General features: G+C 46.9%; 1 protein-coding gene across 1 annotated transcript; it reads left to right on the top strand.

The window, feature by feature from the left end:
• The first annotated feature begins 28,654 nt into the window (after positions 1 to 28,654).
• On the top strand, positions 28,655 to 57,783 carry LOC105479707 (LBH regulator of WNT signaling pathway). Its single transcript, XM_011737861.3, has 3 exons — positions 28,655 to 28,891; positions 31,799 to 31,901; positions 55,166 to 57,783. Exons 1-3 carry the CDS (start codon positions 28,866 to 28,868, stop codon positions 55,352 to 55,354), a joined length of 318 nt encoding a protein of 105 aa, XP_011736163.1. The 5' UTR covers positions 28,655 to 28,865; the 3' UTR covers positions 55,355 to 57,783.
• The last annotated feature ends 13,517 nt before the right edge of the window (positions 57,784 to 71,300 follow it).

A 71,300-nucleotide genomic window follows, 5' to 3' on the forward strand; every position in this document is an offset into this window, starting at 1 on the left:
GAGGACTCGTGAACACCAGTTGTAACATCCACCCGTTTCGCTTCTGTTGCCTTTTCTGGGAGCCCTGATGGGAAAACCCAGTGAGGTTTAGGACACAGGGGTTTGTGGGAGACCTCTGTCTCCAGAACGAATCTCCCACTCCTCCACCATGCCCACCACACTGGCTGCTTGATTTCCCTGCCACACTGTAGCTTTTCTCTCTGAAAAACAACTTGCCAGTAACACAGCAAGAAGGCTCAGGGCTCTGAACTATTGTGAGCATCCCAGATGGACTCAGTCCCCAGATGGAAGAAGGACAAGTCTCCATCTCAGAGACAGGGAGTGGGGAGGTAACTAGAACGTTACCCGTGCAAAGTGCCCTACATCCAGGTGATATTTCATCCTGCTCTGCTCCTTCTTAAAGGTCTCCAGTGAGCAGAAGGGTTCCCTGAGCCTTACTCCTCTGTTCCCAGGCCTTGCCAGGCACATGTTGCTTTTCCCTGGGAGTTGGGCTGGGCACTCCTGCCTCCCCATGCCCATCAGCCATGGGGTTCCCTTTAAAGGCTCTGGACTGAGCACAGCCACCTCCAATGGGACCATGGAGGACCAGCCCAGCAACCTAGAGCTGCTTCTCAGCCTGCCTGGGAATCATTTCATTTTCTATTTGCAGAATCACAGATGTTGACTTTTGATCTCTTCCTCTCTCCCTTGGGGGCCTCAAATCAGTGATGACAGCTATTTCAGTCCTTTTTAATTATTTTTTCTTTTCCCTATAAAGAGAAAAGGTCAGAAAGGACTCAGAAAGGTTTTGAAAATATTGGAAGAGCTACATACTGGCTACTGGAATGCAAAAGAAAAGTTCTAGCCCCCTCCATGGAAAGCTCATGGCAATGACCAGGCAGAGGCTGGGGTGGGCACTCTTTAAGGCAGGAATTTTAACCTTTTGTGTGTCTGTAAATCATTCAGGAGTCTTGTTATTAATACAATGCAAATTCAGATTCGGTAGGTCTAAGGCACTCCCAGGCAAGGTCCATGCTGCTGGCTCAGAACCATGCTTAGAGGAACAGGTGCTGAGTTTCTTCCTTGCCTCCACCTTGCCCCAGTCCGAATCCTGCAATCCGTCAATGTCCCTGCTATCTTCGTGCAGTTGAGTCTTAACAGGCAAGAAGCCAGCCAAGCGAGCATCCCTCAGCAGACACTTCAATCAAATTAAAACCCACGTTTAGATTTTTATCACTTTTGATCATTTAAACAGAAGAACTTTCAGAGAGAGATATATAGAATTCCAAAGAAGGGATCACAAGAGGACACTCGGGTGAGGGGTGGGGAGTCAATGGCAGTGCGGGGGGCTTTCTTCTCTCACCCCATTCTATCCCCTTTGGCTTGTTTCTTTTAAATAGCATTTGCCTCAACAATTATGATATTATGCTGCACCTTTTGCCATCCCATGAATGGGCAAGACTCTGCATAGCCAGTGAAAATTACCTTTTTCTTTCCATAGCTCCCAATTACCTTTTTTTTTTTTTTTTTTTTTGAGTCAGAGTCTCATTCTGTCGCCCAGGCTATAGTGTAGTCATGTTACCTCGGCTCACTGCAACCTCCCAGGTTCAAGTGATTCTCCTGCCTCAACCTCCTAAGGAGCTGGGACTACAGGCACATGCCACCACCTTGGGCTAATTTTTGTACTTTTTAGTAGAGATGGGGTTTGCCACATTGGCCAAGTTGGTCTCGAACTCCTGACCTGAGGTGATCCACCCACCTCAGCCTCCCAAAGTGCTGGGATTACAGGTGTGAGCCATCACGCCCGGCCTCCCACCTCCCAGTTACTTTTATGAAAATTTTTCTAAAGATTTTGTGCATGTGGACGCAACTTAAAGAAAATGCATTCTATGATAACTCAAACATAATATGATGGATAAATATTGTGTATTAGAAAACAATGTCCATTTTCTAAAATGATTTACTGCATCATGCCATAAGCGATGAGCCCTTTCTGGGCCTTTAACCATCAAAAAGTGACTATCAGGGATTCAGACCTAATTGGCCTGAGGAGGGACTCAGGCCAATTAATCATTTTTTAAAAGTTCTGAAAATGATTCTAACATACACTCAGGTTTCAATACCATTAGACTAAATGATGTCAAGTTGCTAACTTGAAACCATTCTGATGCCTTGCTATACATTTAAATTCCCCACACAATTTTGAGTGCTTGTCACATGCCAGGCACTATGTGGGCTCCTGAGATATGAGCAGATCAGTCGCAGCTTCTGCCTTCAGGGTATGCACCGTCTAGCAAGGGAGACTTTAAAAAGCAGAATTAATTTATCTAGAGGCCCCAAAACAGTGAGACAGGGAAATGTTGTCTCTATAAATACAAATAAAAGGAGAGGAGGGAGTAGGGGAACCTGCCCATATCTCCCCCATCATTGCTCTTCCTCTCCCTTCCTCCAGAGGGTACAGAACATGAATTAAACAGGAACACAATGAGTGCAGGGCAGACACTCAGCTCTCAGATTTGAGCTCCGGAGAGAATGGGCAGGGCTGTGAGCAGCTGAGAGATGGAGCCTTCCGGACTGGGCGATTTCTTAATGCAGGAATGCAAAACCTGGCCCTCAAGTGGCAAAGGCTCAATTGTGAAATGATTTTCAGCAGCTCCTCCACCAAAATTGTCAGCAGGTAGCTAAAGTCAGCTTCTTCCTCCCTGTCTGCACGCTCTCCAGCTGCCTGCTTTTTGTGCTCCTCCTGCCAGGTGCCCTTAGCTGGTCCCTTCACTTCTTTATTTATTTATTTGAGACAAGGTTTCGCTCTGTCACCCAGGCTGGAGTGCAGTGGCACGATCTCGGCTCACTGCAACCTCTGGCTCCCAGGTTCAAGCAATTCTCCTGCCTCAGCCTCCCAAGAAGCTGGGATTACAGGCACCTGCTACCACGCCCGGCTAATTTTTGTATTTTTAGTAGAGATGCGGTTTCACCATGTTGGCCAGGCTGGTCTCAAACTCCTGACCTCAAGCAACCTGTCTGCCTTGGCCTCCCAAAGTGCTGGGATTACAGGTGTAAGCCACCACGCCGGTCCCTTCACTAAGTCTTTATGCCAGCCTGGCTTACCTGCCCCCTAATTACCTTGCAGGTGTCAATCAGCTGGGCAGGACTTCATACTCAGCCTCAGTGGCCAAGAGGGCTGTTCAAGAAGACCTGCATGGGGAGATAGGAGCCTGTTTCTCCCAAAGACACTCCAGTGTTGGGGAATTCATGAATGAGATATTTTAATAAATGCAAAATCATGCAGTCCCCGGTCCAAATGAATCCATGGATGAGTAAAGCCAATGAATTTTGGCAGAAAATAGCATATGCCCCAAACCTGCCCCTTCACCTCAATTCTGGGTCTCAGCAGGTGTTGTCAAGTGGAGTTCTCTCCTACAAGGGAGAGGGAGCTTGCTCCCAGGCACAGCTGGCCAACGAGGGAATGGGCTGCTTTTTGAGATGCTGAATTTCCCACCAGATGCCTTTTGTAAGGTTTTGGGGTGGGAGTATTTAAGCAATGGAAAGGGTGTTGGCTACTTTCAATGTGCCTTATGAGGAACCTCTTAAAACCACTTTGTGCCTGCCTTTAAGTACCTTTCAATTCCACAGTTCTTTGAAATATGTGAACTGAATTCGGGTCTCCTATAAGCGGAGGAATAATGACAGTGACAACACCGCAAAGCCATGAATATCAACGAATATGAACTGGGAATTCCCTCAGTCTCAGCTCTGCGACACTCTCAAATACATCCTATCCCTCAAAAATTTGTAAAATTATTATACGTATTTTACAAATAAGGAAAGATGCATAAAGAACCTGAAAGATTTGCCCAATATCCTACAAGATACACGTGGTTCAAGTCCAGGTTTCTTGATTTTTAGTCTGATGTTTAGAGTATAATATCATAATTTTTATGTTGTTCAGATACAGTAAGAGCTGAAAAAATCCTCAGAATAGGTATCTTCAAGAAAGAAAATGATCTCAAAGAAGAAACGGATTTGGTGGAATTTGATGGCTGGATTACCTGTCAGGGTAAGGCTCACGAGCGGCCAGCAGGGAGCAGAAGCCTGCCGTTCTAGCCGTTTACATCGTTTCCAAGAGGTCTGGAAGTTAGTGCAGTAAAACCACTGAGAGCAAAGCCTAAGAAAGCAGAAGGGAGCCAGTGAGGACGGCTGCAAAGGCTCGTTTTGGGCAGGATGTATCTGACGGCAGGGTGCATCTGAAGAAGAGGCTTCCCCCAGGAGGATGCCTTCAGGACCTAGAGGCAGCAAGAAAACTCTGTAACATGCACAAGATTTGAATATCAGCAATCCAAGACTCCAGCAGTCAGTCTGCTATTTTCTAGCCCATGACCCTTTCTCTGCATCTGTTTCCCTTCTCAATTTACAATACATTGTCATTGTCAAGCTGTGCAAAGGCCTTCTCTTGTTTTATTTCATTTTCCTATCATTTCCAGTTTGTGTTCCCATTCCCCCACATATTGTTCTCTTTTTCCTGTTGGTTTGCAAGAGATCTCTGTATAATCTAAGTGTACATCCCTTGTTGTTTGCAAATATGTTCTCCCAAACTGTCGCTCAGCTATCTGTAAATTTCACTAAAAAGAAATATGGCCTGTGCTTTCCCACCCTGAGGTCAAAAAGATATTCCACTTTTCCCTCTGGAGTTTAGAATATGATATAAAGACGACTTGGATATAAGGTTGAGATATAGCTTTATTTTTCTCCATAGAGTGAGTGAGTTAGATCCCATCACCCAGCCCCCAAATTCATGTTTTTCTTACTGTTTTGGGGTGCTACCTCTATCACAAGTCAAGTTTTCATATTAAAAAATGGTTTTTATCTTTTTGAGCTCTTTAGTTTGTTCTGTATGATTTGCTTGTTTCTGTAGCAATACCACACTCCTTTTACTACCGTGGCTTTGTAGTAAGGTCAACTCTCTCTTTCTTATTCTCTTTTCTCCTCTCCTCTCCTCTCTGCTCCTCTCCTCTCCTCTCTGCTCCTCTCCTCTCCTCTCTTCTCTTCTTCTTCTTCCTCTCTCTCTCTCTCACACACACAATGGACTTAGCTATTTCTGGATCTTATTTATTTTTGAGACAAAGTCTCACTCTGTCAGCCTAGAGTGCAGTGGTACAGTCACAGCTCACTGCGGCCTCAATCTCCCACGCTCAAGCAATCCTCCCACTTCAGCCTCCTGAGTAGCTGGAACTACAGGCATGTGCCACTATGCCCGGCTAATTTTTAAAATTTTTTTTGTAGAGACAGGGTCTCACTATGTTTCCCAGGCTGGTCTCAAACTCCTGGGCTCAAATGAGCCTCCTGCCTTGGCCTCCAAAGTGCTGGAATTACAGGCGTGAGCCACTGTACCTCGCCTACTCTGATTCTTAGCATAACCTGAAATATCCGTCTACCTTTATGGTCCTTATTTATTTTTCTAGTTTGATTGCTTTAGCTAAACCTCTAGGACTATGCTGATAGCAGGTACCTTTGATAGCAGGGATGAATTGTCCACGTGCTGTATTTGCCTTGAATAATTAGTAAATGGCCTTCACTGAGTTGAGAAAATACATATTTTTTCCAGTTTTGTGAGTGATTTCTTTAAAATCCAAAGTGTTTAGATTTATCAAATGCTTTATTAACATTTCCTGAAATAAATCATAATATTTTTTCTCCTTTAGTCCATTAATGGTGAAAATTACATTCATTTTTTTTCTCACATTAAACTTTTCTGTATTTTGGAATAAGCTTTACTTGGTTATAGCTTTTTAAATACACCATTGCAGAACTGTATCCACAGTCGCTGCTGTCGCGCCGTGGCGGCTCTCTAATGCCAGCACCACCTCCAGCTCACCAGCTCCAGCCCATGGAGGAGGGGAAGTGAGGAAGCCTGGTGCCATGCATGGCTCCTACAGAGCTGACTGCCCACAAAGCACCAGCAAAGCACCCGGGAAGCAACTGCTACAAAAGGCCCCGGCAGGAGGGCACCCTCTCCTGGAGGGGTGGAGAACCTCATGCTTACAGGTCGGCCACTGTGGCAATGCACGAACTTGGACGTTTTCAGAAGTTCACTGAGCTTCAGATTCGCAAACTCTCCTTCCAGAATCTGGTGCGAGAAATTGCTCAGAACTTCAAAACAGATCGTGCTTCAGAGCACAGCTATTGGTGTTTTGCAGGAAGTAAGTGAGGCCTATCTGCTTGACCTTCTTGAAGACACCAACCTGTGTGCTAGTGGTGCCAAATGTGTAACAATTATGCCAAAAGATATCCAGCCCGCACTCCAGATATATGGAGGACGTGCTTAAGAATCTGTTATGATGGGAAACATTTCATTCTCAAAAAAAAAAAAAAAATCTTCTTTCTGTTATCGGTAGTTCTGACCGTTAGATTTTCCCCCCCATCAAGGGACCAAAGGTACCTAAATATATGATTGCATGTGGAAAAATAGGAGAGAAACATCAGGTATTGGCAATTGTCTTAGTCCATTTTGGGCTGCTATTTATAAAGAAAAAAAGGTTTAATTGGCTCACTATTCTGATGGTTGGAAAGTTCAAGACTGGGCATCTGGTGAGGGTGTCCGGCCGCTTCCACGTATGGTGGAAGGCAAGGGGAGCCAGCATGTGCAGAGATGACAAGGTGAGAGGAAACAAGAGCTTGTGGGGACTTGGCTCTAACAACCAGCTCTGCAGAAACTAATAAGGTGAGAACTCACTCATTCCTACCCCACCCCCATGCCCAGGGAGGGGATTAATCTATACATGAGGCATCTGCCCCCATGATCCAAATACCTCCCACTAAGCGCCGCCTCCTCACATGGCCACATTGGAAATTAAATTTCAACATGGCTGGGCGCGGTGGCTCAAGCCTGTAATCCCAGCACTTTGGGAGGCCGAGGCGGGCGGATCACAAGGTCAGGAGATCGAGACCAGCCTGGCTAACACAGTGAAACCCCATCTCTACTAAAAATACAAAAGATTAGCCAGGCGTGGTGGCGGGCGCCTGTAGTCCCAGCTACTCCGGAGGCTGAGGCAGGAGAATGGCGTGAACCCGGGAGGCGGAGGTTGCAGTAAGCCGAGATCACGCCACTGCACTCCAGCCTGGGTGACAGAGCAAAACTCCATCTCAAAAAAAAAAAAAAAAATAGTCAACATAACATTGGATACAAACAAGCCATATCCAAACCATAGCAGCAGCTTTTCCATTTTCATGTGAATTTTTAATACAGATTGGGGCACATAAAGCATTCATGCAAGTCAGAATGTTTCCGTGCATAAGTTTTAGCAGTTCACCTTTATAACAATTATAAATAAACCTGTTAAATTTTTCTAGAAAATGTCAGCACTTGAATACTTTTTAGAACAAATAAATGTCTTATTGACTAAATGGTATTTGCAGCATTTTTATCATACAGTAGATTCCACCCATTCACTATACTTTTCTGAGCCCTACATGCAAGTACTTTTTTTTTTTTTTTTTTTTTTTTTGAGACAGAGTTTTGCTCTTGTTGCCCAGGCTGCAGTGCAGTGGCGCGATCTGCAACTTCCGCTTCCCGGGTTCAAGCAATTCTCCTGTCTCATCCTCCCAAGTAGCTGGGATTACAGGTGTGAGCCACCGTGACCGGCCACAGATACATATTTTTAATGTTGTCTGTCTTCTGTGCAGTTCCTGTATGTTTGTTATTAAAATACATTAGGCTATAAATAAATACACTACTAGATACCATCAACTTATATTTTATTCTGAATTTAAATATGAAATAGCTTTATAGTTTTGTGAGTGTGTGTTTCTGCCATCCTTATCTGACTTTGTAATAAAGGTTAGAGCAGTCTTATAGCAAAGGAGGAACTCATTTCTATTTTCTGGGGTAATTTATGTATGTCAAGAGATTATCTTTTTTTTTTTTTTTTTTTTTTTGAGGCAGAGTCTCACTCTGTCACCCAGGCTGGAGTGCAATGGCACAATCTCAGCTCATTGCAACCTCCACCTCCCGGGTTCAAGTGATTCTCCTGCCTCAGCCTCCCAAGTAGCTGGGATTACAGGCGCGTGCCACTACACCCAGCTAATTTTTGTATTTTTAGTAGAGACAGGGTTTCACTATGTTGGCCAGGCTGGTCTTGAACTCCTGACCTTGTGATCCACCCACCTTGGCCTCCCAAAGTGCTGGGATTACAGGCGTGAGCTACCGTGCCCGGCTCCATCTCATCCTTAAAACTGGGTGGAGCTTATCTAAAAAACTATCTGAGCCTAGGGCTTTTCAGAAAGGTTTTTTATTATATTGTAATTCTTAATTGAATATTTGACAAAACAGTTTGCCATTTATTCTTGTTCCAGTCTTGGAATTTTATATTTTTTTCAGAATTGTATCAATTTTAGTAGGCCTCCAAGTTATAATTCTTCATAATAGCATTAGTCTCAAACTTTTCATGGCCGGTGGCTTTCGGTATTTAATGCATGGTTTTATCTTCTCTTTTTTTCTCCACCGGTCTCATCAGACATTTATATATTTTGTTAACCTTTTCAAAAAACCAACTTGGTCAATATCCTTTTGTTGATATACACTATTTCTCACATTTCTGACCTCATGAATATATTTTCCTTTTTTCCAGATTTCTCTACTGAAAAATTAGCTTCAAGAATGTTTCAAAAGTGATTCAGGAATAAGCCATCTGAAGCCTTATATACCTGATACTATTTTTATTTTACTTTTATTTAAATGATAGTTAGTTGAAGTTCTTTCCCATCAACACTTTAAAATATTACTTTGCTGTCTTCTTCTTCTTTTTTTTTGTTTTTGTTTTTGTTTTTAGTAGAGATGAGGTCATGCTATGTTCCTCAGGCTGGTCTCAAAGTCCTGGGCTCAAGCAGTCCTCCCACCTTGGCCTCCCAAAGTGCTGGAATTACAGGCATGAGCCATCATGCCTGGCCAATGTCATTGTCTTCTTGTATCCAGTTTTGTTATTGAGGTTTTTTGTCATTCTAATTCTTTTTCTCTTTTAGTTGATCTAGTTTTTTTTATACATGTTTTCAGAATGTTCTGTTTGTCATTAATGTTCTTAGATTTCACTACAGTGTATCTAGGTGAGAGTTCCTTTTTGTATTTGTCTTGTTTAACACTTGGCTTATTTTTCAATCTGAAACTCTATATTTTCTTTATTTCCGAAAAATTCTCAGTCATTTTACCTCCAAATATAGCCTCCCTTCACTATCTGCTTTCCCCTTCTGGCTCCAAATTTGGCCCTCCTAACCACTACACTACCCACCTGCTCTGAGAAGGGTCAGCTTTGCTGCCCTTCTCTGTTTGGCTATGGCCTCCCTCTACCACACCTTGAAAGGCAGGGATAGAGTGCTGTTTTGTCTCGGTACTCCTGGGGCATCAGTACCCACTGCGTGCTAAACGAATGAATGAACTAAGAGAATGGAGAAGTGGAAGTGGCCACAGGGCTGGAGTAGGAGGTACTGTGGAGCCAGGGCGGGAGCCCAGCTTCATGACTGTGCTGTGTCACACCCAGGCCCATGACCTCTACTGGGGCTGCAACCCCTTAAGGAGATCCCGCCCTGTAGGAGTCTCACTGCTTATAAGTTATATGTATTTCCTTTCAATAGGGGCATCTGAAGTCTTTCGGTTTTTTTTTTTTTTTTTTTTTTTGAGACGGAGTTTCGCTCTTGTTACCCAGGCTGGAGTGCAATGGCATGATCTCTGCTCACCACAACCTCCATCTCCCAGGTTCAAGCTATTCTCCTGCTTCAGCCTCCCCAGTAGCTGGGATTACAGGCATGTGCCACCACGCCAGGCTAATTTTGTATTTTTAGTAGAGACGGGGCTTCTCCATGTTGGTCAGGCTGGTCTTGAACTCCTGACCTCAGGTGATCCTCCCACCTCGGCTTCCCAAAGTGCTGAGGTTACAGGCATGAGCCACCGTACCGTGCCCGGCAACTGAAGTCTTAACCCAAAGCGGGCACCGTTCCCTGGCAACCTGGTGGCAGGGAGGTGGGAGAGATATGTTCCAAGCCCCTCAAATGGCCCACTTAGGCAGTCATATAGAATCTCAAGAAATACTCCCTAGCTCCCCAGGCACAGACTTTTTCCTGGATAAGTCTCTCTCTCCTGGAGGTAGGCTATCAGCTCTCCAGAAACACCCCCTCACTTCCAGTCTCTCTTAATGGTTACTCCCAGCAACCTTTGAACCGTTATCAATTCATGCTATTTTCTACCATCTCTTCAATTTCATTTTTCAATAGGTCTGATGTTCTTTCACTATTCCTGCCTTTCTGATCTTCTCTCATAAAAATCTGCCTTTTCTGTAGAAGGTTTATTGGAAGAGGTTTTACACATGAGTTAGGAAATTGGATTAGATTATCTTGGCCACCATCCAACCCTGAATTCATTAATTCTGTGAAATTTACAACACAGTTGAGCTAAACTAGCACCACTGGGGATCACTAATGATTAAATCATCCACCATACCATGGTGCCCTTCTGCTTAATGAGAAGATACAACACTAACCAGCAAGTTCTATTTGTGGCGTTGAGATTAGTGAGCTACTCTGACATTATCTAAGTTGAACATTCAAACTAACCATATTTCCAGTGCACCTTGGGTATCTCAGTAATGATAATCATAGTTAATACATATGAGACACCTACAATGTGTCAGGCACTGTCCCAAGTACTTTACATACTTTTTTTTTTTGAGACAGAGTCTCACACTGTCGCCTGGGCTGGAGTACAGTGGCACGATCTCGGCTCACTGCAACTTGTGCCTCCTGGGTTCAAGCAATTCTCCTGCCTCAGCCTCCTGAGTAGCTGGGATTACAGGCACTCCCCCGCCCCACCATGTCAGACTAAGTTTTTGAATTTTTAGTAGAGACGGGGTTTCACCATGTTGGTCAGGCTGGTCTCGAACTCCAGACCTCGTGATTCGCCTTCCTCGGTCTCCCAAAGTGCTGGGATTACATGCATGAGCCAACGTGCCCAGCCAGTACTTTACATACTTTGGCTCATTTATTTTTCACAGTTACCCAATGAGAGAATTAACATTTTCATCCCTGCATTATAGAAGGGAAAACTGAGGCATGCTGAGGTTATATAATTTACCCAAGATCAGAGTTGGTAAATGATAGAGCTGGAATTCAAACCGAGCAGGCTGGGCTGTTAACCACTGCACATACTACATCCTGAAGCTCAGAGAGATTATTGTGCACCCCGCAAGTGGAATTATGCCTTCTTATCTCCTCAGAGGAGGCTGCCAGAACTCCCTTCCCCTCCTATCATTACGACGTGTGTCCGGGCTTTACCTTTTGCACATCTGAAAAGAGTTAGAAGAATTAGGAGACTTTTGAAAGAGATGGATGGTATTGTCAGGAAAGATACTGAAGCCAAAACAAGAAATAGAAAGGAAGTCATGTTTGGGTCAAAGTAAGAAGAGTTAGAGAGGAAAGAAGAGGAAAAAATTTGGGATCTTATGGAGGGCTTGGAAATCATAAGCACACGCCAGATAAAAGGAAACAAATAAAAAGGAAGATGTAAAATCATAAAGATGTCAATTCTTCCCAAATCAATTATAGAATTTCAGCTGAAGTCCAACACAACCTTTTTTTTTTTTTTTTTTTTTTTGTTTTTTTGGTTGGGTTTGGATTGTGTTTGGTTTTGTTCTGTTTTGTGTTGAACTAGATAATCTGATCTCAAAATTCCCTTGGAAGAGCAAAGGGCCAAGAATAACTGAGAAACAATTTTGAAAAAGTACAAGGTGGAAGAACTTGCCCTACCAGATATCAAGATCTATTATCAAAATATTTAGTGAAGAAGACAATATAGTCTGGGCACAGGAATAAGTAAGGGAGCAGAATAGAGGGCCCAGTCACTGGCCTGCCCATGTTTGGAAACAAGACAGGGCAGAGATGATGTTACACGCCAGTGGGGAAAGGGTGTTCTATCTGATAAATGAGTGCTAGGAGCAACTTTTATCCATATGGAAAATACAAAAGTAGATTTCTACATCAGATCAGTCCTGGCTGAATTAAAGAACTTAAAAAAAAGCACAACTTTAAAACAGAAGATGAAGAGATAGAAAAATTCTTTGTGACTTTAAGATGAAGAGTTCATTTAAAAACACTGCAAATAAAAACTTGTGGTTAGTTTAATTTTAAAAGTGGTATGTTGACTAGTACATTAAAATTCACTTTTGTACAACAAAGGCCATGAGAACAAAGTGAAGAACAAGCCATAGGCTGGAAGATAACACTTGCAATGAATACAATATGTAAAGCAATCTCTCAAATTATTAAGAAAAAGACAACATATGGGGGAAAATGGGCAAAACTAGCAATTCACAGAAGAACTCCAGAAGGTCAATAAAAAATATAAAAAGACGCTTACTCTCACTATTAAAGAAATACAAATCCAAACAACGAGACACCATTCACACCCACCAGATAGCAAAAGTATATGTCAATGCCAAGTGTTGGGAAAGATGTTAAATCATGAAGTCTCATTCACTGCTAGTGGAACTGTAAGTTGATCCAAGTACTCCAGAGAGCAATTTGGCAACAACTAATACAGTTGAAGATGATCATGTCCAGAAATTCCACTCCTAGGCATATAGTCAAGAAGACATGTATTAAGATGTTCACTGCAGTACTGGAAACAACTTAAATGTCCATCAACAAGAGAATAGATAATTAAACTGTATTATAGTTATACAATGGAATACAACACAGTATGTGTCAGCATAGATACAAATCTCACAATTGTAATGCTAAAGGAGAAATGAACATTGCAGAAGATAATGATACTATAGATATGATTATACACTATATAAAGTTTAAAAGCCTGCATAATAATACTTTGCAATGTTTGTGATACATTAAAAATGTAGTAAAAATAGTAAAAGTATAAAAACATGCATGAAGATGATTAACACTGATCTCAAAACAGTGCTTAGCTCTGGGAAATGAGGGAAGAAAATGGGATGAGGGAGGTGTACAGAGAGGAACTCAATTGTTTCGCTGGTGTTTACTTTCTTTGAAGTAAAAAGACATGAAGCAAATAAGGCAATGTGTTAATATTTGCTAAAGCTGATGTGGCCATCATTCGTGCTACCCACCAAATACTTCTGGCTCTCTGCCTACCAGGCCCATAGTAGGATTCCATTTCCCCACCCACTTTGAATAAGGAGCAGCTTAGAGATTTGCCTTGGCCAATGAAATGTGACTGGAATTGACTTGTGTTTCTGGCCTCCTGAGCCAGTGCACAAAAACTTTGGCCAACATGGCAGCCCAGAGACAAAGCTTCTGTCCTCCCCAGTCCCTGAGCAAGCATGACACCCCCAGGTAACCCTAGGAGGATGGGAGGATGAATGGGAGACGAGTACTGTCAGCCACTGAGGTTTGGGGGTTGTTTGTTACTGCAAGTCTACCCTAGAGAATAGAGCTGGAAAACGGGTCCACTCCTATTCACTGGATCAGTCTCTGATTTTATCTACATGTTGAAATATTACCAAAAAAAATTGTAATACTTTTAAATTGGACTGGGTTTCTATTTCTTCGTTCATGAAAATTCTCTGTACTGGCCTGCGCAAGGCCCCTCTCTTAATTTATTAACTTTTGTATCTTCAAAAAGTACCTCTGACTTGGGATGGAAGCAATGTGGAACTGTAGGAGCCTCTTGGTAAGAAGGATGAATGGCAGAAATCATTGATTAAGCCCAGATTTCTGGGTGAGCCCAGATTTCCTCCAGTGCTATCTGCTACTATTTCCCATCAATTCGGGGAGCCAGAAACCCAATGAGAAAATCTTAGCTTTTCTCCAGAGAAATGTAAGCAAGAATTTTGATGAATGCAACTGTCATCGATTCTTTGTATGGCTTTTAGAAGGATCATCTCACTCTTTGTTCCCAGTTCTCTGCAGTTTACCTCTGGGAGAAATGTCAGGAAAACTTTCCCACACCTCATGGCTTCCAGGTTCCTTTTCAGTGCTGCCTGCAAGGCCCACAGGGAATAAAAGCCCCAGCAGCAGGAGGAGGAGGGGCAGCATGGTGGGAGAAGGAAGAGAAACTCCGTTCTTGGCCAGTTGTGCTCCGTACTGTGCAGACACACAGGCAGCGCCTGGAAGTCACCGAGAAATGCAATGCCTTTGAGAAGTTCTGTGGAAAGAATGACATCATGACCAATCACTCCCCCACCCCACCTTTTTTCCAGTGGGAGTGAGAAATAAATAGACTGACACATTTTCCAGTCAGGGAGCCATTCTGGACAGCACGTTTACCTTGGCACAGGAGCTCAGGTGGGGCTGTGAGAAACCTTATCTGTGCTTGCCTGGTAAACAAGGAGCCTGCAATCTCCCAGGAGTCTTGGCCACTGAGCAGGTGACCGCGGGAGGCAGGTGAGCAGAGCAGGTGAGCAAGGTGAGCCCCGGGCCCAGGAGCACGCTGTGTTAGGTAAATATTGCCCTAACTTGATTGATGGACTCACTAACTGTCTGTTTGTTGCCAAGGGAAATGCCATCACCACCAAATTCAAAGGTAAAATTCCTGTCCCTTAAATCTAGGGTTCTTAAACTGTCATGTGTTATTAGGTCACCCAGGGAATGCCATTAAAATGCAGGTTCTGATTCAGCGGGTTGGGATGGCTGAGAAAATTGCCTTTCTAACAAGCGGCTGGTGATGCCGGGGGTGCTGGTCTGTGGACCACTCTCTGAATTTGCAAAGTCTTAATGCTCAGATGATGGTATGCATTTTACACAGTCAAAATAGTTACTGATTAAGGAGCACTGACGCAGGGTGCAGGTGCTGTACCAGATGTTTGCTATCATCTCATATAACTCTTCACACCAAGTCTGCAAGGTGGGTGTTATTATCCCCGCCCCGCCCCCCCCCTTTGGCTGGCAAGGAAATTGAAGCTAAGAGAGGTTAATTTATGCATTATATGTGTAATTTCCAAAAGATTTCCTTGCTACCTTCCCTCCTTTCACAGTGATCTGAAATAACCCAAAGACAAAAGATAATAAACGCCTGTGGTAGAGACGGGCGTTGTCTGCTGGTGGTGATCGGCCCTCTTGGCACCTGGAAATGAGTAATTTTGTCTGTACATTGTCAGGGCCAAGCTCAGGAATTCAGAAATCCTGGTTATCAACATTTGGCCTAGGAGGTCCTCTCTTCAAAAGAGAGTTCCTCCAAAAGGGGGACAAGACTGGTTTTCAGATCCCTCTGCTGCTGATGTGTTCACCCCTAGGACATGCAGTTGGAGAAAGTTATTAATACCAGGAGGAGCTGCTTTGATGTGTCAGCTTGGAAAGAATGCCTCGTAAAGGCCATTCAGAACTCCAGGAGAACAACAAAAACAAAAAAGCCCCAGCTCGTGGAAACATCAAAGTGAAGGCAATTATAACCAGACTGACCCACCTGGAGGTATTTAAATACCTTGAAGAACTGTGGTGTGTCCTTGCAAAACCCAGGCAGCTTCCATGTACAAACTTGAGTCATGTCTGGATCACAAGGAGGGAGGCGGCCTGACTGGCTGACCCCGGCCACTCATTATCATCAGGAAAACGTGAGGACAATGTGAGACTCTCCCTCCAGGCCCTTGAAAGACCTGAATTTTGGTGACCACTCAACAAGTCAGGCTGCTCCAGGGCCCCATTAACATTGCAACCTCATTCCTGGTGGTGCCAAGATGCAGCCATGATTTGTGGCTGCATGATTTGTATTGCCATGATTTGTATTGCAGTGTGGGGAGGCCAGATTTGGACCCTCCTGGAAGTCCATGGCAACTCCATCCCTGGGAAGTTATTGCACAGAAGAAAATACAGCACCAAGTCCCAAGACAAACTGAAGGCCTCCAAAGAAGACATATGTAATTTTGTTCTTTATATTTTACATCTTTACAGCAACAGCCCTACCGTACACCATAGGGAGTTTCCTGGGCTGGAGTTTCCTGAGATGGTTCCTATGACATCCCAGTGCAGGCTATTGGCCATGCCAATGCCTGGTCCAGCAAGAACAATTATGGTAGACTCCAGAATGACCTCTGCTGAGCTGGCTTACTCCTAGGACAAAAATCAGAGGAAAGAAACTGCTTTGGGAATCTGAGGGGCCCTGCCTCTCTGGGAATCTGAATTCAGGCTTCTCCCCAGGTCTTGTGCCAGTTTTGCTCTTTGCTTTGGGATGGGAGTCCTTAGGGTTTCCAGCAAAGCTGCAGTCATTGAAGACAGAGGCACAGCACATAGCCCATGCACAGGCCAGGCCCATGGTCTTCCCATTGCAACCTCTGGCCACAGAGTAGTCTCCGGTCAAGTGAGGCCGAGGAGAAAGAGGGACTAAGTGCTGGTCCTGGGTTCACCAGTCACTGACTGAGGGAACTTGGGAAAGACAACTCCTCTCTGTGGGCCTTAGTTCTAGCGCCTGTGAAGTGGAGCAGACGAGCTACTATCTGATCTGTCCTTTTCCCGAGGATCCTCCTGGTTGCAGAGCTCTTCGGTGCATGGCAAGCTGAAGACAGGCAATGAAGCAGGGCTGAAAGGGTTGGGGTCTGTGGAAGACATGAAATGTGTCACCCAGATCCCCCTTCTACGGAGGGCCTGCTGCCCAGCTGCGGGTGCGGAACCAGCAGCCTGCCTCCAGCTGTTTGTTCCTTTATAGTCTGCCATGGCTGCAGAGAGCTGCCTCCCCCAAGATCATGCCCTCCCAGGATAGCCCATGCTGTGGATTGAGTGCAGCAGGGGAATAAAGGCCCAGCCACTTTGTCCCTGTGCAGATCACTCTGAGAGGTAATATTAGCTCCAAAACTCCTCACGGAATTGGCCAAGATTTGTTGAGCCTGCATTTCAGTTAGACTTCTTTTTCTTTCTTTCTTTCTTTTTTTTTTTTTTTTAATTATACTTTATGTTCTAGGGTACATTTGCACAACTTGCAGGTTTGTTACATATGTATACATGTGCCATGTTGGTGTGCTGCAACCATTAACTCGTCATTTACATTAGGTATATCTCCTAATGCTATTCCTCCCCCTACCCCACGACAGGCCCCAGTGTGTGATGTTCTCCTTCCTGTGTCCAGGTGTTATTGTTCAATTCCCACCTATGAGTGAGAACATGTGGTGTTTGGTTTTCTGTTCTTGTGACAGTTTGCCGAGAATGATGGTTTCCAGCTGCATCCATGTCCCTACAAAGGACATGAACTCATCCTTTTTAATGGCTGCATAGTATTCTGTGGTGTATATGTGCCACATTTTCTTAATCCAGTCTATCATTGATGGACATTTGGGTTGGTTCCAAGTCTTTGCTATTGTGAACAGTGCTGCAATAAACAAACGTGTGCATGTGTCTTTATAGCAGCATGATTTATAATCCGTTGGGTATATACTCAGTAATGGGATGGCTGGGTCAAATGGTATTTCTAGTTCTAGATCCTTGAGGAATCACCACACTGTCTTCCACAATGGTTGAACTAGTTTACAGTCCCAGCAACAGTGTAAAAGTGTTCCTATTTCTCCACAGCCTCTCCAGCACCTGTTGTTTCCTGACTTTTTAATGATCACCATTCTAACTGGTGTGAGATGGTATCTCATTGTGGTTTTGATTTGCATTTCTCTGATGGCCAGTGATGATGAGCATTTTTTCATGTGTCTGTTGGCTGCATAAATGTCTTCTTTTAAGAAGTGTCTGTTCATATCCTTTGCCCACTCTTTGATGGGATTGTTTGATTTTTTCTTGTAAATTTGTTTGAGTTCTTTGTAGGTTCTGGATATTAGCCCTTTGTCAGATGAGTAGATTGCAAAAATTTTCTCCCATTCTGTAGGTTGCCTGTTCACTCTGATGGTAGTTTCTTTTGCTGTGCAAAAGCTCTTTAGTTTAATTAGATCCCATTTGTCAATTTTGGCTTTTGTTGCCATTGCTTTTGGTGTTTTAGACATGAAGTCCTTGCCCATGCCTATGTCCTGAATGGTACTGCCTAGGTTTTCTTTTAGGGTTTTTATTCTACCCAAGCCAGCTTCTTCCTTCTTCTTTGCACAGGTGTTGGTCCCAAAACCTGTCTTGGCATCTGCTTCTGAAGAACCCAATCTGCAACAGAGGCCAAGCACAAAGACTTGCCTGGCCTATGATCTTTGGAACAAACACCTGAGCCACCGTGGACCCAAGAGCTAGAGAAACAACCAGCATGGATGGTCTGCCAGCACCGCTGGCCATAGCTGCTACTCAGTGGCCGTTCATCACATGGGAAAGGGACATGACCCTCTTCTCCCCAAACCAGCCCCCTCTTGACTTTGTTTTTCCAGCGGATGATGCCAGTTTTCCAGCCACTCAAGCTCAAGATCTCCAAGCCTTTCCCAAGTTCCTTTCCCTTCTGCTCCTACATCTGAACAGTTGCTAAGTTTTGAAACTCTATCTTTGCATACACCACCTCCCTCATGGGCTACTGCAGCAACCCCACGAGGACCCCTCCCTCCTTATTATAAGATGCTCACCCCTGGTGCAGGTCCTGTCACTGTGATTCCCGCTGGCGCTCCCCACCATATGGGTCACTGCTCTGTGGAAGGAAGGAATGACATACTGGAGTCACACCTGTTTCCCCGAAGTCATTGGGAGGTGTTCGTTGCTACTTGTTAGAAATACCCAAACACAAACAAAAGGTGGTAAAACAATGTGAATTGGATGAGAACTTTCTGCTTCTGTTTGGATTGAGGTCAGTGTTATTTCCTTAGCGTAGACCCAGAAAACAGAGCACTTGTTCAACTGAGGAGATGCCCCTGGCACGTAAGTGAATGTGCTTGTATGGACATGTGGAGGTCTCAAGAACAAAAGAAGAGCTGGGCAACTTGCTGGCACTTGATACCCAGGTGTTTCTTAATGTTCCTGTTGAACAAATAGCTGTAAAATGCTGAATGAAATGCCCGCTTCCCTATGTACAGAGGGCAAGCTGCGAAGGTGGGGCACCATACATTCTAGTCGAAAGAGGACTAGTATAACCTCCCCATTAGGCCACACAAATGCTACAGCTGTGTACGTGTAGCCAAGGTGTGAGCAAGGTGTCAACAAATACTCTAAAATGTGCTGGAAAGAGGGAGGGATGGAATATCAACCATTCTCTTTGGCATCATTCTCTACTAAGAGAACAGGCTTGGCCTCTCAGAAACCAAGAAAGGGCTTTGCTGCCTTTGCTATGTTTTCCTGTTAACCAGCAACAACATGAAATCATTAATTTGGGTTTCCCTTTCTCTTCCTTTTACTATTCTTCAAGTAGGCCCAATAGAGAATAATTTATTACTGCACTTTTCTGTCAAGGAAGCTGAATGCTTGTCATGGTTGCACAATACTTACTGCACCATAAGTGGAGGGCCGGAAATATCAGGTCCATTTTACAGAGAAGCAAACTGAGCCCCAATAAGTGAAAGGAACTGGTGGTTCTCTTATTAAGAATGCCTGGCAGCCTCATATCTGGTGTGTAATCCATTTACTTTCTTCTTTTTAAATGGAGAAATTACTAAGCATCGTGGAGGATTAGGGTCCTGGAGATGAAGTCAATAAAATAACATTGGTGAGTGGGTGTGAAGGTGCCCTCTCTAGGGTGGAAGTGGAAGCTGAGTGGGTCAACGCTTTTATTGGTACAACCTGCAACCATCCCAGATGAAATAATCAGGTGGCATCATTCCCACCTGTTTGTCACTGGTAGCCCCCGCCCCCCACCGCTGGGAAGACTCAAACACACAGAACATTCTAGCTTTTTGCAGTAATAATATCATGGGCATTAAAGAAGAAGATTAGAAAACAGCTTCAGGTGCATCACCTTCTGTCTTTCTCGTGTTCCTTTCTAAGAGGAGGCCTGGACGAGAATGAACAAGAAAGCCAGGCACTCACTCAGGAAAGTGCAAGGCAAGGCTCCTACCCAGCTGTGCCTCTGAAATCACCTACCCAGGGCCCTTGGTGAGGGTGGGAGGTGTGGGTGGCCAGTTGCCCCACCATCTTCAGCACTTGGGGGCAGTAAGGCCACCGGCTCTGCCTGAGGCCAAAATGTGCCACACTGGCTGCTCACTGGGCTCTGAAATCCTGCATGTAAACCACCCCTGCAGCCTCAGCAAGCATGTGGAAAGGTCTTTCCGCTGTCATGACTTGTCCTGGCTTTTGCTGAGACTCATACAGGACTTACACCCCTGGGCAGGGGTGCTGAGTGCCCAGGGTCTCTTTGGTCTAAAGCTCTGTCCCTTGGATGGATGGAAGGAAGGAAAGAAGGAAGGAAGGAAGGAAGGAAGGAAGGAAGGAAGGAAGGAAGGAAGGAAGGAAGGAAGGAAGGAAGGAAGGAAGGAAGGAAATGGTATGCCCAGATCTTTTTTCCCTCTTCCATACATCAGTGGAGTTAAACCGCTAAAAGTGCTATGATCACATTAGATCTAGGGACAATAATTCCAATCAGATCCCTCCAGAAGAACTGTGATGGACAAGGAAAGTCACCTCATAGTGTGCCCACTGGATGCACCCACCCCAGCCCTTCCAGGTGGTTCCCCCTTTCTCTCTCTCATCATGACATGGTTTCCCCTCAGGCTTCTACCATCAACCATCAATCTGCCTCCAGGACCACAGACTTTCCTGTTACCCACTTACCCTGTCTGCTGGGGCACCGTGAAACTGAGGCCTTTGAGGTGCTGCCTGCATGCCATTCTCACAATAGTGTGAATTCATTTGTCAGATCAAGTTCTCTTGCCTGGCAGCTGCCTGAGCTTAAAGAGCTGCAGGATGGAAGTTTCAGTGGAAAAGCAAAGAGTGGTTTTGGGGCTTTGGAGGCTGTTATGAAGGGACTGTGGGGCTTCCTGAGTTCAGTGGGTGCCTGGGGCCCACTGAAGAGAAGTGTGAAACAAGTGGGGTTAGAAAGGGGAAGTCTCAAAAGACAAATTTCACATACATGAAATTTGACCTACTTAACACTTCTGCTGAGGCCCCACCTGGCTGGAAGAGAAATGCTGATATTAGCTCAAATAACATAGAGGTGAGGGAACCTGGATTGATTTGGCTAATGGAAGTAACAGACTTTTCTTTCTGCTAGAAATTGTGTGCACAGTCCCTTCCACAGAGCATGAGGCCTTTTACTCACAAAGAGTTATTCCCTTCAGCATGTAGACTTGGAGTCACGGGAGTGCCTCTCCCAAGGTCTAGAATAGATACTACTGCTGCCCACCCCTAGTTCCTGGGACGCACCTGGCCCTTTCTGACCCCTACACCTTGGCCAGTGGTGTTCTGCTGGCAGGACTGCCCTTCTCTAGCTTCTCCCCATCCTTTGAGTCCAGCTCAGTTGCCATCCCTTCCCTTTAGCTATTCCTCCTACCATTCTTTCAACAGATATTCCCTGAGTGCCTGCTAGATGCCAGGAACTCTTCCAGTGGTGGCGACACAGTAATACACAAAACAGACCCACTCCTTGCCCTTGAGAGCTTCTCTTCTGTCAGTCAGCACCCCTCTCCCAGTCCCTTTGCCCAGGACCGAACCAATCATATCATCTCCCATGCTCAAGTGAGTCTACCGCAGCAGTCATTGGATGGTATTAGAGAGAGTGGCATCTAGGTTCCCTGGTTCCCCAGTGCCTGACACCTTTGCCAAGCACCAGAGGCAGTCTCTCATTTCTTTAAAAAAGAAACTCAGGGGTAGCAATTTGCATAGGAAGGGCAGAGGCTAGGGGACTTACCTCAAAATGCACTTGCTAGCATGTGTGACAGTTCCACTTAGTTTTGTGATTTTTTCTTTTTTTTCTTTTTTTTTTTTTGAGACAGAGTCTTGCTCCATTGCCCAGGCTGGAGTGCAATGGTGTGATCTCAGCTCACTGCAACCTCTGCCTCCCGGGTTCAAGCGATTCTCCCTGCCTCAGCCTCCCAGAATAGCTGGGATTACAGGCGCCCACTGCCACGCCTGGCTAAGTTTTGTATTTTAGTAGAGACGGGGTTTTGCCATGTTGGCCAGGCTGATCTCGAACTCCTGACTTCAGGTGATCCGCCCACCTCTGCCTCCCAAAGTGCTGGGATTACAGGCGTGAACCACCGTGCCTGGCCTTCGTTTTGTGATTCTTTGGGGGGATCATTAATGCAGTTTGGGGAATTTGTCTTACAGCTACAGTGACTTTGCAGGCATACTACCATCACACAGACTGTGGTTATCTGGGATGGTTACGGGGAGTTATGGAGACAGAAGAAAACTAAAGGTCTCCTAAACTGATTCCTTGGAAATGCCAGCACCTGTCAGGCACACAGTGGGTACTAATGCCTGTTAGAAGTGTGGTTGAGAGGGCAGGAGGGTGTAACCTGGATCCAGCTATCTGATCCTGAGGCTGGGTGCCATGTGGGTGTGAAGTACACCAGGGGCTCCAGCCAGCAAGTGCTAGCTCGGGTTACAGTTAGGGAGCTGGCGGAGTGTTCAGGCTGCTCTCTGGTACATAACACGCAGCTCGCTCCTCCAAGAAGAGCAAGAACACAGCTGCCCCTGGAGGAAGCTAGCAGCATCCTGTGTACTTGAAAAGAAAACCGAAAGTATTTCTCTTCACAAGAAACTGTTGTGTTTCCCTCTTTTTTCATAAACCCTCCCCCATTCCCCACCGCCCCAGGTGTGATGGAGTTTCCCTGGTCCAGAGTTGTGGGTAAAATAGCAGGAGACATGGACAAAGTGGTATGAAGCGAGTTTGTGCTGGGCTGTGGTCCGTGCTGTTTGTCTAACTCAGCGAAGGTATCAGCCTACCCCAAGGAGGACTCTGCTATACGATCTGCATCCTGGTGATAGTAACCTCGCTTTTCTGGCTGTTGAAGTGCATTCCTGTGCGGATGTGGAAAGAGAGAAAGCAAGATACAGCCAGGGCTAGGACAGGAATGTGAGTATGTCCTTAATTGGACATGAGAGCCTTGAACTGATTCCAGTTGGAGTGTTTTCTTTTAGGGCCTGGACCCTAAAGATTTCATACAGTTTTCTTTGTCAGAAAAATCCCTTTGGTTCAAAGGCCCCTTGATAGAAATAAAGAAAAAGCCAGGACTGAATTTCTTTGATATTTGGGAAGGCAAGAGTTTATGAGCTGCCAGATCTCAGGCTTCTTTCGGGGGCAATGAAAGGATTCTGGACTGAAAGATGAAGGCACCTCCTGTGCTGCCACATGGGAAGAGGGGCCACTGGCTTTAGGGTGGGCTGCAGAGCCCCGATGGTAAGGACATAAAGCACTTTTTTCTTGACGCTTTATAGAAGCAACTTATCTCAGCCCTACTAGACCCTGAGGCCTAAAAGAGAGACTTCTATTGCCTGCTTTTATTGCTTTCCAAGTCTCAGACCCAGAGAGGTCAACCCACTTGCCTGAGGACTTATAGCAAAGTAAGTCAAAGGCTGGAGGATTTTGTCTGGTGGGTTCGGGTTGCTTTGTGTTGTTGACTGCTAACTCACTGATGACCAAAATAGGAGGTTCACACTCTCGGGCGTCATTCATTCTCTGTGTGGCCAGTACCCAGCTAGGTACTTCCTGGGAGGCACCAAAGACAGAGGAACTCATGACAGTGAGAGAAGATGCTTGGACTCTGCGACTGCAAGAGTGGCCACCAGGTACAGCATCACTACTTGCCTCTAAAGTCTGCTCCCTAAAAGCTAGACATGTCAATCAAGGGACTCCAGGAGGAAAATGGGGCAGTTTGTGATGGCAATGAGTAAAAAACTGAAGCAGATGAAATCAGCTCTGCTAAACCCCCTCTTTTTCTCAAACACCTTAAAAACAAGCCCTACGTCTGCTCAGTGCTTTCCAATTTACCAAGTGTTTTCATAACATTATCTCATTTCATTCTCACTTCAACCCACACACATTCTTGCCTTTTAGATTTCTTATGTACGCAAATGAGTTTCACCGAAAAATTGGCTAGAAACTTCCCTTCTCCTACTCACTATTTTTTTTTTTAACCCCAAGCTTCTTTAAGAAGCTCCCAGATTCCCAGGGTGAGAAAGTTGTTTATCCTGCCAGCCCTGCCCTCCTGGATGGATCCCAGTGGTCCAGGTCTTTGCTATTGGAACCAGCGGTTTTGTATTCAGTTCATAGTGTAGCTGTGAAAACAAGCAAAACCACAGAGGCATGGTAAGTGTGGTATGGTGGGGAAAACATCAGCTTTGGAAACAGCAAGCCTCAGAGTCACATTTTGGGTTTTTTTTTTTTTTTTTTTTTAGATGGAATCTCACTCTGTCCCCCAGGCTGGAATGTAGTGGCACGATCTCAGCTCACTGCAACCTCTGTCTCCTGGGTTCAAGCGATTCTCCTGCCTCTCAGCCTCCCAAGTAGTTGGCATTACAGGCACCCACCACGACGCCTGGCTAATTTCTGTATTTTTAGTAGAGGTGGCATTTTACCATGTTGGCCAGGCTGGTCTCGAACTCCTGACCTCAAGTGATCTGCCCACCTAGGCCTCCCAAAGTGCTGGGATTACAGGCATGAGCCACCACACCCTGCCCAGAGTCACATTTTGGTTCAGCCATTTGAGAGCCATGTGGCCATGGCCAAGGTAGTTAACTTCTCAGAGCTTCTGTTGCTTGGTCTGTGAAGTGGGGGCAATAGTGCCTCTGTCTAAGATTGTTGTGAGGCATAGGTGTAGTAAGAAATACCAGTGTACCTCAGCACGTGTTGCCCCTTCCCATCTCCTATGTTCCTCCCCAAGGTCAAACAGCTACTTCGTAAAGTCCTTTATTAGTAACCAAAATACCAGCTTCACCACCATTAGGCAAAATAAATGCAATACTGTCTTTTTGCAACCCAGAGGGAGATGAGAAGTGGGAATGTGTTGCTTAATGATCTTTTTCTCTGAGACAGAGTCTTGCTCTGTTGCCCAGACTGGAGTGCAGTGGTGCGATCATGACTCACTACAACCTCCACCTCCCGGGGCTCAAGCGATCCTCCCACCTCAGCCTCCTGAGAAGCTGGGACTACAAGTGTGCGCTGCCACGCCTGGCTAATTTTTTAGTTTTTGTAGAGACAGGATTTCACTATGTTGCCCAGGCTGGTCTCAAACTCCTGAGCTCAAGCAATCCTTCTGCCTCAGCCCTCCGAAGTGCTGGGATTACAGGTATGAGCCACTGCACCCAGCTGCTAAATGAATTTAGATGGAGACTTTTTTTTAACTAGATGAATGAACTTGCTACCTATCCTGCATACACAGCATCCTTGCAGCTGAGGTAACTCTAATAAGATCTTAAGTTCATTGCCTTTATTCTTTTTTTTTTTTAATTTGTATTTTAGGTAGGTAAGAGAAGGTGCTGGCAAAATGGATGTATGTAATGTCAGAAAGCAAGGCAATTCTGATTACACCTGGATTTCTATTGAAGCAAAATTGCAATTCAACTCTTTAGTCTCCAAAGACAGACAGGAGAAGGGAAGGAACGCAGAGGGCTCTGATTGGGTAATTAGTTCACTGATCTGCATCTAGTAGATGTTCAGTAAATGTTGGTGATGGACTGTGGTGGTTTACAGAGTCCAGACATTGTGTTTGACCTTTGCTGCTGACTTCTTGGCAAATGCAGTGCAAGATGCAGTGTTAAAGTGGAAAGAACATCTGACCAGCAGTCTGAAGACTGCATTAGGTTCCATCTATACCACTTAATAGCCTGGCGACCTTGGACATGCCATTTAATCTCTTAGGTGTCTTCTCACCTGTAAAACGAGGAGACTGGGACAAGGTGATTTGGAAGGTCTCATTCAGCTCTAAGGTTCTGGGGCTGTAAGTAACTTCATTCGTTTGTGTTTCTGTTTCTTCATTTATTCAAAGGCAGTAGGGACAGAAACCTATCTCATAGGGTATTGGGAAGAAATGGTCAGTGTGCATATTGAAATACTCTGTATCTTTAGAGACATGAAGGCAAGGCAGTCAGCCAGAGCTATGTTAACAGAGGGGGAAGCTGAGTATGCTTACAACCTCTGACTTCCAGGCCCAGCTCAACGTCTTTCTGGCTGTGTGATCTCTGGCAAGCCTCCTAATTTATTTTGGCCTCAGTTTACATATCTGTGAACTGAGGACCGTAAGTTGTGCTATGTTAACTTTATCACATTCTTTTGAAAGCCAAGACAATGAAATGCTTCAAAAACAACAACAACAACAAAAAACATGCAAGGCATCATATAGACTAGAATTGAGAAACGGCATGCTAGTCATGGTTGCATCAAAGCTTAGCACCATGCGTCCCATATTTTCTTTTCTCTTGTTTTTTTTTTTTGAGACAGAGTCTCACTTTTGTCGCCCAGGCTGGAGTGCACAATTGCAGCTCACTGCAACCTCTGCCTCCCAGGTTCAAGCGATTCTCCTGCCTCAGACTCCCAAGTAGCTGGGATTATAGGCACCCGCCACCATGCCCAGCTAATTTTTGTATTTTTAGTAGAGACAGGGTTTCACCATGTTGGCCGGGTTGGTCTCCAACTCCTGATCTCAGGTGGTCCACCTGCCTCGGCCTCCCAAAGTGCTGGGATTACCAGGCGTGAGCCACTGTGCCCAGCCGCCTGCCATATTTTCAAATGAATGGATGTGTCACTGTGATTCCAGAGAAGAAACAGAAAATGTAGACTTGGGATCACAACCCCAGGCTTATTTTCTACTTTAACTTACTGACAGATGAACTTTAGCTAAAATGGGCATTAATAAGTTTCCCAAAGCATAGGCCTCAGGTAATTCCCTCAATGCACTCCAATATAGAGGATTTTTCCAGAGGCCATATAACAGCTGATGGAGGCCTTACTCCCCACCCTCTTCTCCAAAATAAGGCCATTTCGACATTTAGATATTTGGGAAATGGGGAGGGGGGGTAAATAGCTTCCCGAGTTTTGAAAGCTTCACATGGCAATAATCATAAACACGTAAAGTATGTGTGTTATGCGTAAAAGTGCCGCGACAGTCTCTGATCCCAGCCTCACCAGAGATTGCTACTGGGAAGAAATGGCAGAAGGCTCCATCCTGCCCACCCGGGGTCTAGTCCAGACATTTTCCTCCGAGTGCCAGGAAGTCTCAGCCTGGAAACTAGCTCTCGAAGCACTGGCTTCTCTTGTGGCTGCCTAGATGACAATGTGTCCCACCTGGCCAGTGACACTGAGAAGCTTCCCCACCCTCTGTGCAGGACACCAACAATAACCCCTGTCCTGCAGCATCTCCCGATTAGCACCTCCATCAGGCACCACCCCCAGAGGAAGAGAATGCGGTTAGCTTGGGAGGTGGGGGAATTTCTCTGGTTGGAGCGGGCAGCCAGGGGCTTGTCATGAAGCTGTGTTTTCATAGGAAGCACACTATTTTTACTCAGGCTGTACATATAAGCATATACGTGATTGAAAATAGCCCAGTTATTTTTAAATAAATTATTCTCATCAATTCTTATAATTTTTGTTTGGGTTGGTTTTGCGGGGACTGATGAAAATTATGAGGCTCTTCTCTCCTGGCTTCCTTCAGGGTCCTACCCCTCTCGAACCCTCACCATTAATTCTGTCATTCTTTTGCCTGAGATAAGCTATGCGTTTCCACTTTCAAGCACCTATATAGGGATTCAGTACACTCACTGCCTTTCTTTTAAAGAGCTGATTAACTTCAAAGCCGATTTAATTTTGCTTAGTTTTTGATCGCCCCGCGCCCCCTTTCCCTAGCCCCTATACACGGGTAGGTCAGGGTTCTAAAGCCATTTTACAGGCGTAATTGAAGCGGAAGGCCACAGAGGGGCAGCGCTGGGTCCGGAGTGAGACTCCCATCATGTGGCTCTGGGGGGCTGCGCAGCTTTGCCTTCCTGGACAGACGCCCGGAGCTGCAATTCCTGGGCAGTGTGGGAGGCGTTCGGCTAAAGCTCTTTGTTTCTGCTGTCATGAGCGACTCCTCGGAGGAGACGTGGGAGTCAAGGATGGGGGACGGCGCGCACACCGCCCGCCCGCACCCCCTGCCCCCGCTGCGGACCGTGCGTACGTGTGTGTGTGTCTGCAATGGAAAAACCCTACCCAGGACGACACCACATCCTTGCTCCCACAAATAAAACCTTCCACAGAACTCAGGGCTGCAGACCAGCCCTTCGCAAGCCAACGCGCCCCGTGGGCACTCGATCCCCCGGCTCCGCGTCTCTCCCACCTTCCCACTGCTTCTTCTTTAACCATGCTCTTGTTTACCCGCGCTGATCGCAAGGCTGCGGGCGAGGATTCCAGGGAGAGGCCTAGTCGGGGGAACAAACGCTTCAGAGGGGTCCCGAGGTGCGGGCTGGGGGACAGCCAGTGGATGGGAAGGAGGACGCTGGCGCCGGTGGCCGGGGTGGAGGAGTGGCGGGCGCCCAACCCCGGCGCAGCGCGGCCGCCGAGCGGTCACGTCCGGAGCTGCCCCCGCGCCCTCCTCGCGCCCACTCCGCCGCGCTGGAGTCCGGGATGTACGCGGAGGGGGTTGTGAGGGGGAAGCGGCGCGTACGCGGAGTCCGGGCCGGTGCGGACGCGGAGTCCGGGCTGGTGTGAGTGAGCCCGTGTGCGCGTGGGAGAGCGGCGGGAGGGGGCCGGGCTCGGAGCCGCAGCGAACCACGGCCCCGGGAGCAGAGCCGAGCGCGCCCCCGAGCCGCCGCCAGCGCTGAAGCCATTCATGATTTTGGTGACGTTATTCCAGGAGTGGGCGAGGGAGGGCGGGGCCTCTCGGGGCCAAGCCCCGCCCCCGCCCCTATAAATACGGCTTCCCGGGTTCTTTGTGGGGCTGAGAGCTCAGTGGAGAGCGGGTAGTTGTGTCCGCCTTGCAGACGCTGCTGGCCGTGGGGCTGTCCTGGGAAGGCGGACGGCGAGCGCCAGGTGCCCGCACTAGGCCGCCTGCCGTGCCTGTCTGCGCCCGTGTCATCCTCACTCGGGACGCAGGGACCGTTTTTAAATCACAGGGGCGTGTGTCAGCCTGCCCTAGGACTTCATGTCTATATATTTCCCCATTCACTGGTGAGTACCCTGCGCCTGCGGCGGGCGTCCGTCTGGCGGCGGTGGCTGCGGGTCCGGGCGCCTGCTTCGTGCCGGCTCCGGGTGCGAGGGCAGCCGGCGGCGCGGGCGCTCAGCGCTAACCCGCCGCCCGAGCCCGCGCAGGAGTCAACATCAAGGTTGCAAAGGTGGGGGTGGGGGGAGGGGGTGCTGAGAACATCCAGACAAAGGACGTGAACTCGGAGCCCTCACCCAAGTGACGGCCGGAGGGTTTGTATTGGTTGGCGGGGGAGCCAGGGGTCACGTGTGAATCCCCCCCCCCGGTGAAACCCCCCTATGCGGAGAGCTGCAGGAGGCGCGCGCCCCGCTTGGCGCAGGGGGGCTCCTGCTCTTCCCGGGCCCCTCCTCTTTTTCTTTTTGTTTGCATGCAAGTCTCAACGTCGAGGCCGGCTGCAGCGGGGCTGAGCTGGTGCAGCCGCCGGGTTTGCAGAGCTCCGGGGGGTGGGGGGCGGGAAACGCTCTCCCCACGCGTAACCCCACTAAAGCCACAAGCAGCAGGGCACACACTGCAGCCTCTCAACCCCTGCCCTCTCCGTGGCCCCAAAAACCGACGCACAGTGGTGGGGACCGGGACTGGGAGCAGCCGCCTTCGCTGTGCTGTGGGGGAAGGAGCTCGGGCCGGGCGCGGGGCGTCGGAGGTTTGCCCCGGACTAGGGATCGGAGCCGGGAGGGCTGCAGAGAGAGGCAGGCCCCTGGCTGCTGGGACTTCCTTGCCGGCGGTTTCTTCCTTCCTGCGCTGGGTTAGACGAGAAGCGGCCGGGGGCGAGCGCTGGCGGCCCCGGAGCGCGCTCTCAGGTGCGGACGTGGGGAGCTCGGCCCCGAGTCTCTGGCAGGCGCTGAGCGAAGGGAAACCCGGCGCAAGCGTCGGCGGGGTCCGGCCTGGCCCAGGAAGCGGAAAGTTCATGCTTCTCGCTTCAACTTTTCGGGCCGGCGCCACAGCCCCGAGCGAAGAAGAGCCGCCCGTACGTCAGGCTCTTCGCCCTGTGGGCGCTCTTCTGGCTCCTTTCTTTGGAGGTCGCCAACAGCCTTTCCAGGATCCGGGAGGAAACTGCCTTTGCAGGGGCCAGCTCCCGAACCTAAACTTGGCCCCAAAGCCCCGCATCTTCTTAGTCTCCCCGCCCCCATCCCAGCCTGTCAGTGTTTAGAGAGGGGACTGAACTTCCCTCTCTCAACAGTTCAAGTTCCCCCACCCCGAGGCTTGTGTACCCTTCTTGTGGGTGCCCCTCCCTTGCCTCTCCCTAGGTGCCTTATTATACGTGAGGCTTTAAAGGCTGTTAGAGGCTTTGTGCCTTTGGCTGCTCAAAATTTACCAAGGTGGGTGCTTGGGCCCATTAGAAGTATTATGGGAAATTAAGATTTAAGATTATTTCATCGATTAGCACTTTGTAGCTTGCAGTGCTTTTGTGCAGACATTAACCCTTAACCTAACTGTGAGGTATGCACTGTTAGCATCAGAGTAACAGACAAACAGGACACTTGTGGCTCAGAGAAGTTACAGGACTTGTTCAAGATCACACAGCTCTTGAGGGGCAGAGCCTAGAACCTATTGTTTCTGTTCCTAACCATACAATTGAAGAGGAATCTGGTACCCCTGTTTCCTTAGATATCCCCCCTCAAAACAAAAAAACATTTTTGTTTTAAACCGTATGCACAGGCACGGTGGTGGAAAGCGTTGGGTGCTGTGTAGCAGGTACCTGGATTTGGTGCTTATGTTCAGCATTATGTGCACAGGATCCTATATGTGCCCAGAGCTTGTGCAAGGATAACGGAATATTCGTATCCTGCTTAGAGAGTACAAGGCACTTTTACATGTCAGCCATCGGTGGGCCAACTTGGCCCCTCTGGAAATTTCCTTTGCAATCAGAGTCGGGTATCCTTAAGGCTTTTAATCCAGGGGATGTTTTTCAAGCTTCGAGCAAGCAGCTGCTGTGTCTGGGGCTAGAGAAAGGGGTTGGATGGCAGATGTGAAACTTGCAGAAAAGCTGACCCCTTGGGCTTTAAGTGGAGCATTTTGCTAAAAGGAGCACCAGAGAGACAGAAATTTAGGAAAGCTGTATGATTGGACTTTGTTTCCCTCCAGTTGACCTGTTATTGCTATTATGTAATAATAATATATAGAGTTCCCCTTTGGAAAATTCATGTGAGGATTATTTTTATTCTTAGTTGGAGAGGTGAAGGGAGATGTGGTTGAATTGGTTTTAATATAGACAGATGGACTCAGCTACCTATTGTTTTGGTTTTTCTTTTTTTTTTTTTTTTTTTTTTTGAGACAGAGTCTGGCTCTGCCGCCCAGGCTGGAGTGCAGTGGCCGGATCTCAGCTCACTGCAAGCTCCGCCTCCCGGGTTCACGCCATTCTCCTGCCTCAGCCTCCCGAGTAGTTGGGACTACAGGCGCCGCCACCGCGCCCGGCTAGTTTTTTGTATTTTTTAGCAGAGACGGGGTTTCACTGTGTTAGCCAGGATGGTCTCGATCTCCTGACCTCGTGATCCGCCCGTCTCGGCCTCCCAAAGTGCTGGGATTACAGGCTTGAGCCACCGCGCCCGGCCTGTTTTGGTTTTTCTAGTTCTGTCATTTGAAGAAACATTCGGGGTCCCTCTGTGCCAGTGGGGACTAGAGTATAAGAGAGGAGAGAAGAGGTTTGCCTGAGAGGTCTGCAGACAATGAGCTTTGTCTGTTGGGGCTGAGCCCTGGGGCTGTGGGCTTGCAAGGCACTTCCTCAGGGTGTGAGCTTGTTTTTCTGCAAGTTCTGTTTTGAACACCTCTCTTCCTGTCTCCAGACAGTCCCCTGATCCCATAGCAGTGAATGCATGAAGAGTTAGGAATGTGAAAGTGCATATGTTTGTTGACTTTTGGTCTGGGTTTCTTGGCAGCCCTGACTATCTGAGATCGGCCGAGATGACTGAGGTGATGATGAACACCCAGCCCATGGAGGAGATCGGCCTCAGCCCCCGCAAGGATGGACTTTCCTACCAGGTGAGTAAGTCCTGGCTTCCCTCTTGACTCTTTAGAGCCTAGTGGCTTTTGTTGGGGGTGGGGACAGACTTGGTTTTGCATCCCAGTGTCACTTGTAAGAGCCATGGACTGTGGCAGAGTCCCCTAATGCCAGTAAGCCTCAGTTTCTTCATCTGTAAAATGGGACAACATCGTTCTTATCTTCTAAGATTGCGGTAAAGATTCACCATGACGGTGACCAGTGGATGTGTAGAAGGCATTCGTAGTCTGGGACAGATAAGGGCTCAGCAAGCATTAGCCATTGTGATGAATTAACCCTACTGGCTCTGTGAACTTTCCCATTCACCGCAGCAAAGGAGCAAGTGATTTGTGTAGTCGATTGAGACCAGAACTTTCCTTCCCAGCCATGCCTGGGGTAGTAGAAGCATTGCTGTCGGGGGCTTCTGCAGAAGGGTGGTCTGGTGGGGATAGCCATGTCCAATGCTGCTTTCTTCCTTGGGCTGATTGTTGACCTGTTGATTCAGAGTTAACATTCAAACCACTTAGAGAGGAAGAGATTTTCCCCAAAGGGAGGCTAGCTCAGGGATGTTATTGCTGGGATCTTGCTTGGAGATCATCCTGTGTGGTGGATCCAAAATGCACAAGGACCACAAAAAGGGACCGGAGTGAGCCCTCTGGACTCTCACCCCAGCCCTCTTCTGTGGCTTGCCCTGCTGCCTCTCTACTGCCCCTGGGATGGGGGGGCGGGGGCAGTGGAGCACCTGCAGTTCCCTCTGGGCTGTGAGCTGGTTTAGGGCTTTGGAGGAGAGTTCCTATGTTGTTAAACTGGGGAGAGGGAGGAGTCTGTTCTTAAGGAAGACCTTGGGGCTAGGGAAGTTGTGTAGGATGGCCAGCCCGGGGAAGTCGAAAGGGAGTGTGATGGGTCCATGCTACAGACGTGAAGGTATGGCCACTGCACGCCAAGTACTCTACAGACGCTACCTTGCTCACACCTCACCACGGCTCCCAGGTGGGGATCCTCACCCTGTTCACAGATGAGGAAATGGCTCAGCCTGAGTCAGTGACTTGGGTCTGTCTAACCCCAGAGCCTTGTCCTTCTGATGTATTGTTTATCCACACCATGGCTTGGTTCCACTAGGGTCTAGGTTGACTCTGGCTGGTCATTCCTGAGAACTGTTCCAGGGACATTTATTTTGTAAATTAACAAAACAAAACAAAACAAATAGAAAGCCAGGGAGCCAGAGTGGGTGCCATGGAGGGAGAGTAATCAGATAGAACCAAGCTAAAAGCTCAGGCAGGCTCACATGACTTCAGACACACTTGGGAGGCTAAGGAGGCCCCTTTGTTTTGTCTGTGTTGGCAGTCTTGCTGACTGGAAATAAGTAGCCATTAGCCTGAAGGGGGTGTATGGGGCAAGGGGGAACTCTCTTTCCTACCGTTTGACTTTTCTACCCTCCTCCCCCAGAGTGGGTCTGAGGAATACAATTGAGGGCCCCCCAACCTGGTGGGAGGGGTAGAAGTTTCCTGGCCCACCAGCTAGGGGGTTTTGGGTAGCAGTTTCCAAGCCCCTGAGTCAGACTGAATCTCTGTGGTTACAGGTGAGGTTCTCTTTCGGTTCTGGGTTTTTAGATTTCCATCACAGAACCTTTCCAAATGCAGTCATCTGTTCGTCTTGTGTGTGCTTTTCATATTTTCCTTTTAAACACATCCCAGGATAAACGGCCAGACCCTATAGGGCAGTTTTCTCAATGCTTCAAGTCCTTCAGGCCATTCTGCGGGACCTGAGACTCAGGGCAGGTAATGAGGGAGGAAGGAGCTGGGGGAGGAAGGCCACACTGGGGCTGCAAGGGCAGGAGGAAAATAAAATCGCCTCTGGGTGCCTGACACATCTTGGCACTGCCTGAGCAAAGGATCCTCAAATCTTCCCTCGTGGTGCTGGACTGAGGGCCCAGTTCTCAGAGCCCCCTCCCAGGAAATGTGTCTGCTGCCTTGATGGGGACCACTCCCCAGTTCCAAAATATCTTACTTGGAACTTCAAAGCACTCTGGTCACAATTTTTCACAACTTTTCTGATTTCAGAAAGGTCTCATGGTTGCCTGGTGAAGAGGAAAGGGAGATTGTAGTATTCAACCTTGCAATATTTAGGGGCACTTTCCCTGTGCAACCTGCTGTGCTGGCCTCTGTGCCCAGGGTCCAGGACCCTTGTAAGAACCCAGCATCTACATAAACATCCGGAACACAGGTGGTGCAGTCAGTCCAGGTGTGGGACATACAGAAGCTACAGTGAGTCCAGGCATTGACAGCAACAATGAAATCCAACTGACGGAATCAGAGGGAGGGCAGACTGGGGCTGGGCTTTGAAAGAAAATTAGGACTTTGAGAGGGCAGCTCCATCTCTAAGGTAATGTTCTTATACCTTCAGACACCCCTGGGCTCGCCCCTGTTTATGCCGGGGGCAGGGCTGTGCAGTGAGCTGGTCTGACAATTGCTGTGTGACAGATATTCTCTGCGCCCACTCAAAGCTAGTGCCATCCAATTAGACACATTCCCACCAGAGCTCTGGGGATTGGCTGGGACTGGCGCTTGGCTGGAGCCCCTTCCCTGTGCCTGCTCCGGCTGGGCTCAGGGCTGGGGGCAGGAGATCTCGGAGCTCTATTCTTGGCGTTCCTCCTAAGGATAATAATAGTACGTGACTTTTACGGAGACCTGCTTTTCTAAGGAACTGAGAATGGGAAGGAGACATCAGTCCAGACTTGGCAGATGAAATAGGATCTCAGGCTTGTGATTTGACCTTGAAAACAAAGTCATCAAATAAATGGCACATTGGACTTCGTCAGTCACTTCCCCACCTTGCAGATCTACCGAGAATGAAGCTTTCCTGATTTCTCTGTACCAGATGTGGCCTTTCTTTTAATGCCTGTGGCATTTTATACTTACCAATGATGCCGCGCTGCTTCAAGGATATGGGTTCTGCTTTACCTTCTCTTTGCCTAGGTCCTCGAAGGCAAGGGAGGACTTATCTTCATCTTTGTACCCCACCCCCACCCAAGGTGCCTAAGTGCTGTAAGTGGGCGGTGATTATTTCCATAAAGTGGAGTCTCCTAATTCTAAAGCTGGCCACCTTCTCTTCTGCCTTAGCTTCTGGAAAGGGCCTGCTCAGGCTCATGCCTACCAAGGTTTCAGAGAGATGCCCTTTTAATCCCCTGAAAGATTCAAGGAAGCCCTAGCTGCTGTCCTGGGGCAGTTAGGGCTGTGTTGCGGGTTGGTGCCTTGTTTTGCAGTAACATTCATTTGGAGAGGCAGTTCAGCAAGGGAAATCCACGTGTGCACATTCACTTGACATGAATTGTGACACCCTGTGGGGTGGGTGAGTAAATGGTTACTAGAAAGTGTGAGTACATTTTGGGCAGGCGGGCTGTGGGTGGCGGCCAGCTAACCAGCTGAGTGGGAGGCTCTCCAGCAGGATGTTGATTTCCCTGATGGCAGCAGCTCCCTCCCCACCTCCATCCAGCCTGTGGAACAGGAATTTCTGCTGCCCCGGTGCCTTCTTCCTCACCCTAATTCAAGGAAGCAAGTCAGCGGCTGCTTCCTTGTCTCCAGGGACTCTTAAAAATATGGTGTTGGGGAATGCCTCTGCAACTGGGTCTCCTTCAATGCTGTGCCCGAATTGGCCTGGGCTTTGTCTGGGGAAGGGTCCTGGGAGTTTACCTGTGAGCACCCACACTGCCTCCACCCGAGGGCACTGGGACCCTGGCCTTGCTACTCTAACTTCCTCAGCACAGCAGCCAAGGCTTCTAGAGTTTCATCACCCCAGCTAAGGTCTAGATACAGATGTGGCTCCTTGGTTTTCATTTAAAACTGTTCCTTCTAAAGCACCTGGACCAAAGTCTGAGCACATTATCCCTCCTCAGGCTCTTTAAGCTTCTTTAATCAGCAACATCCCTTCCTGGCTGCCCTTTGATTCCTTCTGCTTTTATTCTTGGTCACATCCCCCTCCATTTGACATCCGTCAGTCAGGCAAGCATCGGGCTCCCCTCCTCAGGGCAGCGAGGGAGGATGCTCTGGGAGGGAGGAAGCCAGGAGGAGCCATTTCTTCACACAGCACAGTGCTCCTGTGCACCACTCATTCCCTTTGATAAACAGAGCTGAGAGCTTCCTGCATTCCCACGTGGGAGGGAGTGATGTCCTGGTGCTTTCTGTGGTAGGGAAGAGCAGGCTAGGGGGCTGATCTCTCTTGCCTCAGCCTTAGTATTTGCCTTGTGCAGTTTGAGAGCCTCAGCTATGGCCCTGCATTGAGGAGTGGTCTGAAGGACCACTGAGGGTGGACGGCCAGCCTCTCCCGGCACAGGATCTCATGCCCCTTTATCTCTCAGGTCCAGAAATAGCCACCTCATTTCTCTCACTCCTCCCTCCTCCCCACTCTTTTTTTTTTTTTTTTTTTTGAGATGGAGTCTTGCTCTGTCGCCCAGGCTGGAGTGCAGTGGCGCGATCTCTGCTCACTACAACCTCCACCTCCTGGGTTCAAGCGATTCTCCTGCCTCAGCCTCCCGAGTAGCTGGGACTACAGGAGTGCGCCACCACGCCCGGCTAATTTTTTGTATTTTTAGTAGAGACGAAATCTCTCCATGTTGGCCCTTCTCACTCTTTGTCAGAAGCAGCACTCGTCTCTCAAAGAACAGGCTCAATTTCATCGCTGAAGTTAGGCGGTATCTCGGAAACCCCTTCTCTTTGCTCACATCTCTGCTGAGCTTCTCTTGATGGAGACCTCCTGAGCCTGGCTTCACTCTACCGGTTCTACCTGGGTGGAATGTGTGTGTGGAAACAGGTGGCGGGTTAAGCCCTTGAGAAGGTTTCTGGTCTGTGGCCTCTGTCCCCCACCAGCTCACGAGGCCATTCTGGGCATAACGCATCCATTCTCTCTGCCTCCTCATTAGCCGTCTCATTGGTTACTCCCAGCTGTAGTACCCCACATGTCCTCAAGAGTTTGGGAGGCGCTGCTGAGCAGCTACACGCAAGTCCCATGGTCGCCAGGAAACATCTTTCACAATGTCAGACTTAAAAGGCCTCAGTAGTCCCTGGAGAGACATAGAGCTAAAATTCCAAAACATTTGGCAGGAGGCATCCAGCCACGGACACATGTTCCTGGAATTGCAACAACTTTTTTTTCTCCTATCCCTACTCCCTCCACCCGCCTCTCTCCTTGATAAAAATCGTAGGAATGGGATGTAGGACAGGCAGTTAGGGCCACTGGTCTCAAAAGCACAAATCATGTATTTCTCTGAGTGGCACTGGGCCCGTGTCTGCACATTCTGCCTCTATGTGAGTCATTGTTCACCTTGTTCAGAGCAAGTCTACTTTGTGTGAGGATCCATCACCTTTCCTCTTACACTACCCTGCAGACGGCTGGAATTACACCCATGGGGCTTTCCTCCTGCCCCCCATGAGCCCCCCGGTCACAACAGTGAGTCTGTAGCCTGGCCAGGGAGAGAACAAGCTTTCTTCACTTTCCCAGCCAACACGTTGCATACTAGGGCCATACATCCCAGCCTCTTCTCAAGGGGCCTGTGTGGGGCCTGATGCCTCTCTCTCCAAGAGGTTATGTGTTCACCTCTCTGCTGAGCCAGGCGCTGTGTCTTAGACTGCTCTTTGTTTCTAAGACGCTGGGCACAGTGTCCTACAAATAGTTGCTTAATGAGCCTGGATGATGGATCGGCCCTTCCTCTCTCCCCGTCCTGCACTGAGAATCCTTTTATCTTGGCAGTCTCAGGAAGCCAGTTTTTATAGGATCAGCATTTTCTCTCAGTAGGCCCGGTCTCCCACGTTGGACAGAAAGGATGGTACTGTTAGGGAAAGGGATGAGTTTGGGTGGCGAATGTTGTGACTGTAGCCAAGAGCTATTCCTGGGTGTCTAGTAAATGTCCTGAAATGATCTTGCAGGCCTGAGTCCTGAAGTAATCCTCAGAGGATATGAAGACAGGCCCTCATTCACACAGGGCTTAGACTAGCTGGGGCTTCATTCCTTCCCAGTCTAGTAGCTTCTGTACTGCCTCTGCCTGCCTCTCACCTCGCCACCTGCCCTTCCCTTGTCCTCAAGCGCAGCTCAGGAAGGCGTTGTTATCAGCACATCAAATCCTCTGCTTCCTTCCTGGGCTGAGGGAGGGCCCCTTATTACACAGGCCCATCTTGAAAAACAATTTAAATTTACCCAAAGCTTTCTCCAAACTGTTTTCAAGCTAGCATTTTAACCTCAAGGAAACTTTGGGAGCCCCCTGAAGCCCCCTCTCTGGTGGACTTAATTGCCTCGCACCGGCAGTAGCTTATTTAGGTAAACTGTGTGGAAGAGACCCCAAGCATTTAGCTGAAACTCATCCACTCCTTGCCTCCTCAGCCAGGAATTTGATTTGAACCAATGGGAAGGAAAGTTCTGGATTTCTCACATAAAATGGAATTGGTCTGAGCAAAGAGGGCACTCATAAATTTCAGTACAGATACAGTTGGTGTCTAAGCCTGACTTTCTCCTAACTTGATTTGGTGGTTCCCAAACAGAATTTAAAATATATCATGAATTCATCTTCCACCTTTTCTTAGGAGAGCTTAAAGCACTTGTTCAAACTGGATTTAAGAGCTATCCTTGGCTTTCCCAATTTCTCAGCATTTTCACTAGATGTAGCCCTGCATACAAGCCCTAATTTAGTAGGTGGCCTTGAGGTCAGCCACTTATCCCCATGGATATAGGCAGTGGTGCCAGCCCACATCCACCAACACACACGTTCACACACACAACTGTAAGGGCAGATGGGGGCTAATAAGTGGTTGTTTTAGATTAGCGTTTTAATTATAGGAAATTTTTCCTTCCCTTTCCCTCTTTGTTGGCAATTTCATATTTTTATTGATAAAATATGTATTTTATTCTTTTTATGCTTACTTTTCCAATTTTAAAAGAAACATATACTCATTATGGAATTTTTGTTTTTATTTTCTTCCTTTCTTTCTTTCTTTCTTTTTTTTTTTTTGAGATGGAATTTTGCTCTTGTTGCCCAGGCTGAAATACAATGGCGCAATCTCCGCTCACTGCAACCTCCACCTCCCAGGTTCAAGGGAATCTCCTGCCTCAGCCTCTCGAGTAGGTGGGACTACAAGTGTGTGCCACCATGTTGGGCTAATTTTTGTATTTTTATGAGTAGAGATGGGGTTTCACAATGTTGGCCAGGCTGGTCTCGAATTCCTGCCCTCAAGTGATCCTCCCGCCTCAGCCTCCCAAAGTGCCAGGATTACGGGCAGGAGCCACCGCACCCGACCTATTTTCTTTCTTAAACTTTTTTGTTTTACAGTCACCACAATTTCACCATGCATAAATCACAATGGTTAACAATTTAGCATCTTTGCCTTCTTTCCCAGTGCACTTACGTTTTCATGTAGCCAGGATCACACATTGTTGTATTTTGCTGCTTTACTTAATGGCATCTAAGTCATTAGCACTATATCATGATAATTTATCTTAAAAATATTCCAAGCTATCATTTTTAATAACTGTGTAATATATCATAAAGTTAAAACATAATTTATCATTCAATGGTTGAAATGTTTAGGTTACATATATTTTCTCTTATAAATATGCAAATATGTATATAAAAATTTATATACAATTTTTTATAAATCCTTGTTCATACTTTATACTGTTTCCTTAGAATCGAGTCTGTGGAATAGGATTTCTTGAAAAAAGGTAAAAGTATGATTGTGTATATATACTGTTACATGTATGTTATTATTATAAAGGTAATATTTGTTCTTTTTTTTTTTTTTTGAGATGGAGTCTCACTCTGTGGCCCGGGCTGGAGTACAGTGGTGCAATCTCGGCTCACTGCAACCTCTGCCTCCCGGGTTCAAGTGATTCTCCTGCCTCAGCCTCCCGAGTAGCTGAGATTACAGTCCTGTGCCACGATGCCCGGCTAGTTTTTGTAGTTTTAGTAGAGACGAGGTTTTGCCATGTTGGCCAGGCTGGTCTCAAACTCCTGACCTCAAGTGATCCGCCCGCCTCAGCCTCCGAAGTGCTGGGATTACAGGCGTGAGCCACCACGCCTGGCCAATATTTATTCTTTATAGAAATTTAGGAAAATACAGAGACATGTGAAGAGAAAAAAATCCACACCCATATTTCTACCACTGAAACATTTTGGTATGTTTACTTTCAGTATTTTTCTATGCACTTATAGTTAAAAAAAAAAAATTGAGACCGTACTGTACATGCTGTAGTGGATCCCTTTTTCACTTAATATAATATCGTGACTATGTTCTTGTCATTTGGTTTTCTTTGTAAAATTCTGTTATGTAACATTTCTTAATGCTGAATATTTACGTTGTGGCATATTATGTTCTTACAAAGAACACTATTCTGAACATCATTTTACAGAAATCTCTGCACAGGTCTGATTCGTTTCTTTGGCATAAGTTCCTGGAAGTAGAATTACTGATTCAAAGAGATTCAGCATCATTAAGCCTCCTGATTATATGTTACCTTAAAAACAGAAAACATCAAAGAGTTTATCAAAATATAAACTCCCAGCATCGAAAGCTCTAGCAAATAGAATCTCCAGGGTAGAACATCTATAAAGACGGGATAATGGTAGAGCTTTTTGGATAGAGTCAGAAAGATATTTGGCTGTTTTAAAGTATTTAGGAGATATTGTACATCTTCCTATTGTTTGTTAATAACTTACTTCAAGCGTGATGGTAACAGTTGATGATGTTCAAGCAACATTTAGCCAGCATTGCAAAATAGCTCGTGATCATATTCTTGTCCCATAGTAGGTACACTGACACCCTCTGTGGATTTTTTTTTTTTTTTTTTTGAGACGGAGTCTCTCTCTGTCGCCCAGGCTGGAGTCAGTGGCCGGATCTCAGCTCACTGCAAGCCCCGCCTCCCGGGTTTACGCCATTCTCCTGCCTCAGCCTCCCGAGTAGCTGGGACTACAGGCGCCCGCCACCTCGCCCGGCTAGTTTTTTGTATTTTTTAGTAGAGACGGGGTTTCACCGTGTTAGCCAGGATGGTCTCGATCTCCTGACCTCATGATCCGCCCGTCTCGGCCTCCCAAAGTGCTGGGATTACAGGCTTGAGCCACCGCGCCCGGCCCCTCTGTGGATTAAAAATGTACGTGGATCAGCAATTGCTCAGCTTGTCTCCTTTATTCTATTAATGACATTGAGCATTGTGTAAACCATGTAAAATTACATTGTTCTGGAGACCCAAGAAGGTTCACCAGATGCATGCCTTGTCTCTGAACCAACTTGGCTTTCCTGGGGTTCCAGATCTGGCTCATGGATAACTCATGGTTGAGAAATACTCCTTCCCTGGAATTAAGGATGGGCTGGACTCTTTTTTTTTTTTTTTTGAGATGGAGTCTTGCTCTGTCGCCCGGGCTTGAGTGCAGTGACACGATCTCGACTCACTGCAACCTCTGCCTCCCTGGTTCAAGTGATTTTCCTGCCTCGGTCCCCTGAGTAGCTGGGATTATAGGCACCCACTGCATGCCTGACTAGTTTTTGCATTTTTAGTAGAGACAGGTTTCTCCATGTTGGCCAGGCTGGTTTCGAACTCCTGACCTCAATTGATCCACCTGCCTCAGCCTCCCAAAATTGCTGGAATTACAGGCATGAGCCACCACGCCCGGCCTGGGCTGGACTCTTAAAAGTAGATCTTAACATAATGGAAGTCTTGGACCCAGTGTCGAAGGGCCTTCTACCCAACAACTGTCCAAGAGTCTAGGTGATTTACAACACATAGCCCAGGCCAGTGCTCCGGCAGGGTCCACATACTCCTGATGGTTTACAAAGTTCATTTAGGTGTTATACAGACAGCTTGAAAAATGTAAGACAAGTTTTCCATTATGTAGTGGTAGATTTTTAAACAAGGATGTTTTAAACAAATGAGTGAAGGAAAACTAAGACATGTATGTGGACACAACAGGAATGATGAAGGCGGTGTCACGAGGCTGAGACATACCAGCTCAAATGAGTGTGAAATTCCACAGCACAATCCTTTTAGGATCCTCTAAAATCTGTATCTCTTTGGTCATGTGCCCCTCAGGTATGACAGTTGAAGCATCAGGAACCTTCCTGACTGTTTTCATTGGCAGTTGAGTGTTAGAGATTTGTATGCCAAATTACTTCTTAATAATGCTTGTACTACCTCACATTTTAACAAAATGTTAAAATGGGAGGACAGCTGCCCCTGGGGTTCACGGACACTTTCCAAAGGACATGACAGCAGGGAGGGTTTTCAGGAAATCCATTTCCACATCTTAAGCCTTCTTCTCTTGCTTTTTGCAAATTGCATTTCCTGAAGACTAGCTTCACCTGCTTCCTTGTCCTACCTTTCCTTCAAAACTGCCCTTCTTCCCCTTTACAAGAGAACCTGTCGCAATTCAACTCACTATCACAGTAAGAAACCTTCATTAAAGCCGGATGTGTGGCTCACACTTATAATCCCAGCACTTTGAGAGGCTGAGGTGGGCGGATTGCTTGAGCTCAGGAGTTTGAGACCAGCCTGAGCAACACAGGGAAACCCCATCTCTACAAAAAAAAAAAAAAAAAAAAAAAAAGCGCCAGGCATGGTGGCGTGCACCTGTAGTCCCAGCTACTTGAGGGGCTGGGTTGGGAGGATCGCTGGAGCCTAGGAGGTGGAGGCTGCAGTGAGCTAAGATCGCATCACTACACTCCAGCCTGGGTAAAAGTGTGATCCTGTCTCAAACAAACAGAAAAAAAAAGAAACCTCAATAAAAATTTACCTTTGTGTTTAATAATTATTTGTGCTATGTTCGTTGATCAGTTATATACTAAGAGCTACAATAAACCAATCCAGAATTTGTAAATTAACAAAGCCTTAAGGTCATAGGACATTTTTTTAAATGTCAATGTATATGCATAAATACATCTTTTTATTGTAGAGAAGTATGAAAAGCTAATGTTGAAAAACTTTCAAACATAAAAATATATGACATTAAGAAAAAATTATGTGGAGAAGTACCATGGAAATACAGTTTTACGTAGAGAAGGTAAGAATACAAGATTTGACTTAAGAGCTTGTTCTTGAGTTTTTTAATAGGTCATGGTTGCTGTTAAATTCTTACGGTATGTGTAATCCACTGAGTACGTTTAAAAGAGTGGGATGTATATTTGGTTTTAAAACGTTAATATTTATAATATATCGGGGTTTTAGAAGATGTGAAAGGAGACAGAGTTGTTCAGAATTCTGTTGGGGACTACACTAAAAGTTTGGAAACCACGGATATGTATACTTTCTTTAGAATCAAAGCGATAGCACTGTAGCTCCTCAGAAGGGAGGGCAGCTTTGAGCTTGGTCCTATCACCTTGATAAGGAATGTCTCTACAGTAGCCTGACATCGGGTCACCCAGGTATTCTTTGGACACTGTGACACAGAGCCCAGAACCTCTCAGCACAGAGGGATTACAGACTAAGAATCCGGATAACTGGTTTCTAATCTTGGTTTGCTGCTACCTATGTCATCTCAGGCAACTCACATCACCTATTTGGGCCTGATTTCCATGTCTGTAAGTGAGAGAGCTAATCCTTATTGTGTTTTTTAGAAGCTGAATAATGACATGAAATCCACCATCCTCATCCTAAGATGTGCCCGTTGGAGTTTAAAAAACAAAAGCAAAAACCTGTTCTTTCCCTACCTATCAGCCTTTCAGATATCAGAAGGCACCTTTTATGTTCCCATCAAATCTTTACCAGTTTTAAAATATGTTGTTTTTCAACCTTGACTTACATAGTCTTTTTTTTTTTTTTTTTTTTTTTCCTTGAGACAGAATCTCACTCCGTCACCCAGGCTGGAGTGCAGTGGTACGATCCCAGCTCACTGCAACCTCTGCGTCCCAGGTTCAAGGGATTCTTGTGCCTCAGCCTCCCAAGTAGCTGGAATCAAAAGCATGCACCACTACGCCTGGCTAATTTTCGTATTTTTAGTAGAGACGAGGTTTCACCATGTTGGCCAGGCTGGTCTCAAACTCTTGACCTCAAGTGATCTGCCCGCCTTACCTCTTAAAGTGCCAGGATTACAGGCGTGAGCCACCGCACCTGGCCCGTAGTTGTCTTACTGAGAGGATTATTTCTCCAGGCCAACTATTCTCAAACCTTTTGGTCTCAGTCCCTTTTACACTCTTAAAAGTTATTTAGGACCACCCAAAGAGCTTTTGTTCATGACTATGTCTTTTGTTTTGATTATATCTTTTGATATTTACTGTTTCAGAAATTAAAACAGAATTTTCAAAATTTTTTATTTATTCATTTAGAGTAACAAAACTGTTACATGTTAATATAAATAAAAGTTTTTAATAAAAAATATATTTTCCAAAACAGAAATTGTTTGGTGAGAAGAGAGGCATTGTTTTACATTTCTGCATGTCTGTTTAATGTCTAGTTTAATAGAAGACTAGGCTAGACTTTCATGTGCTTCTCCAGTCAATCTGTTGCAGTATGTGTTGGTTGAAGTCAATGAAGGATATCTAGTCTATGCAGATTTGTTTCTTTGGTACTTCATAAAATTCAACAAGTAGTAGTCAAGTAGTAGTTTGTTTCCTTCCTTCCTTCCTTCTTTCCTTCCTTCCTTTTTTTTGACAGTATTTTGCTCTGTCACCTAGGCTAAAGTGCAATGGCATGATCATAGCTCACTGCAGCCTCCAACTCCTAGAGTCAAGCAATTCTCCTGCCTCAGCCTCCCCAAGTACCTATGACTATAGATATGTGCCACCATGCCTGGCTATTTTTTTTTTTTTTAATTGTAGAGATAGGGTGTCACTCTGTTGCCCAGGCTTGTCTTGAAATCCTGGCCTCAAGCAGTCCTTCCACCTCAGCCTCCCAAAGTGCTGGGATTATAGACATGAAACACTGTGCCCAGCCAACAAGTGGTAGTTTCTTAAATGTTAGTGGCAATGTGATATCTGAAATCTTATCAGTGACCTTTTTGTACACTAAAATTAATTAGTCTATTTTGCACTTTGAGTGCATCTTTTACCCATGCTTAGTGTAATGCTCTGATCATTTGGAAAATATGGGTTCACTGAGTTATGCAGGTCTTCAAAATGTTGACTCGTTTCATTATATGATATCATAAAATCACATTTCTTAATGTCTCCACTGATCTCAAGCATTAGGAAGCTGTCAAGCTTGTGGTGGCTGATACAACTTTTCCAAAATTCTAATTTTCACTTGAAAGCTCTATTTTTATCATTGATGATAAATACTGTCAGCCATTTTCCTCTAACTGACAGGCTCACTTTGTCCATTTTTGAGAAAATGTCTGCCAAATACCCAAGTTGGAATAACTACAATTTGTTGGTCATTCTTTCAAGAAGAATGGTGCTCCATGGCACGAGTGGCTAGTTCAGCTGGCAACTCCGTCACATGACCGCTTTCTTCGCAACTGTTCTTGTACTTCCGTCAGCAGCAGAAATGTTGTGGGCTGACTGTCCATTTCACTGTGCCACATATATAAGTGACATGTGGTGGAGTCAATATTTAATACAAATTACTTTTACTGCTTCATCAAGGGCATTAATTGTTTTTGTTTGCTTGCTTTCATTTTTAATCATGAGGGTGAGCTGGGGAACAACTGATGATGCCAAGTATGGTTTGCTGCCACTATGTTAATTCTCGCCAAAGTGCCAGCAGTTTCTTCCACTGTTGCTTTCTGTACCCTCAGTGCAAGTGTTAACACTGTGGAAAAGGCAAAGGACATCTTTAGTAGTACTATGCAAATATGTTACCTCCGTGGCCCGAAAGGATCTTGGCAATTGAGCTTGGAGAATGGCTGCCCTAGGCTAAATAGATATGCCTGATGAGAGGGTAGCAGGGCCATCAGCTCCTCTGTTAGCGTGGATGGTTTCATTGAAAGGCATATACCTCTAGGAATATAGCCCTGTTTGTTTCAGTTGTTAGCCTCAGTGCTGCAGTTGTGATCAACTAAAATCTCCAAGTTTCTTTTATGAGAGCTACTATCAAGCAAGACTTCTTGTGTGGGGCAAAAAAATTTTGGGGGTCGGGGGGACAAAGTGAGTTGTCCTGGTAGTGCACTGCAGAATGGGTAGAGACGGAATGAAAGTGGAGCGAAGGCCATGGGGCAGGACTGCAAGGAAGGCCTTCGAGATTTGTTTCCACCCAGGGATGTTTCTGGAAGCTACGTGGTGGGGGTTAGAAAGAGAACCAGACAAGAAATGGAAGGAAGGCAGTGGGACAGGCTAAATATTCAAGATTTGTGTTTCCAAAACAAAGAATGAGGGGATAGTTAGAAATGGCAGCTGAGAGAGGTGTGACCATGGGACATTTGGGTAGTACCAGTGGAGGGAGGATAGAGAGAGGGATGTGCCACCCACAGATGCCTGGAGGTGACAGGGGGCCAATCTTTTTTCAAGAAGGTAGTGATGATACTGTCAAAAAGTCATGAATATTTGAAGTCATCTGTGCCTGAAAACTGTCTTTTGTTATCTGTGCCTGATAACAAGTCTTTTCTCACTGCCCCAGAGAACTTTGAAAAAATTCTCTAACATTCCAAAAGCTTCCTCATTCTACTGGGCCCAGAGTTAGCAGTAGAAATTAGTGCAATTAATTAGAATTTGGAACTCCTGACTGGCAGGATGGGTGTGTGTTCGAGAGATGTTTATGAAAGATGGTGTTTATCCAAAGGATTTCCTTTTCTTTCAAGTTTCAAGGCTGGAGGCTTAAGCATCTTTGATCCAAAGGAAGGAGGTCCAGCAGTTGTTATAAGCCCTAAATCTTTGCTTAAGTCCTCTATAGGATTAGAGGCACCAGGACAAGACAGAATAGAGTGAGGTGGATGTTCTGTAACCCCAGTGCAGGGGAGATTTAAGGAAGATGAGAATCTTAAAGATGGACAGTGAGTGGACAAGTCTCTGAGTAGAGACTGGAGAATATTCTTCCTTCCCTGCATCTAAGTTAGTAGCCCTGCTGCCCTTTGCTACAATTCTTTCTGTTCTTATTAGCCACATTCCACGTGGAAAAGCCAGTAAAATGCAAATAATAATAATGATAATAATAAAATAGCAGGAGGCAAGTATTTCAAAAACTGAATTTCTTGCCTTCACACATTATTAGGGGGCAAAGAACAGGTGTGTTTTTTATTTGAATTAGCTGCTGCTTGTTCATTCATCCCTTGGCAGAGCAGGATGCTGGTAGAGATCTACCCATTGTTATAAGCCAGCCCCTCGTAGGAAGGAAGGAACACACAAGGCAGTTCATTGTTGTTCTCCAGGAGAAGAAATCCAGACTTTGGGAAGCTGAGGGGCAGGCCCCTGGAGTAAGTAGAAGGAGGAGGTAGAAGAAGAGGAAGGCCTCTGGTGAGGGGTGGGGTGGTGACAAGGGCATGGTTTTCATTCTGGCAGGCCTAATCCATGCCCTGGGGAAACAGAGGCACGGGGAGGGAAGTGATGAAGTTGCAGCCGTTTCTCCAAAGAACTTGGCCTAGGATTTGTGGGCACAAGCTCAGGAGTGCTGCCTATTTGCTCCTGTCCCAAGCTACAGCTGTTGACCCCTTGGTTCTTCACTCTAAATGCTCCACCCCAGCTTTACCTAGTAAGAACCATCATTAGGAAGGTAGAGTTTACAGGGCATGTTCACACATACCTGTATTTGATTCTCTCCAAAGCCCTGCAAGATCAGCATTAGCACTGACCCAAATTATAGAGGAGGAGAGGAGGAGAATGGGCCACCGCTTCGATGAGCCTGTCAGGCACTGTGTTGGCTCTCAAGGCACAGCACTGTGACCATGCCAACCATATCGTAAAGTGGAAATGGTTTTCTCATTTTACTCGGGAGGCAGCTGAGGCTCGGAGGCAATAAAATGATGTGACCAGGGTCATAGAGATAATAAGAGATGGAGGCGAGGAAAAAGCCAGATCCTGCAGACTCTGTGGTCTGCCTGTGGGAAGAGCAATTTTCCTGAGTGGGTTTGGGCTGATTTTTCTTATTTCTCTGCAACAAGAGAGGGTAGAGGCTTACTGTGTGGTTTTGTCCACAGTGCCTTAGGGAGCTAGCTTGGTTATGTATCTCGGGCTCTCTCCCCTCCCTCTCCACCCCCGGCCCTCCTCTTTCCTCTTTCCACCCTTGAGAAAAAGAGCAAGATGTCCAGGCTCCGGAGGTCTCAGCTTGCAGAGCTGGTAATTAGCCCTTTGTGTCCTGTTAACCACCTTTGATCTCCTCCACCTGCTGGTGTCCGCTTTCCCTATTAGCATCTCTCGGCTCTTTGCAGAGCCCTCGGCCTCTTTGTGGCCAGCTCAGGTTGTTTGTCAGAGATGATGGCTGAGAGATGCACACTCAGGGGAGGGCGGCTCTGACCAGAATTGCTCACATTTTCCATGCCAGGTGCCAGGCATCTCTCTCCTCTCCCACCCCAGGGGCAGGCAGGTTTAGGTCACCTGGCGTGCAGGCAGACAGTTGATAGCCAGCTCCCCAAATTTGGGGCCTTTGAAGCCCTGGTGTTGCCTTTCAGTTCTCCTCCATGGGCGAAACAGGAACTGGGTGGGAACTGGCTCACTGGCAACTTTTATGCCTAAGCAAGAAGCCTGCTGAGGAATTCCTGGTCTCCAGAAGCTTACCCTCAGGCCCAGGATTCTCTGGTCCAACAGCCTCCACTGTTAGTCCGTCAAACAGACGCCCTGGACTTCCCTGGAACATCCTGCTGCCTTCGTAGTCCGCATACTAAATCATCTATCCAACAAGGCAGCCACTCGCCACACGGGGCCAGTTAAGGTTACATTAAATTGATATTTATATTATATCACATATAAATTTATATTAATAAAAATTAAATAAAATATAAACTTTTAGCCACTATTCTTGTTTTTTATTGTCAGTAGAATTTTTTTTTTGGGGGGGAGTAGGGTCTTGTTTCGTCGCTCAGGCTGGAGTGCAGTCACACAGCCTCTGCTCGTTGCAGCCTTAACCTTCCAGGCTTAGGCAATCCTCCCACCTCTGCCCCCAAAGTACTAGGATTACAGACATGAGCCACCTGTGCCTGGCCAATTTTAGCCACCTTTTAAGTGCTCCATAGTCACACATGGCAAGTGGCTACTATCTTGGCCAGTGCAGATAGAGAGCATTTCCATACATAGAACATTCTATTGGACAGCACTGATCTATACAGCCCGAAAATCCACTATCTTACAGACCATCTCTTCCTGCTACAAAGTCTTGAAGCTCCCTTGACCTTTCAAGTGAATTCATCTGAGTTCCCCAAATGCGGGGGCTTGTTGGGACTGGAGGCCACCAGGCAAAGGATGCCTCCGAAGAGGTATCCCCTGTAAAATTCACCCTCACCGTGGCCAGGCACTCATGCCTGTAATCCCAGCACTTTGGGAGGCTGAGGTGGGAGGATCACTTGAGCCTGAAAGGTTGAGGCTGCAAAGAGCCGAGATTGTGCCATCGCCCTTCAGTCTGGGTGACAAAACAAGACCCTATCTCAAGGAAAAAAAAAAAAAACAAACAAAAAAAACAAAAAACTAATAAAAAATAAGAAAGGTAGCTAAACTTTTTATTTAATTTTTATTAACAGAAATTTATATGTGATATAATATAAACATCAATTTAAGTAACTTTGGCCCTTTGTGGTGAGTGGTTGCCTTGTTGGATTGATGATTTAGTATGAGGGTGGTGAAGGCAGCAGGATGGTCCAGGGAAGCCCAGGGCATTTGTTTGACCCACCAACAGCAGAGGCTGTTAGAGCAGAGAATCCTGGGCCTGAGGGTGAGCTTAAGGAGACAAGAATGGTGCTTACTTTTCTACATTGTGGGGCATGCAAGACCTGGGAAGGTTCACGGTGTGTGTGAACGTCAAGGCTTCATTCCATTTGCAAAGGATGGAACTTGGTGATATGGGTTGGCTGTGTCCCCACCCAGATCTCATCTTGAATTTTAGTTCCCGTAATCCCCTCGTGTTGTGGGAGAGACCTGATCGGAGGTAACTGAATCATGGGGGCAGTTACCCTCATACCATTCTCATCATGATAGTAAGTGAGATCTCATGAGATCTGATGGTTTTATAAGGGGCTTTTCTCCCTGTGCTCGGCACTTCTCTCTCCTGCCACCTTGTGAAGAAGGATGTGTTTGCTTCCCCTTCCGCCATGATTGTAAGTTTCCTGAGGCCTTCCTAGCCGTGCGGAACTGTGAGGCAATTAAACCTCTTTCCTTTAGGCTGGGCGCAGTGGTTCATGCCTGCAATCCCAGCACTTTGGAAGGCCAAGGCGAGAGGATCACGAGGTCAGGAGATCGAGACCATCCTGGCTAACATGGTGAAACCCCGTCTCTACTAAAGAATACAAAAAATTAGCCAGACTTAGTGGTGGGTGCCTATAGTCCCAGCTACTCAGGAGGCTAAGGCAGGAGAATGGTGTGAGCTCGGGAGGTGGCGCTTGCAGTGAGCTGAGATCGTGCCACTGCACTCCAGCCTGGGTGACAGAGCGAGACTCCGTCTCAAAAAAAAAAAAGTCTTTTCTTTAAAAAGTACCCAGTCTTGGGGATTTCTTCATAGCAGCATGAGAATGGACTAATAACACTTGGTGTCCATTCGATTCATTTCAGCCATCAGCTTTGGCAGCCCGATGTGGCTGCTGGGTGTGGAGTCCAGGGCTGGCAGAGGGAGGAAGCTGTAGGGGTGGGAGAATCACAGCTGGCGGTGGATGCTTCTAGACCTGCCCTAGCCTGAGCTGAGGCTGGGAAATGGCTCTGAGCGCCGCAGAGAGAAGGGAAAATGATTTGTGTTTGTTTTTGCCTTTCTGTAGTACAGAGAGAAGGAGCACTTTGGGGTAAGAGGTTTAACCAGAAGCAGTTTCTTTTGGGAACAGGGGCAGTTCTTTACTCCCTGACAGTTCCTGCAGGCAGGCAGCATGCCGGGCTGGCCTGCCGCCTCAACCCTACCTGTCATGTGCTTGGCAAGTCTGACTCAAGTCCTTTTTTCCACTGCCTTCCCCACCCGTCAAATTGCAGTTGCAACCTCTCATTTTTCTGCTGCCTAGATGATTAAAAAGCATGACTTAGTGGAAAAATGTTGACCTCCTCGGGGTCAGCCTCTGAAGCAGCTGTCAGAGATAAGATTGTGCTGGCAAATTACTCAGCAGCACTTTGCAAGACTTTCTGTCTGTCTGTAAGGAAACCAGAAGCTGCTGGTTCTGGGTACTTTTTGTGTTTGGAGAGAGCTACAATTTTGAGGCCCAAATGGGTATAATCTGATAATAAAATAAGATCTCTGATGGAAGGGTTTGATTATTATAGTAATTTTTAAAAATACAATTAACAGGCTTTGTTAAAAAAATTTTTTTTTTTTTTTAAACAGTGCTTGCTTTAAGCAATTCAGGGAGCAAAGTCCTCTGGCAGTAAGCACTATCAGAAAAGTTCAATTCTCAGACTTCTTCCAAGGACTTTAAAGACTTAATTGTGGAGCTCTCGGTACGAATGGCGCTGTTTGGAATTATTTTAATTACTGTGTATGTATGACTGCCTCTTGCTTGGAGATTGGATGCTTACTGTAGTTCTGTGGAAACTGCTCCAAAGAGGACATTATAGTTTCAATTTCGCTTCTGTCCTCGAAGTATTTTATCATCTTTATATTTGCCAAGAACTTGTACCCATCTAGTGAGACAAGAAGGTCACCTCACATCTCGAAAGGAGAAACTGAGGCGTTTGGGGTTGAGAGGACTTGACTAGAGTTATACAATGGTGGTCAAGGACACAGTGAGCGCCTGGGTTGTGTGGCTTACCCCTGTTATCAAGTGAACGCTTCATTTGAAGTCCTACAGGTCTGAGTTTGGATCCCAGTTCAGCCGCTTCCCAGGTGCGTGGCTTTGAGCAAGTCACACACCCTCTCTGTGCTTCAGGTTTCTTATCCACAAAATAGGGTTACAGTAGTCCCCGTTATCTCTGGGGGATACGTTCCAAGACACACAGTGGTTGCCTGAAACCCCAGATAATACCAAAACCACATATGCTATGTTTTATCCTATACATCCATACCTGTGATAAAGGTTAATTTATAAATTAGACTTAATGTGAGATTAACAATGATAGCTAACAATAAAATAGAACAATTATAACACCATACTGCAACAAAAGCTATGTGAATGTGGTCTTTGTCTCTCACAGTATCTTATTGCACTGTACCTACCTATCTTGGGATTGCAGTTGACTATGGGTAACTGAAAGCAAAACTGTGGATAAGTTGGGGGTGGTGACTAGAACTATTTTGAGGTCTGAGATTCTGCTCAGCAAAAATTTCATCCATCATCATCATCATTAGATTTTTCTCCTTATTTTAATGAAAGACCTATTTCCAGCTTGAAATGAAATCCAGTGCTTCCCACCCCTCTCCTTCTCCTCCTCCTCCTCTTCCTATCTTCCTCCTCCTCCTCCTTCTCTTCCTCTTCCTCCTCCTCCTCCCCCTTCTCCCCTTCCTCCTTTTGCTGGCCCTGCCCTGCTTGTCTTGCCTTTTGCTTTTCCTTGGCCATCATAGTTAGAATTGGGTTTTCACTCTCCCAGCCCTGGCAATGTGGCCCTGGCACAGGCAGGCACAATCCTGGCAGTGAGGTCAGAGGGTGGAGGCAGGGCCAGGCTCTGCACAGGGCAGGTGCCCCTCTCCTCTTGACAGCTTATGGTGCTGTCTTGGATCCTGAAGGTTTAGAACAAGCATCGGGACTGAGAAGCTCACCTCCTGGGCTGGGGCCCTGACAGCTGTCTGGGCAGTCAAGGCCCAGAGTCTTGCTTTCCCTCCCTGCTCAGTTTTCCATCTGTGAAATGGGGCGGAGACCCAGCAGCAGCCTAATCCATTTTTCAGAAGGCTCGGGCACTGAAAACAGCAGATGTAGGTTTGAATCCTGGCTCTGCCATGTGACCTGCAGAGTCCCGGGTCTTACTATTCCTAGGGTGACAGTGAGCCCTGAATGAGGTGACGTCTGAAAGAGCTTTGTTACCTGTAGTGGACTTCCCTCCATCAGGGTCCCTCACACCCACTCCCAAAGCTCATGCTTGGAGGGTGCCTTGTGTACTCACAGCCCGTGGGGGGCTCTGACTTCACCCAAGAAATGAGGAAACCCCCAAAAAGCCCACGTGGCCACTCCTCGCTCGGCACATGCGCGTCCGGGCACAGCACCGTCCGAGGGCAGAACTTCTAGGCCGCCCAGGTCAGGAAGACAAAGCCCAGAGTTGGGGTCCTTGTCCCCCTGCCTCCGTGACCCACACTGGCCCAACCCGTCCCTGGGCTTGTTTTTCTCCTGGCTGCCATTATGATACCTTTTATGAGCCTCGTTAAGTCTTTAATGATGCCTGGTTGTACAGCTGGCTTAGGGCTTAATCCCCAGCAATAGGCCTTATTGGATAAATGGTTAATAATCACTCGTCTGCAGGGATTGGGAAAGCTTCGTTGAGGCCTATGATTCCTGGAAGCCCCACGTGGCCTGTGATGTGGTGAGAGCATGACTTGGCTGGGGCAGCACTGCTTGGGGCTGGGTTGCAGTTAAGACCGGGCACCCTCAGAGCACCACAGAATTGGAAAGGCCTGAGTTTGTAAAAGGGCCTTTCTTCCATGTCCTGGTAATGGAGGACTCCTGTCTGCTGCCATGGGCCTGTCCCCATCTGGATCAAGGTGCAGGCAGGAGCAGGCAGCCCCCTAGATCTCTTCGAATGTGTCTCCACCCACTGAAAGCTTTGCTTTCCTTTCTTGCACTATGAACACACTGTATGACTTTGAGCAGGTCTCCTGACCCCTCTGGCACCTTGGTTTGCTCATCTACCACATGGAGATGTGGGAAGAGATGGCTGTGAAGGTGCCAAGCGCCTGATTCTGTGAGCCCAGCATCGCAGACAGAAGCTCTTCTCTCTAGCTCTGGGGTGTGTCACTGAGGGCTGTGAATGGCAGGGACCAGCAGCCCAGCGGATTAAGTACTTAAACTGCTGGACAAAGAATTGGGTCAGCTGTAGTCACAGGGCAGTGTGTGCAAAGGGAATCCGCAGAGCCAGATTTGACCCTGATTTTATAACCAGGTTTGGGGTTTCTGCCAGCTCTGGGCAGGACACAGAGTAGGCATTAAAAAACAAAGCCTGGTTGACGGGACTCTGGAAAAAGAAGTAGAGTCCTTCAGGTGTAGAGCTGGCAAGAAGCCAGGAATGTTCACAGGTGAAAAAGAAAGGATCCTTGGATTTTGTTTCCAGCCCACCTGTGACTGGGGGCCATGCCTTTCATCAGGATTTGGCTTTGACTTTACAGTTGCAATGGGATCAGGACCCATCTACTTGAGGGACAGGCTGGTGTTGGGGCAGGAGAATCGAACGGACCCAGTTTTTGTTTTTGTTTTTGTTTTGAGATGGAGTCTCGCTCTGTTGCCCAGGCTGCAGTGCAGTGGCGTGATCTCAGCTCACTACAAGCTCCGCCTCCCGGGTTCAGGCCATTCTCCTGCCTCAGCCTTCCGAGCAGCTGGAACTACAGGCACCCACCACCACGCCCAGCTAATTTTTTTTTTTTTTTTTTTGTATTTTTAGTAGTTCACCATGTTAGGGTTTTCACCGTGTTAGCCAGGATGATCTTGATCTCCTGACTTCTTGATCCGCCCACCTCGGCCTCCCAAAGTGCTGGGATTACAGTTGTGAGCCACCGTGCGCAGCCCAGACCCAGTTTTCAATCTCATCCCATCCCTCACTCATTTCTAGGCTGTCTAATCTTGGACCACCTACTCTTCCAAGCCTGAGATTCTTTAAGCTAGCATTAGCAACACCTATTTTTCAGTATGACTGTGTGGGTTGGAAGTGATATATGTATAGCACGTGGTAGCCTGCTCACTTAGTGCCAGTAATTATTCCGGGAGGTACTTAATGCTATGGCACCTGTCGTATTCTTTGCACTGCTGGCGTAAAATACTTCCTGCAGAGAGAGACCAGACTTACTGTGGATAACATGGTTTGGGATTATTTTATCTGAAAATAAAATACAGAGTCCAAACAGAGTCACATCAACCTTTAAACTCAGTGGCACTGCCCCCAAACTTGCAGCTTCAGGATTAGAATCAGAGTCTGACTGAGGGACAGTTTCCTATGTTGCCCCAGAATATTCTCCCGTGGCTCCCGCCTTATATACCCCACAGCCTCCCAAGTGCAAAGCACAGTCCCTGGCCTACGGCATGCACCCAGTATGCCACATGGATGTGCAAAGAAGGAATGGAATTTCTCTTTTCAAATATCTACATGACCAGGCACCTGCTCTGCTTTTCTTTCAGATCTTCCCAGACCCGTCAGACTTTGACCGCTGCTGCAAACTGAAGGACCGCCTCCCCTCCATAGTGGTGGAACCCACAGAAGGGGAGGTGGAGAGCGGGGAGCTCCGGTGGCCCCCTGAGGAGTTCCTGGTCCAGGAGGATGAGCAAGACAACTGCGAAGAGACAGCGAAAGAAAATAAAGAGCAGTAGAGTCCCTGTGGACTCCCATGGGTCATACCAGCCAGCATCTGTTCCTGAACTGTGTTTTTCCCATCGTGACGGAAGAAGAGAGTGAGCCACAATCGTTCTGAAAATGTCAAACGAGGCTTCTGTTTTGCAGCTGCAGATCACCGAGTTGGTTTTCTTTTCTTTTCTTGTCCTTTTTTTTTTTTTTTTTTTTTTGAAACTTGCCGAGCAGTGGAGCCCTCTGACAATTTGCAAGGCCCTCTGAGAAAGGAAGCTGCTTAGAGCCAGGGGGTTAGGGGGTGGGGGGAGCGAGTGCTGTTTTTGAGATCATTATCTGAACTCAGGCAGCCTAGTAGAGGCAGTGGTGGGATTCCAATGGGTCTTGGTGGGTGGGAGGTGGGGCATGTGCAAAGCAAGCAAGGAACATTTGGGGTAAGAAAACAAACATGAGGCAAAAGAAAAAAACACATGTTTTTAAGAAAACGTTGAGCAGAGAACTGCGGCCAGGATGCGCTCAGCAGACATTCACTCCGGCTGCTGGTGCATCGGAAAACCAGGTCTTCATCTCTCTCTCCAGTTTCACCCACCCCACCCTTTGCTTTCATTTCAGGTGTGTTGGTCTATGGCAGGGAGGAGAGGAAAGGAGAGCAGGAGCAATTGGCTGCCTGCAAAGCCAGCTGGAGGTGATGTGCAGGAAAGGCAAGGTCACCCCATTCTTCTCCATGGCCTGTCTGCTCCCAGCTGTGGTAGGCTCACATAGCCAAGGTGATCGGTTTTTAAGAGGCAGTGCTTTTCAGCTTTTCTCCCTGATATATCCATTTTGCTTCCCAGCACTTTTTAGGAGTAGTGAGAGCACTTCCTGCCCTTGTTGGAAGCCCCAGGGTGGACACTTGGCATGAAGGTCTCTCCCTCAACTGCTGCCCTCCCAAGACTTGCTCCCAAGGTGGAGTGGGTGTGCTCTCCCAGGCCGGCCCTTCCTCTTCCTCACCGCCACCTTCCCTGCCCCAGCCACAGCAGCCGTGGGCACATGGGTCCCCAGCTCAGCTGCGGATTCCCGCCAGTCTGCCCAGCTGCAGTACTCACACTCATGGGGGCTCTTGGTCTGTTTTTCTTGTGGTTGCCAAGTGGAGAGCAGACGTGGCTTTTTCTGTGTCTCGTTGGGGAGGTGACTTGCATGGTGGGGACAAGGCTCTCGTGGCAGCCTTGGGGTCGAGTTTGAGACTAAAGGATGCCATGAGGTCCCTGGCTTCTCCCCATGTTGTTCCTGGACAAGGACAGAAGGGAGGCATGGCAAGGGACCTGCACTGTCCTTACTCAACAGTGGTCCTCATCCCTCCCCACCTCCCACTGCTTCCTGCAAGGGCACCAGTTGTATGAGAAAGTTGGCCTTTGGACTTAGCATTTCTTGTCGTAGCTAAGAGCCATCTGAAGCAGCAGGTTGCAGGACAAACGCTTCAGTCCACCCGAGAGCAGTACCGTGTGGCCAAGAGGTGGACTCAGAGCCTTCCTTGAGCTAAACTCGGCCAACCAAGGCATGCAGCTTGTCCCCTCAGGTCTCCAGTCAGTCCAGGTTGACCCTCAGTTCTGGACATGTGTATATAGCTGTATTTAATACCTCAAGGTCATTGTGGCTCTGGGGATGCCGGGGCAGGAGGACGAGGGTGTGCTGTGGACACAGCAGTCTGCGGGATTCTGTTCTGGGAAGCCGATGGTCCCGGCACCCCCTGCTTCCTCCCTCTGTTGTCTGCCTGTGTGACACACATCAATGGCAATAACTTCTTCCAACTCCTCGCAGAAGTGGGAGAGGCCTGCAGCCTGCACCGGGAGGGGCTTTCCTCTCTCTTGCTCCCCGCTTCATTCTGTTTTGGCTGCAGAGAGTGGTTCATCCGTACTCTCATTCCCTCGCCTCCCCTAGTGGACGGAGGCGGGGGTCTTGCCTTTTCAATTCCTGTGTTTTGGTGTCTTCCCTTATCTGCTCCCCTGAATCACCTGTCCCGGTCTTGCTGTGTGATGGGAACGTGCTTGTAAACTGCGTAACAAATCTACTTTGTGTATGTGTCTGTTTATGGGGGTGGTTTATTCTTTTTGCTGGTCCCTAGACCACTTTGTATGACCGTTTGCAGTCTGAGCAGGCCAGGGGCTGACAGCTAATGTCAGGACCCTCAGTGGTGGAGCCTGCTGGGGGGACCCAGCTGCTCTTGGACAAGTGGCTGAGCTCCTATCTGGCCTCCTCTTTTTTTTTTTTTTTTCCCCCAAGTAATTTGTGTGTATTTCTAACTGATTGTATTGAAAAAATTCTTAGTGTTTCAGTAAAAATGCCTGTTGTGAGATGAACCTCCTGTAACTTCTATCTGTTCTTTTTTGAGGCTCAGGGAGAAACTAGCATTTTTTTTTTTTCCAAACTACTTTTTGTCACTGTGACAGTTGTAAATAAAGTTTGAAAATGCTTTCCACTCTGGTCTGGTTTCCTTTTTCCCTTCCTGTTCCGTTGGAACGGAGTGAGCTTAGGAGCAAGATGAAGTCCTGCAGGAGGCCGAGTTGAGGGAGTCCCAAGAGAGGCTCCTTATGTAGCTCACCTGATGGCTTGTCTGGGGAGAATTCACTGGGGGGGATTTAACCCACAGCCGAGGTGTAAACTACCCTTCTAAAGGAAGAAAAACCCAAGACATATCAGAAGGTCCTTCACAGAGGCTGGAGGGTGAGTGGGTGGGCATGTGGCAAGCGCAGGCTATCATGTAAAGCATTTACCAAGCACCTACTGCTTGGCAGGCATTGGTAAGAGGTCAAGGTCACAAATGGCAATAGCCCTGGCTCTCACGGCACTGCCTTAGTGAAAAATTAAATGGCGAATATGATGCGTGCAAGGCAGGATCAAACTGGGATGCCCCGAGAGTGAACATCAGTTGGGAGGGTCAGGAAGGTCTTTGGAAGCAGTGACAAAGAGAAGTTAACCAGGTACTAGGTGGCAGGGAGCAGAGGGGAGTTGGGGGCATCGGAAAAGGATTCCAACAGGGAGAACAGCTTGGCAAGGGATTGGCAGATGGGGTGGGGTGGTGGAAGAGGAAAGCATGCAAGAGGGCTACTCAGTCCTGGCTGAGAGTTGAGATTTCATTCTAAGGGGAGGACCTAGAATGGTCCGCTTTACATTTTAATACCACCTGGCTCGATGAAGATGGGATAGGAGGGGGCAAGATGAAAAGCCTAGAGACCAGGAAGGAGGCTTTGTGGAGGTCAGAGTGAGAGAATGGTGGTTCGTAGAAGGGATTTGGGGGCATTTCTCTAATCCAAGGCCCTTTTTGACTTCACCCAGCCCTCTTCTGAGTTCCTTAACCTTGGTAAGTATAGAAAATCCAGTGGTTTGTACTGAAGGTGTCTGCTGGGATTTACAGAATAAAGACCCAATTTAACATTAGCCTTAGTGAAACAACTAGATCAACGGATCTGCTGCCCCAAGGATAACTGGCAGGACTTTACCCTCCTCATATGGATTGCCCCTTTATTTCTCTCCAGCAGCCTGAAGATGGAATTTATTAGAATGCAGGCTCCTTGAACACACCCCTGCAGAAAACTGTCTTTATTTGCAGATGACATCATCTATGTAGGAAATCCTATGAAATCTACACAAAAAAGCAACTAGAACTAATAAATTTGAGTTTAGCATGGTTGCAGGATCAAAGTTCAATATTCAAAAATTGACTGCATTTCTATATATTGGTAACAACGACAAAAAAAAAAAAAAAAAAAAAAAAAACACTGCATGTTCTCACTCCTAAGCGGGAGCTGAACAATGAGAACACAGGGACACAGGGAGGGGAACATCACACACTGGGGCCTGTCGGGGGGTGGTGGGCAAGGAGAGGGAGAGCATTAGGACAAATACCTAATGCATGCAGGGCTTGAAACCTAGATGATGGGCTGCAGGTGCAGCAAACCACCATGGCACATGTATACCTATGTAACAAACCACATTCTGCACATGTATCCCAGGACTTAAAAAAAAAATAAAAGATAACAGAACATTGACATTTAAAATGCAATTTACATTAGCATCAAAAATATAAACTATTTAGGAGTAACTCTGATGCAAGATATGCAAAACCTCCAAAACGATGAAAACTACAAAACACTGCTGAGAGAAATCGAAGAATCCCTACGTAAATGAAAGCACTACCATGTTCATGGATCTGAAGACTCAATGTTAAAATGTCAGTTCTCTCCAAACTGATCTATAGACTTAACACAATTGAAACCTCAGCAAGCTGTTTTGTAGACATTGATGATCTGATTCTGAAACTCATATGGAGATGGAAAGAACCCAGATTAGCCAAAACAACTTTGAAAAAGGAAAATGAAGTTGGAGGACTCTCAGTTCTCAGTTTCAAAAACTTAATACAAAGCTACAGTCATCAAAACAGTGTGGTGTTGGCATCAAGGTTGACAAATAGATCCGTGGAACAGAGTAGAGTCCAGAAATAGACCCACAGATGTGTGGTTGACAGATTTTTCACAAAGGTGCCAAGGCAGCTCAGTGGAGGAAGGGAAGTCTTTTCAACAAATGGTGCTGGAACAATTGGATATCCATAGGAAAATAGCCCCTGGTGATGCAAGATGAGTCTTCACTTCTGTCACCCACTGTCTCCATGTGACTTTTAAACAAAATAATTATTTGTTTGGAAAAAAGTTTCATCATTCTTTTTCATGGTTAGCCAGTTGCTTCAATACCCTCCTGCTTCACCCCAAGTTGCCTCCTTTTCCCCAAAGGAGAAGGATTGGGTGGCACCTGGCTGACTTTGCTGTGTTACTCGAGTTGTCTTGCATTTGAGTCCTGTGCAGCCCCTCCATAGGTGCTGTGGGGCCATTTTCTTAATGTCTAGGATCCTCAGTGTTCTTGTCTGTAAAATGGAGATAAGACTAATAACTCCTGCATAGGGGTGTGCAGATTGAGCACCCCGTAGTCACAAGTCAGGATGTTTTCTGTCTCTCTTTTGAGGGTCTAGTGGCTAAGGAACTAACCTGTGCCTCCTCTCTCCTGCTTTTTGCTTTGGGTCCTTTGTGGACACCAGATACAAACGGAGCTTCAAAGTGAAGACAAGATTCAGCTCCTTCAGTCTGCCTCCTTTTTTTCATCACCTTGAGAGGGGAAAGGCAAGGAGAAGAGAACTGTAATGCCTCTGCCCACCAAAGATTGGAGAGGAAAGGGAGGAAGGTCTCTCATCAGGGTGGGTCTATAGCTCTGCCTGACTCCTCTTTAAAGAGAGGATCCTTGGGCAGAAAGTTGTTTGAAATGACAGTTGAACTTCGAGTCAATTGGGAAGAGATTCCAGGTGAGGAGACAGCAAGTGCAAAGGCCCTGGGGTAGAGATTGTCTCCATCTTTTTGAGGAATGTCTATGAAGCTAGAATGTCTGGAGTAGAGAGAAAGAGAAAGATGAGAGCAAACACCACAGAGCAGTGCCTCATGGGTCCTCATGAAGGTGGGTTTCAGAATCACTGGTGCCCATTGTGAGAAGCCTTCAGGGAAGGACGCAGGCTCACCAGGCATCCCAGCCCCTGAAATCCACTGGTCAGCCCACTTAAAGTTGCCCAACTGGTGGCCTATGGCAGTCGATGTTGATGGACCTGAGGCACTGTCATATCTGGAAAGGTCTTCTGGATCATCAGAGGAGGATTAAATTAGGTAGAATTGCCGGGCGCGGTGGCTCAAGCCTGTAATCCCAGCACTTTGGGAGGCTGAGACGGGCGGATCACGAGGTCAGGAGATCGAGACCATCCTGGCGAACACGGTGAAACCCCGTCTCTACCAAAAAGTACAAAAAAAACTAGCCAGGCGAGGTGGCAGGCGCCTGTAGTCCCAGCTACTTGGGAGGCTGAGGCAGGAGAATCGCTTGAACCCGGGAGGCGGAGCTTGCAGTGAGCTGAGATCCGGCCACTGCACTCCAGCCTGGGCGAAAGAGCAAGACTCCGTCTCAAAAAAAAAAAAAAAAAAAATAGGTAGAATTCAGTTTGTACATCTGTCCTTAAATTACTGAAGGGTGATTGTTGCTAAGAGCATTGGCTCTGAGATCAGGCCCCTGGATCTGTAGTTCAACCCTTCCTCTTACTAGTTGTGTGACCTTAAGCAAGTTGCTTTTCTTCTGTATGCCTCACTTTCCTCATTTGTAAAACAAGTACCTAACTCATAGGGTTGTGGTGACACCTAAATGCATATTACAAGTAACATGCTTGGAACTTTGCTAGACACATAGTAAGTGCTCAAGAAATGTTAGCCATTGTGAGGCCGGGCACAATCGCTCATGCCTTTAATCCCAGCACTTTGGGAGACCAAGCCGGGCGGATCACCTGAGGTTGGGAGTTCGAGACAAGCCCAGCCAACATGGAGAAACACCATCTACTAAAAGTACAAAATTAGCCAGGCATAGTGGTGCATGCCTGTAATCCCAGCTACTCGGGAGGCTGAAGCAGGAGAATCACTTGAACCCAGAAGGTGGAGGTTGCAGTGAGCTGAGATCATGCCATTGCACTCCAGCCTGGGCAACAAGAATGAAACTTCATCTCAAAAAAAAAAAAAAAAAGGAAAAGAAAAAGAAATGTTAGCCATTGTGGTAGACAGAATAATGTCTTCCACCCCCACAGATGTCCATGTCCTAATCTGAGGAACTGTGAATATGTAATGTTAATTGGCAAAGGGGAATGAAGGTTGCTAATCAGCTGACCTTGGCTTAGGGAGCTCCTGGATTATCTTTGAGCCCAATGTAATCACAAAGATCCCCATAATGAAAAAGGGAGGCAGGAGAGTGAGTCAGAGAGATGTCAAGATGAAATGCTGTTGGTTTTGAAGACAGAGAAAGAGGCTGCCAGTCAAGGAATGCAGGCACCTCTAGAAGCAGGAAAGGGCAAGGCCATGATTCTCCCTAGAGCCTCCAGAGGAATGGAGCCCTGCCAACACTTTGATTTTATCCTAGTGACAACTATTTTGGACTTCTGACCTCCAGAACTGTAAGATAATAAATTTGTTGTAAACCACAAGGTTTGTGGTAATTTGCTAACAGCTACAATAGGAAACAAATTCAGCCTTTATCATCATAACCGTGATAATGATGATGATAGACTTTTTCCGCATGGCCTCAGAGAACAGGGATGAGGGAATGAATGGAAGGGGTTGCAGGCAGGCTGAGGCCACCATCCAGCAGTTGGAGCCCACACCTTCCCATAAGGCTCAGTCTTCTCTCGGTGCCACTAGCTAGAGGTATCTGTCAGACGGAGGGGACCGTGACTGACCTACGACTAGATAAATTTGAGGCTATAGATCCTTTATTTTAGAATTTCAAAAATTAGTGATTTGTGTGTGATATGATCATCAGTATAGTCTTGGAACCAGAATAGTCATTAGACTTCTCCCTTCTGTCTGTTTACCTGGATAGAAGGTCCTACTTTGACATGCAATTCATTTGCAGTATTTCCTTTGCCATTTTCAGTCAGAAAACTGTGAATTCACACTTTTCTATTACTGGCGGCTGCCAAGTACAGAGTACTGGTTTACCTCCATTTCTTCTAATTCTCATCACACTTCTAGAAAGTGTGGGTTTTCATATACATAATGTTTTCGCTTTTGCACAAAGTACATTTAGCAATGATGGAAATTATAAAAGATGGTGAAATTTAGGGACTTCATCTTTCAAATCCCATCATGGTAACATATCAGTTATTTGCATTTTGGTTTCCTTCCAGTCACTGTTCCCCCATACTTACCAGAATGTGCTCAATGAGTATAACTTTTTTCTACAAAGTGGATGTTTTTAATGTTACTTTACAGACGAGGAAGCTGAGGTCAGAGGACTTCAAAATATACACTGATTTTGGAAAAGAGTAGAATTAGAACAAATGGTGTGCTGCTAGAATGTGTAACAACCAGCTCTCTGAAATTAAAAAAAAAAAAAAAAAAAAAAAGCCCTGATTTGTAGTGTTTGCCAATTTCCATGGTGTAAATGCTCCCACCATGGTTGATTTTGTGGGACTGGGATGAGACGGGAGCCAATGCAAGTCTATAGCAGCACACCTCTAGAATCCCTGATCCTCCACTTCCATGCTAGAAGAACATGGGCTCAGCCTGCCTGAGCCTCAGTCTCCTTTTCAATAAGATGGATATCACTCAAAAACCAGGACAGTGCCTAGTTCACAAGGACTCAATAAACTCTAGTGCCCTTCATCCATTTGGAAAAGAGAAATCATTCTGAAAAGTTATCTGGCACAGTATTTTTCAAGCTAAATCATGACTCATTATGGGGTTGTGAAAGTAATCTATTTGTGGGCTGCAACCAGAATTTTTTTAAAAAGAAAGAAAACAAATAGAAAGGATGTCAATAGAAAAGGAAAAATCAGAGTACAGCAGATATAGGAAGAATAAATGTTATTCCCTGATTTTTTTTTTTTTTGTTTCATCCCTACATGTGGATGAGTGTGTGTACTTGGTCATGAAAAAAAATACTTTTCTTTCTGTGGGTCACAGTCAACACAGTTTGAGAGCCACTGATCTGGGGAATCTGGCTTTCTAGAAAGCAGTACTTTTACTTAGTAGAGTCATGGCAGTGTGAGAGAGGCAACTAGAAAAAGTAGCTTAATACACCTCTCTGCAAAGGAAATGGGGCTGGCACACCCAAGGGTGGAGACTGTGTGGTCAGTGTGTAGGGGACAAGCCTGGGAAGGCCACTATGTCCTTGGTCTCCTCCAAGGTCAGGATTACGCTCTGGGTAGCCTTCAAATTGCTGCTGAGCCCTGGAGGAGGGAGGGAACTGTGCGTGGGGAAGGAGGTGGAAGCTGCACAGGAAACCCTCACTGCATGTTTGTCGCTGCTGGCACCCACTGCAGCCGCCACCAGACAACCAACAATAGTGACATCAGGTAAAAAATGACCCACGGGGTCCCAGGCCTGCCGTGCAGGGGCAAGGGCATGCCATCTAGAGGGCTGAAGTGTCACCAGGCTACAGCTGGGGTCATGCTGACTGGCGCCGTGCTGTGCCTTGATTTCCTGATTGTTAATTGGAGGGCACTTTTCCTGCCCAAGGTCACTTGGGCTGGCGCCAGCAATGGAGCCACTTGCCTGCAGAGTTTTTCCTCCCCTGATCTCTTGCACAAGGTGGTATTTTTAAAAATCACTCATGCCGGCCGGGCGCGGTGGCTCAAGCCTGTAATCCCAGCACTTTGGGAGGCCGAGGCGGGCGGATCACAAGGTCAGGAGATCGAGACCACAGTGAAACCCCGTCTCTACTAAAAATACAAAAAATTAGCCGGGCGCGGTGGCGGGCGCCTGTAGTCCCAGCTACTCAGGAGGCTGAGGCAGGAGAATGGCGGGAACCCGGGAGGCGGAGCTTGCAGTGAGCCGAGATCGCGCCACTGCACTCCAGCCTGGGCAACAGCGTGAGACTCCGTCTCAAAAAAAAAAAAAAAATCACTCATGCCAAGACCTTCAGGTCTGAATGCACCACCTCTCCCAGGGGGACTCTCATCTTAAAACAAGGCCCCAGCAGTTCTTACCCAAAGGATTGTCCCAGGCAGGGGCTGTGCAGAAAGCCCCAGCAGCCTTACAAGCCTCTCCTTTGGCTACGGTAGGCTATGACCCCAGACCCGGTGCTGACCCAAAAGCACTTCCCGCTGTTCTCCAAACCTTTCTTTCCAGACCAAAGAGACAGGCCCCCCATGGTTCCCGAGCACTGCCAGCTGGCACATCCTCCCACACACCAATGAATGGTGTGGAAGGCAGAGCTACATCAGACGTTACCGTATTAGGCCATTCTTGCATTGCTCTAAAGAAATACCTGAGACTGGATAATTTATAAAGCAACAAGATTTTAATTGGCTCACAGTTCTGCAGGCTGTACAGGCATGGTGCTGGCATCTGCTTGGCTTCTGTGGAGACCTCAGGGAGCTTTCGCTCATGGCAGAAGGCAAAGCAGAAGCTTGCGCGTCACATGGTGAAAGAGAAGCAAGAGAAAGCAAGGGGATGGGAGAGGTGCCACACACTTAAACAACCTGATCTTGCAAGAACTCACTCACTATGGCGAGGACAGCACCAAACCATTAGGGATCTGCCCCTGTGACCTCCCAGTAGGCCCCACCTCCAACACTGGGGATTACATTTCAACAGGAGATTTGGGTGGGGACAAATATCCAACTCTATCATTTACTTGACTACAACAAAGTGTATTGAGGATTAGCAGCTGGCTCTGACACATAGGAACTAGGGTCCCTTGTTTGCTTCTGACCTCACAGTTTGCTGGTTAATCATCTAGTTTCAGCCTGTTTCTCAACATCCCTTACCTATCCTAAGAGCACCCACATCCCTCAAGGACGAACAGTATTCACAAGGACTTTCCACTCGACAGCTTACAAAGCACAGTTCTTATCTTCCATCTACCTACACAGCATTTCTTAACCTGGGGTTCCTAGAATTCAGGGGTGCATGTGACATTGGATGGGACAAAAAAATTGCATCTATATTTTAGTTAACTACTAAGTGAAATTCAGCATTTCCTGTTCATAGGAATGCAGGCAACAAACCGCAGTGGTGTCTGCAGCACCTGCAATTTGTCACTAATAAAAAATCACAGGTATTTTCATTTTCACAGTATACTTGTTGCAGGTATCATGAAATGTCATTTGTAGTCATGGCTACCTCAAAATTATAGCTGCTGCTGGATCTCATTAGGTAAAGCTTTAATAAGGAAGGATATTTCTGACTTTTTTTTTTTTACAAATATGTTTCTAAAATTGTTTTGGTGGCTGTATCTCAGCATACTCTATTTTCTTTGCAACTCTCTGTATTTTATGTTATGCATTTAAAGCATTATTCTGAGAAGGGAATTAAAACTTCTTCAAGCTGCCAAAGAGATCCTCAGCACAAAAAAGATTAAGATTAAATTTTCCGAGAAGATGGTGCTCCAGCCCTGAGTAGAACTACAGTAGTGTGCAAAACCAAGGAAAATTCACTCCTACCCCTAAAGGGCTCAAAGTCAGATAGAAATATCCAGAAGCAAAGAAACAACTGCACACTAGCCTAATGGATACTGTGAAGGCAGAGACTGTATGGGCAGATGGCATGACTGGGAAAGTCTGGGAGGGCTGGAGTAGGATCTGGAGGGCGGAGAAACAGGGGACCACTGCCTCGTTTCAGACCCTTGGCGGATTCACAGCCTACTCCTGGCCAGAGAGGAGAGAGCCCATCCACCTATACCGACGTGGGCTGCTCCGGAACAGCTTGGTGGCCCTGGGTGTGAGTGGCTTCCCCCGGGCCTGCTCCATTCCCTCCCTGGCAATCCAAATGCCACCCATAGCCCTGGGCCTGGGAGCAGGGGGATGTCCCCGTTTACCTTGGCCTAGCGGTTTCAAGGGACACAGAAATTTTAGTGCTAAGAAGGGGGAAAGTCCCAGGGCAAACCGGTACAGTTGGTCCAAACCCCACCCTTTTCACGTAGCACTAATTCAACTGCCTGGAATTTGGGTCAAGTTAGTCCCATAGCACCTTCTCTATCTGAGTTTCCATTTCTGTTCCCATCTGTCTGTCTCTGGCTGTCACTCTCTCACCTTCTACCCAATTTCTGTGTTAGCTCCCGAGCTTACCAATGTCCCAGCTCCTGTCTCCCAGCACTTGTGAGAGACAGGACTAGCTGGATTTCCTCGGCAGACTAAGAATCCCTAAGCCTAGCTGGGAAGGTGACCACATCCACCTTTAAACACAGGCCTTGCAACTTAGTTCACTCCCGACCAATCAGGTAGTAAAGAGTGCTCATTAAAATGCTAATTAGGCAAAAACAGGAGGTAAAGAAATCGCCAATCATCTATCGCCGCCTGAGAACATAGCAGAGGGGACAATGATCGGGATATAAACCCAGGCATTCCAGCCAGCAATGGCGACCAATCGAGCTGAACGCTAGTCACTGGGTTCCACGGTTCTCTTCCGTGACCCACGTTTTCTAATGGAGCTATAACACACACTGCATGGCCCAAGATTCCATTCCTTGGAGTCCGTGAGGCCAAGAACCCCAGGTCAGAGAACACAAGGCTTGCCACCATCTTGGAAGCGGCCCGCCGCCATCTTGGGAGCTCTGGGAGCAAGGACACCCCCTCCGCACCCTACCCCACCTCCGCCATCACACTCTGAGGACCTGGCTTTCTCCTGGGGGCCTGTTGAGCACGACTCATTCTTTGTTGTATAAATTACACAAAGTGCTCAATTGTGGGGGACTAGCTCAGCTAACATTTGTATACCCATAAAACCACTACCCAGGTCAAGACACAGAAGGCTATCACACCCCAGAAGGCTCCCTAGTATCCCTCGCTGTCAACCACTCCTCCAAAGAGTAACCACTGTTCTGTCCTTGTCACATAGCTGAGTCTGACCTTCGTGTGAACGGAAGCAGGCCCCCATACCCCTTAGGAGCGCATCCCACAGAAGCTGCGAATAATTCCACTTCAGCAGGATCACGAAGCAGAATCTGGGACAGAAAAGGCAGGGGAAACAGGATGTTTGGGCTGGAGGAAATAAATAGCCTCACGTTTAAGTGAGGACACTGAGGACTCAGAGAATGACAGTTCGTTGACTTGTTCCTTATTTGACCAGCATTAACTGGGCTCAGGGACACACAGCCAGTTGGGGGAGGCAAATTTGAGATTAGAACTCAGAATCCCAGGGCAACCTCCTTCCTTTTATCTTCAAGGTGCCCTTGGAACAAAAACCAGGGCTGACTTGCCCTGGTTGGGAGGTTTTTGCCATTCTCCATTTCTTCTGCTTCTCCCCCTGCCAGATGCCCCTTCGTCCTGAGATGGCTACACAGGAGTGGTTCCCAATCCTTCTGTGCATTAAAATCACTGGGGAACTTTAGAAAAATCTCAGTGTCCAAGCCTCAGCCCAGACCAATGAAATCCCTATCTGTGGGAGTGAGACACAGGCATCTGTATTTTTAAAACTCTTCGGGTGATTTTGCTCTTCTCTACCAAATTTGTAAAGCAGAAGCGCTTCTCAAACTGCAGTGCACGTGACTCTTATAGGGCTCTGGTTAAAATGCAGATTCTGATTCAGCAGGTCTGAGTGGACCCTGAAAGTGTGCATTCCTAGCAAGCTGCTGGGACGCTGATGCCTCTGCTCCACAAACCACACTTTGAGCCGTAAAGCTACAGAAGCCTCCGGTCCCTTTCTTCCTGCACCCAATTCTTCTTCTTCATATAAATGGACTTTACAATGATTTATTTTTCAGTTTGTCTTTTAAACATGCAGCTTCCACATCATCCAAATAATTATAGATGTACCCACCCTTACTAGAAAGGGTATGATGATGTATCATGTGCCTTCTACATGAGAAATGTTGTCATCAACTGCTTTGAGGAGTTACAGCCCCTGTTCAATGATGAGGAACAGTAGCTCAAGGCCCCTGGTGTTAGTGGCAGTTCTTGCTGCAAGGCTCTAAGGCTCTTCTAAGTTACTTGCTCCTCTTCACCCAATTCTCCCTTTAAATTTGTGATTATCAAGCTTGTGAATCTGCTTCATATTTTAGCTTGGAGGTCAAAACCTCACCTAGTTTTTAGTATATACTTAACTGAAAAAGATCTTTCCATTTTTGTAATCTCTACCTCAGATCTCTTTTTCATTTCTGCTGTCCCTAATTCCTTGCCCTGCCCAGTCCAATCTTCATACCAAGACTTCCTTCCCCAAAGCCCTTCTATCTCTCACCACTGTTACTGTTCCACCCTTGGCTGGCCTCATCCCCATACACCCAGACTGTGTCAGGGGTTCTCACTAAGTGGATTCGAGAGAGCAGTGCAGCTAGGACACCCTTACACAGCCCCAACGGAACCACCCCAGTCCTGGCTTACCTCTTTGTCCTTTATCCAACGCCAGCAGTGAGATTTGGACTACAGGATCCTGTCCTGGGACAGTAGTCTTAGGGTTGCTATTGCTGAATGCCACCACAGACAATTTCCCCACAGAGTGAAGGCTGTGCACTGGCATTGCTGTGATGGTTAGTTTTGTGCATGAACTCGACTGGGCTAAGGAATGCCCAGGTAGTTGATAAAATACTATTTCTGGGTGTGTTTGCAAGGGTGTTTCTGGAAGAGATCAGCATTTGGATTGGTGAATTGGCGGACTGATGCCTTCCCCAGTGGAGGTCACATCATCCTATCCACTGAGGGCCCAAACAGAACAAAAAGGTGGAGTAAGGACTAATTCTTTCTCTCTGCCGCAGCTGGGACGTCAGGCTTCCCCAGCTCTTGGATACTAGTACTCCTGGTTCTCAGGCTTTCAGACTCAGACCCAGACTCTACACCTTCAGCCGCCTGGGTTTTAGGCCTTCAGGCTTGAGCTGAAATACACCACTGAATTACGCCTGTTTCCATAGCTTGTAGATGGCAGATTGTGGGACTTTTGGGCTTCCATAACCACATGAGCCAATTTTTATAATAATCTGCTCGTGTGTGTGTGTGTAAAATTGCCTCATTCGTTCTGTTTCTCTGGAGAACTCAAATACAATTGTGATGCCAATCTAAGGAGCTGCACTCCTGTCCTCTCACCTATAGGAGGACAGAGACATCAATGACACACAGCTCCCAAGCCAGTTTTGCCTATCGTCATTCCCTTGCAGGTCTGTTAACCAGCGCCCAGGTGATGGGTAGAGCAGGTTCACTGTGGCAGCCTGCATCTCTGCAGCAGGTGCTGAGGAACTACCCGTGGCTCTACCACATTGCCACAGCCAGGCATATAAGATCGCCCTCCTCACAGGGCCAGTAGGACCAGCGAGGTCAGTGTCTGGTGAGAGGCAGCCTCGTGTGGTAGTGAGATAACAGATTTTGGAAATAGACAGACCTGGGTTGAAGTCCCGATTCCCCCACCACCCACTATCTGACCATGTGACTTAATTCTTTGTGCTTCAGTTTCCTCATCTGTAAACGGGGAGGAGGCAATAACTCATTAGGGGAATTATTGCAAAGATCAGGTATGAGTATGTATTCAGGTTTACCCCTTCTTTGCTATTTTGAGCATGACATGAATTGATGGCTGTGGAAAGGGTTCATTAGCACAGCACCCGGCCCATATGTGGTGAGAAGGTGCTCACCAGATATTGCCTTCTCTCCCTTTCTTGATGACCGTCTTTCTGATGCCAAACAAATCACTTCTCTGCTCTAACCTTCATCCTAGGTAACAAAGGGACTGTCTGGTAGGGCAATGGGTCAAGCCAGAACTCACAAGTTTCCAGTTCTCCCTATGGCCACCCTTCCCAGACAGCCTCCTCTGACCTTTTGCATCCTGCACCTTTGCTAGAATTCCTGGGATCAAGAAACCTCCAACCTCAGGCTTGGAGCAGTTAACTCAGGTGTTGGGGGTGAGGGAGAGAAAAATGTTGGCATGTGAACTAGTTCACGATGACCCAGCTCACAAGCTGCATGGATAATCACTGTTTATCAACTCATTGGAAAAAATGACTACAATTACATTTCACACATCAACAAAAGGAAAAAATAAAGCTCCATTGGAATGTCTGAGTCATTCTTCAGAGCCTTTAAATTACCCATTCATTATGACCCTTCTCCTCATCACATACCCTCCCTTGCAGGGACCGGCGAGCTGCCATCTGCCCGGTGCTTCCCAGCCTGGCCAAAAGACTCTGCAGACCAACCAAGACTCTGTTTGGGGGCTTACCATAGACCACAAGGAGCTATTAAAGGGATCAGCAAGGCCTGGAGCGTCTTTCTTTTAGGAGGAATTGTTTCAGACTCTGTTCTGAACTGTTGACTTGGGCGTGTCATTTACACACACATACCAAAGTCTGGCTGAGTGAGGAGGAGTCATGGTCAACAAGGAGATTTTGCTGTCACTTGGGGCCAGCATTTTTGCACAAATGTGAAATAACAGCTTCATGGTCATAGTTTGTTCAAAAATGAATCACTTCATTTAGGAGAAGAGGTGGGAGGGTTCAGCGGTAACC

The sequence above is a fragment of the Macaca nemestrina genome, chromosome 13 (genome assembly GCF_043159975.1).
Source record: "Macaca nemestrina isolate mMacNem1 chromosome 13, mMacNem.hap1, whole genome shotgun sequence".
Lineage (NCBI taxonomy): Eukaryota > Metazoa > Chordata > Mammalia > Primates > Cercopithecidae > Macaca > Macaca nemestrina.

Excerpts from the sequence above, each read along its gene's own strand:
- LOC105479707 (XM_011737861.3), top strand. The coding sequence starts at position 28,866 with ATGTCTATATATTTCCCCATTCACTG. Across the intron at positions 28,892-31,798 it reads ATATATTTCCCCATTCACTG|CCCTGACTATCTGAGATCGG; the intron begins GTGAGTACCCTG and ends GTTTCTTGGCAG. Across the intron at positions 31,902-55,165 it reads AGGATGGACTTTCCTACCAG|ATCTTCCCAGACCCGTCAGA; the intron begins GTGAGTAAGTCC and ends CTTTTCTTTCAG.